At 50.1% G+C, this 70,263-nt stretch overlaps 2 protein-coding genes and 1 long non-coding RNA gene across 6 annotated transcripts; 1 reads left to right on the top strand and 2 right to left on the bottom strand.

The window, feature by feature from the left end:
- Window positions 1-17,470: 17,470 nt before the first annotated feature.
- Window positions 17,471-36,650, bottom strand: LOC112672400 (uncharacterized). Of its 3 annotated transcripts, XR_003144255.3 has the most exons (4): window positions 36,449-36,650; window positions 35,636-35,754; window positions 19,031-19,181; window positions 17,471-18,114 (listed from the first exon to the last, which is right to left on the bottom strand). It is a non-coding gene; the product is annotated as an uncharacterized LOC112672400 (long non-coding RNA). The 3 variants fall into 3 exon arrangements; XR_004810217.2 differs by having other exon boundaries at window positions 35,636-36,637; XR_003144257.3 differs by lacking the exons at window positions 35,636-35,754; window positions 36,449-36,650 and adding an exon at window positions 25,509-26,634.
- Window positions 36,651-41,065: 4,415 nt separating this feature from the next.
- EMX2 (empty spiracles homeobox 2) lies at window positions 41,066-48,134 on the bottom strand. 2 transcript variants are annotated; one of them, XM_025467371.3, is made up of 3 exons: window positions 46,899-48,047; window positions 44,823-45,007; window positions 41,066-42,585 (listed from the first exon to the last, which is right to left on the bottom strand). In XM_025467371.3, exons 1-3 carry the CDS (start codon window positions 47,305-47,307, stop codon window positions 42,418-42,420), a joined length of 762 nt encoding a protein of 253 aa, XP_025323156.1. In that variant the 5' UTR covers window positions 47,308-48,047; the 3' UTR covers window positions 41,066-42,417. The 2 variants fall into 2 exon arrangements, with proteins under 2 accessions (XP_025323156.1, XP_025323157.1); XM_025467372.3 differs by lacking the exon at window positions 44,823-45,007 and having other exon boundaries at window positions 42,482-42,585; window positions 46,899-48,134.
- On the top strand, window positions 47,306-60,026 carry LOC112672560 (putative protein TPRXL). The gene is made up of 3 exons (XM_049103210.1): window positions 47,306-47,413; window positions 47,902-48,451; window positions 58,659-60,026. Exons 1-3 carry the CDS (start codon window positions 47,306-47,308, stop codon window positions 58,805-58,807), a joined length of 807 nt encoding a protein of 268 aa, XP_048959167.1. The 3' UTR covers window positions 58,808-60,026.
- Window positions 60,027-70,263: the final 10,237 nt, after the last annotated feature.

The raw sequence follows: 70,263 nt of genomic DNA, 5'->3' as shown, positions 1-70,263 counted from the left end.
TTTACAAGCACTTTCTGTGCTTCAGGCATATGCTAAGCATTTTACTCATATTCTCATTTCATTCTCACAAGGACTTGATGAGGTGAGTCCCATCATTTTAGATAAAGAATCCTGATGCTTTGGGAGACATTAATAGGCCAAAATCAACAATAAGTGGAAGAATCAGGACATGAGCATAATCTGTCTCCTGAGTCCTGGCTCTTAAACACTTTCATGCAGAAACTGCAAAAAAAAAAAAGCAGTCGAGAGATGGTTTTGTCTTGGCCCCGCTCCCCAGCCTGGGCAGCAGCCCCAGATACCTCCCTCCCACCCTCAACCTCAAGGCCCTCCAAAGCTCTATATAAGCCTCATTGAGGGTGTAGGGGCCTCTCAGCTCTCCAAGGCTGCCAGGGGTGTCCCTGGCTTCCTAGAATGTCAGGGTTTGGGGGTCTCTAAGATTCTCCTACAAACCCCTCCCCCAACACAAGAGGGGAATAAATGGAGAGAGAGAATGTCACTTGTCTAGGGTCTCACAGCATGGCCAAAGGGTCCAATGACAGTGTCAAAACTAAATCAAAGAACAGAGGCAGCATTTCTGCAATGATGGAAGGCTGCAACATTGAAGCAGAGACCACTGATGGTTGCGCTCAGACTCAGCTTTCCAGGCCTAGCCTAGCTCATGGCCCACGAAGGATTCCAATGCTCGTCCACCACTCTGACCCGACTACTCTCCAATTCCTCCTAGCCCTGGGGTTGGGGCTCAGTGTGGCCCCACTTCTAGCCACCTCTGACTACAGGGTACTGGTTTGAAATTAGGACCAAGTGCCTTTTTATTCTATGGTGTCAGAATTACATGACCATTTGTGTATTTGTCCATTTTAAGTGTTCACTTTGGTAGCATCCAGTCCATTCACATAGTCATGCAGCCATCGCCACTATCCATCCCTAGAACTTCTTTGTTCCCCTAAACTGAAACTCTATACCCATTAAACATGAACTCCCTTCTCCCCTCAGCCCCTAGTAACCTCTGTTCTACTTTCTATCTCTGTGCATTTGGTGAGTCTCGGTCTCTAATATAAGTGGAATTGTACAATATTTGCCTTTTTGTGTCTGGCTCACTTCACGGAGCATGATGTCTTCAAGGCTCATGCATAAGGTAACATATACCAGAATTTCACTTCTTTTTAAGGCTGCATAGTATTCTAGTGTATGGACATACCAACCACATTTGGTTTATCTATTTACCCGTTGGACATTTGGGCTGTTTTTGCTGCCTTCAGCCCTTTGGGGGGCATATACCCAGCAGTGGAATTGCTGGATCACATAGTAATTCTACGTTTAACTTTTGAGGAACCACCATATTATTTTCCAAGGACCAAATGGCTTTTACACATCAGTGTCCACGCATGCTCCCCCATCCCCCACATCTACTCCCTGTTTTATTGTAGACTTCAAAGCCATTGAATGGATAATAATAATGAGCTTCAGCTTCCATCTCTCAGGGGATTGAGAGAGCCCCTGAAAGCACCACTCTGCCAGAAAGGCTTCTAAATGAGGATCCCAACTGCCTCACATTTCGGAGAATGGAACTCAGTAATATCTGATGGTGACTTCGACTGTGAGCAGGGAAACACCCTTCACCTGAACCAGGATGTGGACGAAAGTGGCACTCCACCTGGGCACATGCAGAAGGGACAATGGATGGAAAAGCACAGAGAGCCACAGCCACAAAAATATGTATCTGCTCTGCCCCTCTGTCTAATTATGATCCAGTGGCTCCACACCCCCTGGGGACTGAGGACTTGTTTATTTGAACTGACATATCTATTATTACTCTTTAGGTAGTTAGGAGAATCATTTGCAGTGTTCATTAACAAGTATCACCTTATGGATTACTAAACGGCAGCTCTGCTTTAGCTAATGAGCCCCAATAGTGTAATACTTTACATATTTTATAGTGAGACAATTAAGCAATGTCTTGCTTTTATAGCAGACCTTAAAATAAATCATTTGGGATACAAAGAAGATACAGAGGTAATGGTACCCATTGTGTGCTTGTGGTTAAAATTGGAGAAGATGCATTCTCCTCTACCCGAACTCTCTTTGCACATGCATACACTCAATCTACAGCAAGAGAACAGATTTGCAGAGCTTTCCTGTCCAATTTCTCAGCTTCATCACTACAGAGTACTTAGGTGTTCTAAGACAAGGGAGGCAGAGAAGGAAAAGAAAGGAGAAAAGAATTGAGCTGGGTTTTTGTCTTGATAGGCAGGAAGGGATGAGAAATGCTGGTATGTACTGAATGTCTACCTGTGCCAGGCATTCATATCCACACTTCATTTAATTTTCATGAAGTCCTGCAAAGTAGATGTTAGCATCCCTGCTGTATAGATGAAGAAACGGAGGCATAGAAAGATTGTTGCTTGCTTGAGGTCACACAACCTGTAAGTGGCTGTGCCAGGATTGAAAACTAGGTCTACATTGATTCCAAGACTTGATGCCTCCAGGACTGTGTCAAGGGCAGAGGCATAATGCCCATCATCACTACTTGTCTGTTACTTCTTTAAATGTGTTTGCCTCCCCAGGAACAGGGGGGCAACCTCCATAGTACACTTTTTTCCTCCATTGTCCTGACCTGAACCTCCTTCTTGTGCCCAGATGTCTCTGGCAAGACCCCTCTACCCTGACCAGGACTTCGCTTTGGTCCACCTGCTACCACTAACCAATCAGGAAGACGTGAATGACTGACAATGTGTTTATAAGTTTAGCTATCAGATTAAATGAAGCCATTTCTACCCTGAAAGGCTGTGAGCAAAGAATGCGAGGATTCCAGACTGGGTCCTTCATGCAATAAAAGGGAGACTTCAGCAGAGGTTTTACCATAAACCACCACACCACCACCTAGGTCTCAGGTCTACTACTCTACATTTCCCTCCAAGCACCAAGAATGGACACATCTGGGTGAGCTGCTACTCTGAGCAAGGCCCATTGCCCCCTATAAGCCAAGAAGCAGCAGCACCCACAGATTCAAAATTCATGAAGGACATGGCTTCCCTCCCTGTGCAAAGGCAGGTCCTTTTCTTGCCTTCAAGTCCTTTTCAAACTGGTCCTTTTCCAGCCATTCATGGTGCCTCATGGCTGCTTCTCTGAGCAAGGACATCACCTCTGAGGCTGGTCCTAGTCCTATTTACTCTAATGGTTCTCTAGGGGCTACGACCAGCCTTCCACTACTGCAGGCCGCCTGCCAAGAGAGAGATGCTTACCATGGATAAGGAAGGCCAATGGGGAGAGCCTCCTCATGTGATTATATATATATATATATATATATATATATATATATATATATACTCATATTTATATATTTGATCTGCCATAACAGTTAAATACTATGGAGCTATGAACAAACAAATGAGCAAGGTGTCTCTGAACAGGAATACAAAGATCTCTAAGACATATTTTGAGATGAAAAAAATGACAGAGTGATTTATTACCTTTTGGGTAAAAGAGTAGGAAATAAGAATCTATACTCACATTTGCTTGTATCTATGTCTTAATCCCTAAAACCATATACAGGACATCAAGAAAAGTAGTTATCTCTTCTTACAGGTACATTCTTAGGGAAGGTCAGCAACCAAGAGACAGCTATTAAAATGGCCCAAGTCTGGAACACTGATAACACCAAATTCTGGTGAGGATGTGGAGTGACAGGAACTCACATTCACTGCCGGTGGGAATGCAAATGGCACCGCCACTTTGGAAGAAGTTTAGTGGTTTCTTATAAAACTAAATATACTCTTACCATACAATCCAGCAATTGTGCTCCTTTGTATTACCCAAATGAATTGAAAACTTATGTCCATGCAAAGACCTGAACATGGATATTTATAGAAGTTTTTTCCTAATTGCCAAAAACTGAAAGCAACCCAAAGGTTCTTCAGTGAGTGAATGGATAAATAAACTGTGGTACCTCCAGACAATGGAGTATTATTCAGTGCTAAAGAGAAATGAGCTATTGAACCATGAAAAGCCATGGAGGAACTTAAATGCCTATTACTAAGTAAAGGAAGCCAATCTGAAAAGGCTACATACTGTGTAATTCCAACTATATGACATTTTAGAAAAGACAAAAGTATGGAAACAGTAAAAAGATCAGTAGTTGCCAGGGTTTGGAAGGGGGACATATAAAAAGGCAGAGAATAGAGGATTTTTAGGGCAATGAAACTACTCTATATTATACTGTACTGGTGGATATATGTCTTTATACATTTGTCCAAACCCACAGAATGCATAACATCAAGACTGAACCCTAATGTAAACTTTGGACTCTGGGCGATGATGTGTCAGTGTTGGTCCATCAATTAAAATAAATATGCCAATCTGTTGGGGGTGGGTGTTGATAATGGGAGAGGCTGTGCACATGTGGGAGCAGGAGGTATGTGGGAAATCCCTGTATCTTCCACTCAATTTTTCTGTGCACCTAAAACTGCTCTAAAAAATAGTCTGTTTTAAAGAAGAGAAAGTAGGGATGCCTGGGTGGCTCAGTGGTTGAGCATCTATCTACCTTTGGCTCAGGGCGTGATCCTGGGGTCTTGGAGCAAGTCCCATATCAGGTTCCCTGCATGGAGCTTGCTTCTCCCTCTGCCTGTGTCTCTGCCTCTCTCTCTCTTTCTTTCTCTCTCTCTCTCTCTCTCTCTCTCTGTGTGTGTCTCTCATGAATAAATAAATAAAATCTTAAAAGAGAGAGAGAGAGAGAGAATGATGAGAGAGGGAGACCCAAGTGGCCTTTGGAGCAGGCACTTAAAAAAGGCCTCTCTGATGAGGCCACACCCAGAGGCGGGACTCCTTATGAGGGAGTGGCCACATTGAGATCTGAAAACAAATCATTGTACAGTATAAAGCAAGTAAGAAGACTAAGACAAGAACATGTTTATGAGTGTGAGTAACAAAAAGATCAGTGAGGGTAGAGTGAAGTCATTAGGAGAACGAGTGGTTGACAAGGTCAGAGATGTCAGCCAGGGTGCCATCATGGAAAATCTAGAAGACACTAGTAAGAAGCCTGGATTTTTCTCTAAGTGTGATAAACTTTAAATCACTGGAAGGCTTTACTCAGGAGAGAGATCTCACTGATCCATCTCACTGCGTAATGGCAGGAGCAGAACTGGAGCACCAGAAAAGAGGTTATTTTAGAAGTCAAGGAGCAATGATGATGACCCAGACAAGGGAGGAAGCAATGGGGATGAGAAGAGTCAGATTTTATATAAATGGATATTTATAAGTACTTGCTAATGGACTGATGCAGAGGATAAAGGGAAAAAAGAGTCAAGTGAAACTCAGCATCACTATTCCTAGCATGCTGCACTGCCCATAATGGGAACTAATTACTAGTTGGATGCTTGGTTGTCTACTGGTAGGTTGGCTGGCTGGTTGGTTATCTGGATGATTAATTGACTGGAGAGTTGGTTGATGGGAGAGAGGGACGGATGGATGGGCACTTGGTTAATACTTAGGTGGATAGGCCGTTGGTTGCACAAGTAGTGAAATAGATAGGTAGATGGGTGGGTGGGTAGATGAGAAGGTGAATGGCTGGTTTATGTTGGATGAATGGGTGGTAGAGAGGTTGATTTGCTCAGTGATAGGCTTAATGTATTTCCTGCTCACTACACAGCCTCTCCTTCCAGGATCCTTTGCACTCACCCAACTCCCTTGAACCTAATTCCCTGCCTTGACCAACACCCAGTGCTTACCATATTACTCCAGTGCTTGCTATTTCCCCATGGTCCTCGGGATCTTCCAGGGCAACTGAGGGACCCATGCTGGGCTCCAGGTCTAGGAAGATTTCAGTGCAGTGGCTGGATATGCACAGTGGGCCATAGACTCAAGCAGAACCCAGCTTTGTTTTTGCTTTTTTGTGGCCATGTGGCCTAGGGCAGGTGACTCTACCTCAACTCCACTTTGGTAAATGGAGCTAAGAACACCTGGCCCACCTACTCACAGCATCATGAGAATCACATGAGAAACTACATAGAGGGTGGGGTGTCCAATAGATGTCAGGGCTTATTCTCATTAGCCTGCTATTGTAGTTAAGGAGCAAGAGTTTCCTCTCTGGAGCACGCATCTCCCCTTTTGTTGTCTTCACCTGCTGCTGCTCACAGCTGGGCTAACGTGGACCTGCAGCTCAGACCTCTGCCCTCATAGTAACCCATGTTTCTTCGACACACTCTTCTTTGCCTCAGATCCCCTGATCTCCACTCATGGAACCCATCTTGCGTGACTTTAGACAAAGCTCCTGCGATGCCATCTGTGTTCCGGTTCTGCTTTTGAAAAGTAAAACCCGCCTGCTCCTCCAGGATCTCAAGCCCAGCCCATAGCACAACATCTAAACATAGTAAGTGCTCAACAAATAAATACGCATGAATAATGCCTCACTGGTTTTCTAAACTATCTTTTGCCTAGGTGTATTAGTTACTTCTGACGTATAACAAACCACCCCAAAATGTGGTTTGAAACAACGAACACGTACTAGCTCTCAGGATTCTGTGGGTTGGCTGGCAGTTCCTCTAGTCCGGGTGCCTCAGCTGAAGCCAGATGGTGTAAGATAGCTTCACTCACATGTCTGAGACTTCCAGGATGACCAGCCCCTCTCTCTACATAGACTTTCATCCTTAAGAAGGCTAGCTAAGCTCCTTCACAAAATGGAAGATGAGTTCCCTACAATAATAGGATGCAAGCCCAATGCACCTGCACTTTTTAAGACTCTGATTATATCACATTTGCTAATGTTTACTGGTCAAAGAGAGTTACACAGCTAAGCCCAGAGTCATTCTGGGAAGGAACCACACATGAGCATTGTCACAGGAAGCATTAAATGTATTGGGAGCCATCACTCCAACAACCTATCACACTAGGCAGGTTGTTAAAACAGGCTTGATTGAGGCCCCACTCTAAACACTCCTCTAGGAAGCAGAGCATTGAGGGACGCCTGGGTGGCTCAGCGGTTGAGCATCTGCCTTCGACTCATGTCCTGATCCCAGGATCCGGGATCCAGCTCCTTGTAGGGACCCTACTTCTCCCTCTGCCTATGTCTCTGCCTCTGTGTGTGTGTGTGTGTATCTCATGAATTAATAAATAAAATTAAAAAAAAAAAAAGAAGGAAGCAGAGCATTGAAGACCACCAGGGGAGCCAGGGAGAACATGAAGTAGCTGAGAGCTGTCAGGCCTAGTGGGAATTCTGAGAAGGAACTGGAACTTCTTACTAACACAACACCTCTCACATACACACCAACTTTTGGCCACTATATTAGCCACTGACATAGAATACTGCATAACAAACAACCTCAAAATAGCAATGACTTACAAAAAGTACCCATTTTTCTTTTTTGCGGGTCTGTGACTTACCGGGAGTTGTGCCCTTCCACGTGTGACTTTCTGGGGTTTAGACCAAAAAGGCAGTGTCTACCCAGGACACACAAGGTGCAGAGAGAGCACACCCAACTACACAACCGCACTTCAATCCTTTCGCACATCACATCTGTGAACATCCCATTGGCTGACAGAAGTCGCATACCTAAGCCCAAAGTCAAAGGGCAGGGAGATTTCCCCTGTCCACCAAGAAGCCATGAGAAGGGTATAGATGTAGAATATTCCTAGATAAAAGTAAGAATTGTATTCAGGTTTTTAAAAAGATTTTATTTATTTATTCCTGAGAGACATGGAGAGAAGCAGAGACACCAGCAGAGGGAGAAGCAGGCTCCTCACAGGGACCCCGATGCAGGACTCGATCCCCGCATGGGGATCACCCCCTGAGCCAAAGGCAGACGCTCAACCACTGAGCCACCCAGGCGTCCCTGTATTCAATTTTTTAATCTACCAAAACCTCTTTATCTCATCCCAACTCACCTTTCCATTCCCCCCACCCCTGTTCCATTGCTTCAAAGCTGTAGGTAACAATCACCAGACTTGCCCTGCCAAGTGACCAGCACTTTCCCTGAAGTTTCTCTATGCTCAGGTCCACAGGAGATGACATGGGGATAAGGTCTTATCTTCCCATAGAGGAGAAAGCCCTGGGGCCACGGAGCTACCTTTATCAAAGTAGATGTGCCCAGTCTTCCCTATTGTGACGCTTACCACCATTTCTGGTATCCCAAATCACCAGCATCTTAGAGTCAAGGCTGAAAACAGGGCTATTGGCTGAGCTCCATATCTGACAGAGACTCGTGTCCAGGACATATTTTTATCATTAAACTCCTTCTAACAGTTAAAACAGCAGAACACTTTTGAGGTGACTGGGCAAAACTTCCTCAGGAAACATGCTGATTTCAACCACCTGGGCAGAGCAGATGCCCTGATCTTCTTTTTATCTTGCTGAACACCTTTATTGATTTATTACCTTCTCCTAACATGTGTAAAGGGAGATCCTATTCATTTGCTCACAGAGCTTCCCCAGGCCCTAGGAATTGAGGTCGAGGGGAGGTTAGAAAACAAGAAGATTTTTAGGGTGCACCTGCTAAGTGCTAGAAACAGGGCCAGGAGACTCAGGTGTGCAAGCAATGACAAGGCATGGTCCTTGTCAACACAGAGCACACACGTGTGAATCATAAAGAAAAGAAGACAGTACTTGGCACAAATGACAATCCTACAGAAGTTTTAAGGAAGAAGAAATTCCTCTGGGTTGGTTGAGCAGGGATGGTACAACTTGAGCTCATCAATGTTTAGGATATAAGGAAACTAAACATTAGAAAAATAAAATGGTTTGCACAATGAGGATGGTAAAACCAGAATTGGAGCTCAGTTCTCCTGAATGTGGATTCCAGACATGTCCATTCTGTCCTAATGCCTTCTCTCACTGCCAACTTGCTAGGGTTGTCTTCCTTAGCCTTGTCCAAGGTTACATAGATGGAGATGGATTAGAACAAACTCCACAATGACTTTCAAAACCTAGTTTCTAGACCTAGCTTTATCACTTCACAGTCATTCAGTCCGTGGCAAGTCATTCTGTTGGAGCCTGGTTTTTTCACCCTTAGAAAGGGTGTAAAAATCAGAGAATACCAGAATTACAATCAATCTTGCTGGTCATCTACTCCAACCATCCATGAGATTCTTGAGTCCCTTTCCAGTGGAGGAGGTGGAACCTATACTAGAATACTTCTGATGACAGAGAACTCATCACTCCCTGGGGAAGCACGTATCATGTTTGGACAGTTTTATTGGGAAGCCCTTACTCATAGTGAGCTGAAATTTATCTTCCTGCTTAGTCTCTTCATAGATCTTTGATCTGCCCCCTTTGAAACAAGCAGAACCCACTGGCTTTCTCTTCCACAGGATTGGACTTTCTTCATCTGAGGAACTGATTCAGAGGACCCCTGAGCCTTTTCGTCTACCTGTCAGGCATCCCCAGTTCCTGCCATCACTTCTCACATGACCTGGTTTCAAGTCCCTTCAGCAACTTCATCTCTGAACAGAGATCCACTTATTTTCATAGTTCCAAAAGCCACAAGTGGGAGCCATTGGAAAGTTTGTACCGGTCCAGAGTATGGAAATCCTCCCCCTTCCCAGCAGCAGCATTTCTATCCTCACAGTTAGAAATTGGAGCAGCATTTCCTCCCAGACTTTAGGCTTATACTGGACTTTCTTTAAGCCAACTAAGTCTGTTTCACACATGTCAATAAGGCACACTCCCTTGGCTTCTCATTAGGTGGTTGCATGCAGATTAATCCAAACACTGAATCTCACTTATCTTTGTTATACTTCAATTTTCTTGATTCTGCTCTCTGCTCCAAATGTCAAAATCTATTTGTGTCTTTTAGAGTTTCTTTTTTCTTTTTGTTGATTTTACTTGCATTGCAGTGGTTTTACTTTAAAATTTTAGAGCACATTGGCCCTAAAAGAGCTAATGATCTAGCCCTCTCATTTCTTTATGTATTTATTTCCATTTTCTTTGTATGGTTTTTTTAATTACAGAAAGTAGAGCAAAAGTTATGAATGCATATTTCACAGAAAAGAACTACTAGTGGTTTATATATATCACTCTGATGCATAATAAGAGAAATAAAAATTACCCACCAAATATGTTAAGATCAAGAAGTTGTCAAAAGTAAGAAAGAGGCATGCTTTTACATTGTTGGTGAAAAAATAGAAAATTCCATGAGAATGTGGAATTTAAGAAATGAAAGGAGCATGGGGGAGAGAAGAAAAAATAAAACACGATGAAATCAGAGAGGGAGACAAACCATAAGAGACCCTTAATCAAAGGAAACAAACTGAGGGTTACTGGAGGGGAGGTGGTGGGGAAATGGGGTAACTGGGTGATGGGCACATGATGTGAGCACTGGATGTTACATAAGACTGATGAATCACTGACCTCTACCTCTGAAACTAATAATATCCTACATGTTAATTAACTGAATTTAAATTTTAAAAATGAAAAAAATTCCCATAAGAGTACTGTGAAAATGTTTTCTAGACTACAAATACAAATAAATGACTATATATGTGTATCTACATGTATGTATATATATGTATATATATAATGGACATATCATTTGACCCCTCATTGACATTTTAGGAATTTATTCTATAGATAGACTCAGATGTGTATGAAATTAATTAGGCACGATGACTCACCCTACGACATTATTTATAAAAGGAAAATTGGAAACTACATAAATGTCTATCAATAGGAAACTGGTCAAACAAATTATGATACAACACACATGGAATATCATACAGTTGTTTTCATAAAGAGGGAATTTCTACCTATGGCCATGATGGAAAAACTAGCCTTTTCCCTTCATAATCAATGAGAAAATTGGACTGAAACAATTGTTTTCAGACATTGAAATATGGGCAGTGTAGGACTGTGATCCCAGAGAGAAGGGAAATGAAAGTGATGAGTGGTTTCACAATATCAACTTCCTGCCTGGAGCTGGGGGCGGGGCCGGGGGCTGGGGAGGCACTTGTTATACCATGGCACAGAGAGGGGAGGCCCAAGCAGAGTATAATGGACTTGCACAAAGATTGGTGTTCAGAGAGGTTAAGATAACTGGAATTTGTGGAGCAGAATTCTAAAGAAGAAAGAACCATGCAGAGAAATTTTCTGGAAATCTTTATGGAGACCTCCCGAGTCTTTGAATAGTAAGTGTTTAATGTACAAAATGAGACTCTACAAAACTGTGCAAAAAAACAACTATCAGGGTAAGAAAAACTCAGGAACTCACACAGGATTTGGAGATATGCAAGTACCAACTAACCAGATTGGAGGAAATGCCTTCAGCATCGAAAGAATCCTAGAGACCCCCAAAAGCCCACGCCTTCGGAATAGAGCTAAAGAAGTCCTAAACTAAAAGCTGTTCTAGACACATTCTAACAAATTTTAAAACAAGTGTTGAAATGAGCTATTTCTCCAAGAAAATTAACTGTCTGGAAAATAAGACACACTTTTAAAGAGAACAAAATCCACATACTCACCTGCCTAATAATCACATGTTCAGTATCCAATCAAATATTATGAGACAAGCTAAGAGGAAAACAAAAAATGTCACCAATACCTAGGAGAAAAAAATCGAGCAAATAGAAATAGACCCACAAGTAATCTAGATGATAGAATGAGCAGAAAACAATTTTAAGACAACTATATTAGGGACGCCTGGGTGGCTCAGCGGTTGAGCATCTTTCTGCCTTCGGCTCAGGGCATGATCCCGGAGTCGCAGATCGAGTCCTACGTTGGGCACCCTGCATGGAGCCTGCTTTCTTCCTCCTGTGTCTGCCTCACTCTCTCTGTGTCTCTCATGAATAAATAAATAAAATATTTTTTAAATAATAAAAAAACAAAACAACTATATTAAATGGTTTCAAGGACTTAAAGGAAAACATGAACATAATTAGAAGAGAAATAGAAAATAGGAAAATAACCAAATAAAATAATTAAACTGAAAAATACAATATATGAAATAAAAAATTCACTGGATAAACTTAACAGCAAAAAAAAAACTACGATAACCAAGACAGTATGGTATTAGAGTAAGAACAGATGCATGAAGTCCTGAAAAAGGTCTATGAATAGTGTCCAATTAATTTTTCACAAAGATACCAATCTAAGTTTATGGGGAGAAAAGTCTTTTCAACAAATGGTGCTGGAATAAGTGGATATTCATATAGGAAAAAAAATGAATCTTGACCCTGAATTCACACTTTATACAAAAAAATAAGCTAAAAATGGATCATAGCCCTGGACACAAAAACTAAAGTAATAAAATTTTCTAGAAGAAAAGAGAAGAGAAAGACTTTTGTGACCATGACATAGGCTAAGATTTCTTAGATGGGGCACGAAAAGAACACTAACCATAAAAAGAGGAAAAATTAAGTAGATTTCATCAAATATAAATCTTCTGCTCTTCAAAAGACACTATTAATAGAAAGAACTGGGAGGCAACGGACTATAAGAAAAGATTCATATATATGTGAGATATATATATATATATATATATATATATATATATATATATATCACAAAGCATATGCACCCAGAATATATATAAAGAACTTTTACAACTCAATAAACCAAACAACCCAATGATAAAAACATGGGCAAAAGATTTGAACAGATACCTCACAGAAGAAGATGTACAGATGGACAACAAGTCCATGGAAAGATGCTCAACACCATTAGTTATTAGGGAAATGCAAATTAAAAGTACAATGAGAAAAAAAAAAAAGTACAATGAGATTCCACTGTACAACCACTAGAACTGCTATTTAAGAAAAAAAAAGACAATGCAAAATAAGACTTGCACAAGGTGTTCTGCTTGTGCAGAAGGACTACTTTGGGGACCAGAACCTCAATTAGACTTTCAGGAGGGGTCAGCCCAGTTTAAGTACTTGGCCAAAACAATACCTGGAGGTGCCAGTGCCTTGAGACTCAGAGAGCAACAAAAGAATTTTATGAACCAATCCATAAGTGAAAATTCTAGACATTTTATGACTCCATTACCTTGAATATAGTCATTTCAACAAACTAGGAATGATTTGCAGGGGATTCTGATATCGCCAATCCCCCCCTCACTTGACCCTAGAATAGCTAAGTGAGGGGCACACTGTGGGAGTTAGAAACAAACCTGGCCTCCAGCTCCAACTCTATCACTGAGTGGCTGAGACCTTGGGCAAGCTATTTACTGTCCAAGCCTCAGTTTCCTCATCCATAAAATGGGGGGTAGGGTGGGTAAGACCATCTACCTTCCCAGGGTTGTCATGAAAGTTTCAGTAGCACATGGCACATAATGTATCAGTAACTGGCTGTTGTTACTATTATTGTTAAGCCTATTAGACTTCCTCATGACCATGAGATGCCCCTGTAGTCTCGCGGTGTGCAGTGTCCCCTGCCATTCTGTGGTCATGCTTGCGCTCAGCTCTGTTCTACATCCGTCCCCTGCTCTGTATGGCAGCAGGAATGACCCAGCAGACTGCATTTCCCAGACTCTTGTGTCAGCCAACGGGAGGCACCAGTGAGGAATTGGAAGGCAGGGAAAAGAAGAAGCCAGGGTGTTTCTGCTTCTACCTCTCTCTCTGCCCGGATGTCCTCTCCAGTAGCAGCTCCTCCATAGCTCTAGCTGTCACCGAACAGGGCTGCCTGATTCCAGATGGCACTGGGCTCCAGTAACACGGTGTCTTCCTTCTGTTTCTCCCGCTTCAGGTAGGAGTGGCATCCAGCCCTGACTAATCGGAGTTACTTCACCAAACCCTGTTTGTTACAAATTCCCTGTATTACATTCCCTCTGTTATAAATACCTGACGTGGTTTCTGTTTTCCCGGCCAGCCCCTGACCGTACAGGTGGTTGGTCACCTGGCATGTAGTACCCTTGGGACTCGCAGAACATTAATTGCCATTGCCTGTGTGCTCACTCAGAGTCCACTGTAAGCACCAGTTCTCTATCAATCGCTTTGCTGGGGAAGCTTTGCATTCCTCTGATCCTTTCAGTAAAATACCTGCTGCTAATTACTTATTACCCAAGGGGATGGCTTCTCTCTGTTTTCAAGCTTTTATGGCCAGATGCCTGGCTCTGTGTGTTTGTTTCTGGGGTTTGCCTCTGATAGAGGAACAGGAGAAATATTTTATCTCTTTCCTTTAGTTGAGAAGAGTGACTTCCTGATGGAGATCTGGGTCAATAGTGGGTTTTTTCTTCCTTGCCCTCAGGCAGGAGCCAGGTCCCTCCCTATGAAACACCTACACACCTCACCTGACCTGCCCAGGTCGCCCCCACACTGACCGCACATGGCAGCTCAGGCCTGTTGCTGTTGAACAGTTTCCCACACAACATGGTGCAGGGTCAGTTTGCATGGTCCTGGGTACTATGGGAGACACACGGGTTTGTCAGACGAAGGTAGCCACTTCCAGAAGCAGATACAGAATTCTCAGGGCCCAGTGCTAAATGAAAATGCGGGGCACCTTATTCAAAGAATATCCAGACAATGACAGCCGAGTGTTAACCCAAGCACATAGGTGAGGGGGCCATGTGCTCAGCTCTTTCCCCACCTCCCCTGGCTCAGCACCATGGAACTACAGGCTGCTTTAGGGAGACAGATGTAGGGACACCTAGAACAGTGCTGAATGAGATGGAATAAATGGCCAGCTGTGGGCTGTGCACAGTCCCCAGAACGTGACTGCTCCAAAGATAAAGGGCTTTTCTCCACAAATGGGCAACACGTGGGGAGGGTAGTAAGGGAAGAAGAAGGGACATGTGCTGACCTTGAAGTTCAGCCAGGGCAAGCAGACCTATTTTACCAAATTATCCAGCCGGGAGTCTGATCTCTACACGATGCCCACGTCATCCACCCCACCACACCCCCAGCACTGTTTTGGTCTTCAAAGCTTCCACAGCTCAGTCACCTTCTTCATGTGCTTTAGACATGTGACCTTGTGCTGTCCAGGAGCCACCCAAGACCTGACCAAGCTAAGAGGAAGAGAGAGTCCTTTAACCTGGGCCAACAGCCTATCAATTAATCACAACCTATCTGTGTAGGAAAAAAGAGAGTGAGCTCCATATAGAGACATGGGAATTGTCAGATCTACAGGCTGCATGAAGTGGCCAAAGGTGGACCCTGGGGACAAACCCGGCTCAGGGCTGGCACCTATGGGAGCCACAGACAGGGTGAAGCATGAAGCATACCGCTGCCACCTGCTATGTGATCCCAGGATAAAAGATTTCATGTCCTTAATCTTCAGTTCTATCACCTGAAAATTGGGACTATATCTATTTTATTTGAGGATTAAAGCTAATGTAGGTAAAAATGCCTCGCCTAGAGCATGTGCACTAATGGATTCTCAAAAAACGGTAGTTTGTATATATGGATACATGTGTCACCTATATGGCTCAATCCATATGTACATATATTGATATGAATCCGTTATATCTGTATATTTATGTAAATATTTCCTGTGTGTCTGTAAATATGGTCGTGTAGCCATTATACTAACCAACTTTCTCCAACCTCCCCCTACCAAGTCCAACAGCCCCTTCAAGCCAACTCTGCACAGTGTTCTTCCCTTGCCCTGGGGAGAAAATCTCAGGCAGGTGCCATCCTTCTCTGGTCACTCTTTGAAAACAGTCTTGCAGCCACTTTGAGTCCCAGGCACAATCTCATTTCAGTAATTAAACTGTCAGGCCCAGGGTCATAATCACTCACTGCCTACCATCACCCAGTATCACCCTCCTCCCCCACCCCAGCTCAGGCCAGCTGTAGCTGGGGAGGCAAGGAGCACAGGGCGGCCTCTTCATGCCCCAGCCTTGTGCTTCTTTTCCCCCCAACCTTCAACCACTCAGGAGCCCGCCAGGTTTGGAGGAGAGGAGAGGGAAGAGGAAAAGAGGACTTCCTTGTTCAGATGTAATCATGTGCTGCTGGATGTTCAAAACCCACTCATCCCTTGAATGGGTGGGGAGGAGGGTGCTTTTTCTGGGTTTTCGTGAGACTTTCCTGCTGGGAACTTCTCTCCATCAGGCGTCCCTGACAGTTATGGGGAGGGGATATCTATGAGCTTTTCTCAGCAATTCTAGAAGCTTAGCAGGAAACACACATTTTCCAAGGTAAATCTGCATGGGTCACTGAGACATGGAGTTTCTTTCTTTTGAGCTGAAATTTTATTAGTACTTCTTATCTCCTGCTAATCAACAGGTCTGTTTGGCAGTATGTGGCTTTGATTATTTGTAAATGGAGACATGCATTCATTCATAAGCCGTGGAGTTTAGTCTATACATGGCCCAAAGAAGTAAATTATTATAAGAGTTCCACAGGAGAAGTTTCAAACAGGGAAATGGGCAGATCAGACCCAGATTTTAGAAATACCTTTGCAGGTGCAGTGGAAAAAAAGGGTTAAAGTGATCAAGAATGGAGGTGGGAAAGCCTGACTGCTCTAGCCACCTGGGAAGAGGCTGGTGAGGGACCATTGTGTATCATCCATCCACTTGTCCGTCCATCCATCCATCCATCCATCCATCCATTCAACAAGTTTACTGAGCAGCTATAATGCACCAGGCCCTGCCCTGTGTGTTGAGGACTCAGCAGGGACAAGCCACAGAAACAAAGCCTGTCCTAACCAGGCACGCTATCCGCGAGGAACTAGTTGTTACACCATCACACAGATGAATGTGTGGTTAAGGATTGGGATGGGCACCAGGAAGACAAGTCCAGGGTGCTAGGACTGTAGGACAGGGTCCTGATGTTGATCACATTATGTTTTTAAGGTCTGGGGAGATAAGTAGCACGCTGGAAGAATGCATCAGCTGTAACCAGAAAGTCTGCCTCTCTTGATCAGAATGAGATGGGACTGGGTCAGCCTCTTGCACCCCCACAAGGTCCCATTCTCATGAGGGTTCCAGCAGCAGGATACGTGTCATTTAGTATTCAATAAGTGCATGAATAAATCGACACCTACAACCTAGTCTAGCATTTTATCTGTTTAACAAACACTTACATAATAACTAATTTACCATGTGCCACACACTGCTCTAAGAGCTTTACGAACATAACTCAGTTAATCCTCATAACACCCCTTAGCTAGTAAATATTATGACCAAACCCGTATTACAAACCATGACCCTGAGGTTTAAACAGCTTCAGCCTGGCTCCAGGGTCTGTTAACACACAGACTCTCAACAGGCTCTCAACCCACCGCTCCCACACCAGCAGCATCCACGTCACCTGGGAGTTTGTTGGAAATGCAAATTCTCAGGCCCAGCTAAGAAGGTCAGCACTCAAAAAGTAAAATAAAATAAAATAAAATAAATAATTAATAATTAATAATAATAATAAATAAAATAAAATAAAATAAAATAAGTCAGCACTCCTTTCTCCACAAGCCCACGGGCTGACTCAGATACCTGCTGTAGTTGGAGAAACCCTGGGCCACACCTGCAAAATTTACCCAATCACAAGAACTACCTGTGATCTTGTTAAAGTGACAACTTCTTAACACCACCCCGCCAACCTACTAAATCAGACTGGGTGGGAGAGGCCCTGGGAATCTGTATTTTTTAACAAATTCCCCATGGGGCAAGTTTTGGAAACATTCATCCAGGTTTTAGAAATTCACCACCACACTGGGAGAAAACAGAGAGGGCTGGACACCGAGTGTGAGTGTGGGTGTGCAGGCCGGTGGGTGTGGCTGCCCAATGGCAGGTTTATCTTTCCTGAAAGTCTGGTCAAACGCAGCTGCGGTTCCATCCAGGAGTTGAGAGGACAGCAGGTCGCAAGCAAAGTCGCAGGTGTCAATCTCCCTGGCGGGACCCGGGGTGCAGGCTGTGCACAGCTTCCTAAGCAGAAGAGCAGACTGTGTCTCCCGCAGGAATGTGAGCGCCGCCCCAGTCAGACACTCGCAGGCCAGGCTCGGAAGCCCAGTGCTCCGGGCAAAAGTGCCTTTATTGCTCTCTTGGACAAGCATAGATCATCCTTGCCAGGGATTTCCTGTAATAAATACCTTTGTCATCTTGACCAAAGAAGCTGTTTACCTGAAACGCCCAGGGCTGAAATATTACCTCTGCCCCACTCTGTGCAGTCACCTGGGCTCTTGCAGTGTTGGAGTTTGGGGGAGGCCACCTATGAATAGTGTCATGTCCCCTCCTGCTCCTGGATTTCTGTTTTCACCTACAACTGAAAACCAAGAGGGGAAGGATGAAAAAAAAAAAATGGGTATAAGTTGGCAGAACTTTTAAAATTAGCATTTCTACATTAAAAGGATAAATCCGGTCATGTGGCTTTTAACACAACTTTTAACTTATGATGCACTCCGGAATGTTCATGATGCTCAACCGCCCAAAACAGATGGAAATGTGCTAGGCTGGGCTGCAGAGGCCTGGGGTTTAGGTCCTGCTCCTGCCACCAGCTACCAACCAGTGTGGCCTTGAGCAAGTCTTTGAAGCTCCCCAAACTCAGATTATTTAACTGTCAGGTGATGGTAATCACACCCCACACGGCCTACCTCTTGGGCTCTGTAGGGGGCTCTAGGAGAACATGGCAGTGAAAACTGCTTTGCAAACTGTAAAGTGCTGTCCAGGTATAAGGGGTTATCGTGGCAACAGAGCAGGAATGGGCCCCATGCAGATCCCACAGCTGGAAGTGTCAGACGCAGAAGAAGGGGGGTGGACAGTGAAAAATCCCAGGGTGAGGGTGGGAGACATCCGCTCTGTGGGAACAGCTGACTTTCACAATGAAATCCATGTCCTCAGCTTATCAGTATGACACCCACTGGGCCATAGCCAAATGGACCCAGGGAATCATTTCTCTTCCCAGAATGAGTCCAACTCTGGCAGTACATATGTTACAGACATAAGAGGTCACATGCAGTGTCTGCTGAGGCCGGCTCACGCTGGCTTACAAGAACCACCTGGGTACCTCTTCCCCACTCCCACTGTCAGTGACATCACTTTGGTAGTATGAATTGGCCATGGTGGAAATGTTTACACCACAGGATTGGCAAACACTGCAAGTTGGGGTGCTTGCTTTCTTTTTTTTTTTGCCCTCCCCCCAGCCCCCCCCCCCCCCAGAAAGCAAGTTGTTAAAAACATACCAGTGCACCGCTAGGTCGCAGCAGAGATGGGATATAGCTGTTGGAATCTGAAGGTCACTGCAGAAGTCAAAGTGTGGACAGGAAAGTTCTTCCTCCACTTGGGAGTAGGGGAACCACGAGCCCATTAAACTTCAGATTAGTATAGGGAGACCTTTCAGAGGAAAGAGCATTTATTTCATAAACCACTTACACAATGAGGGATTGCCTTCTCTCTATAAGACACTGAAGCAAGCCCCAGTCCCCTAATGCACATGCTCCAATATTAGACCCAGGGCCACCACCTCCAGGCAGTCTTCTGATATTCCTTACCATACTCTCCCATACTCTACAGGGAATTCCAGAGTCTTCTCAGCTCCTACATAAACAGTAGAAGGTAGTTTCTCAGAGATCGGGTTCTGGAGTCAGAATGCTCCAATTAAAAACTCCGATTTGAAGGACACCTGGCTGGCTTTGTAGGAGGAGCATGTGACTCAATCTCAGGGTTGTGAGTTCGAGCCCCACATGGGTGTAGAGATTCCTTAAATAAATAAATACATGGGAAAAAACATATTCTGATTTGACCACTTACGAGCTAGTCATGGGACAGTCGATGAGCCCATCTGTGAAATGAGGCTAAGACTGGAGAATTGCCACGAAAGGGCAAATAAATGCTTGGGAAGTACCTAGCACCGTGCCTGGCACACAGTGAGCTCATTAACCCTGATGACAGCAGTTCCTCCGAACTACATCATTTCACGTTTCACAGACAAAAGCAGCGTCTCTGCAACTGGATGAAAGTTTCTTGAGGACAGGGGCCTTGTTTTCCTCCATGTCTCAGTTGTCCCACAGGGGGAAGGCCTAACCTGTAGGAAGTCCCCTGGAAATCATGTGGGATTCAGTGGAACGAAAAGCAGGCACGTTTTTCCAGAACTTGGCCTCATCTGGGAGAAGCTGCCCGGCCAAGACTACACCTGTCCTGGAGGCAGCCAGTGTCCAGTGCCTGGTCTATACTGGCATACAAAGAGCCCACCCTCAGCCTTGGCTCAGGATACCTGTGAGGGGCCAGCCCAGCTCCAGGTCCCCATGGCATCCACCAGAGGCTCTGTTACAATTGCGCCGCAGCCCTGTCTCCCTCTGCCCAATCCTGCCTTCCTCACTCCTTCACAGGTTTGGTTCCTAACCCACCGCCCCCCCACCACCCGAGGAGAGGTCCTGCATGCTCACCTCTGCTTCAAACCCAAGGCAACACCCAGCACGTCTGCACCCCCATCCGAGCCAGGACCACTCCTCAGTGCCCACCTCCGCCATGTGGAAGAGTAGATGAGATTTCAGACCTCTAAGCTCACTGTCCATTCTCCCACCGATTCCAGCACATTCTCAGATGACCGCTTCCCCACCTGTATGCTGGCCACAGCTTCACTAAGGGCTCCCCTCGAAGGTCAGAGGTTAGCAAAGCAACCCCCACCCTGGCCTCCCCACCCCCACCCCCGTTTCTTCCCTGGTCCCATGTCTTTCCCAGTGTTGATCCTCCGTCTTGTTCAGACCTGTGTGAGATCAGATTCAGAAGCAGACCTTGAGATAAGAATTCATTTACAAGGGATTTAGTAAGGAAGTGCTTCCGAGAGAGAGGAGGGAAGCAGTGGGTGAGGTAGGGCAGGGAGGAGAGAGAGGAGAAGTAGGGTGCCATTCCACGTGAAGCCCCCGTGCCAGCTTGATCCCCCAGGAGCTCTGCAGAGTAAATCACACTCTGGAGTTTGTCTGGGTCTCCAAGCGAGGGAGCCGGGCTTCCAAACTCTTGCTCTAGTCCAACACTGGCTATGGACCACCCAGGGGATGTGAACTCTCAGGCATTTTCAGCCCCGTGCTTGGGCAAATAAATGGCTCGAGCGCCTCAAAGAGCCATTGGAAGCAAACCACCCAGAAGCAGGCGGGCGGTCATACACACAGAAGGCAAAGGGAGCCCATGGGTGTGGGCAGAGCTTCCGCAGCACCCACTACAGCTTTGCCACTGATCCCTAACTCCAGAACGGAAAAACGAAGACTTTGGGGGGATCCTGCGCTGTCAGAAATCTCAGCCCTGCCTTCTCCTTGCTGTGTGACCTTGAGCCAGCCTCGGTACCTCTCTGAGCCTCAGTCTGTAGGATCAAGATAATAAGGCAAACAAACCATCGCTACCTCTCAGCGTCCTTGTGTGGTTTAAATGGAATTATGTGGGGCGAAGTGTTTTGCAAACCACAGGGGCTGGATTCCTGTCCTGCAAAATGCAGCCTGCTGTCACCAACATAATCAAGCCCCATTCCAAAACTCAGCTTGGGACTTCCTCCCTTCTCCCCAGCGCACTCCCCCTTGCTGACTTCATTTGCTTTCTCTCCTTAAAGGCTTCTATGTTTGCCCTGCAGGCTGTTAAAACTCCTAATTCAAAATAACCCGATAAAATGCTCTGGGGGGCTTGCTGGTTCCAAATAGATATACAAGGAGCAAGTTGGCCTGAAACACAAAACTTGGAATTCCAACTAGGACAGAGGCAGAAGAATGGCCCCAGATCGCTGAGCTCTCTGCAGCCAGCTCATTAAATCGTGTTCACGGGGACACCCAGCCCCAGGGACGAGGCCTGCTGGTCAGGGGCTGCCAGAGGGGCTCCTGGGGAGCAATCTCCACACATCTGACCTGGAAGCCAGCCCAGAGAGGACCCCTGGCCTGGGGTTGCAGTGCCCCCACCCACACTGCCCATCCTGCAGCTGAGGGCCCCTTCCCTTTTTCCTGGAGCTCTGCCTAAAGCTGACCCAGATCCATGGGGCGGCAACCCAATGCACTCCCACCCCAAAGCGCTGCTTATGCCTTGCGGAGGAAAATGCACCAGATCCCCAAGGGCAGGTGAAGAGGACCAAGAACCTGCTGACTTGATCCATTTTATCCCGATTTCTATCAGCCTGCTGACACGGAAGCACCACGGCAGCACAGGGACTGGCCTGGGAGCCCAGGTGTTTGGCCTGAGGCCCTCCCTGGCTTCACGGAGGACTCCTGGGCGGGTCACTTCCCTTCTCAGGGCCTCAGTGTTCTCACCTGCACAATGGGAGTATTATGTCTCCCATCAGCAGGGTTCTGAGGAGCACAAGGGAAGGAGGAGGCTGTCGGTGAAGGTGGAGGTAAGAAGAGGCTCAGCAGCGGCTTCCGATTCAGGATCACCTGCCGAGGGTTCTGCACGCAGTCCCCCCAGCGAGCCCTGCGGGATAACCATCACCCCCTCTGCAGATGAAGAAACAGGCCGGCTGGCTCCCAACCCCTGCTCTTTCTGCCTTCGAGGGAAGGCCCAGAGGGGGGCCCAGGTCTGGAGATATCAGCAGGCAAGCATTCCATCATTCATTCACTCAGTCAGGCATTCTGGAGCTCAACCACAGGGTGTGATGCAGGGAGCGTTTTCCCTCCTGCAGAAGCTTGGCTTCCCTTCGGTCTGGGGTCTGATCTGCGGTGGCCTCTACCATTTAGGTCGGGGCCACAGGACAGAGCCTGGGCAGAGGTGCCCCTGGGGGTCCTCAACCCAGCTGCTGTTGGACTTTTGCTGGGCACCTCACCAAGGCAGAGAAGACTTGCCCATGAACTAACGGGCCACGCTGCAGATCAGCAGGTCTCAGCCTCGTGACAGTAACGACAAGAGCAGCAGTAGGCAGCTGGTGCCAGGCACAGAGCTGGGTACTTCCGATATACGCGCTCCCTCTCCTCTGCCTTCCTGTGAGGGCATTTGCTGTTCAAGTTCGCACAGCCCGTGAGGAGCCCTGCAGGGCTGGCAGGCCCGGACCCCCGTCTTTCTGCCTCCAGATCCCATGCTCTAATCTGCCACCACTCTGACCCTGACAGGCTGATGATTTTGAGCAAATCCCTCCACTCCCTAGGCCTCGGTTACCCCATGTGCAAATGACTAGAGCAGGATCTGCTGAGCTCTCTCGCAACTCTGACCATCAAGGGTCTTGATCTGAGAGACACAAGGCAGAGGGTGGCTGCCAGGACCCAGAAAGGACCTCCTACCAGAGAAGGGGACACAGAGTCCGGCTGGGCCGAGCCTCTGCTGAATGGAAGGGAAAGCCTCGGAATGGGCGTCAGCCTGGCCAGACAGCTTCTCCCTGGAAGCCAAATTTCTCAATGACGCCCAAGTTAAAGCCCCTTTGTGACATCCCCGTGGCAGGCTGCTTGCTGTAAGGGATCCCTGCACTAATGAGCTCGGAATGTCAAATTCCATCAGTCAGGCAGCGTGGACAGGAAGCGATGAAACGTCCCGTTCAGGGAGGAGGTAGGGCTCTCTTGCCTTTTTCTGTTTTTTAGTAACATTTGTCACTGCTACACATGAAAATAAAAACCAGATGGAATCCTGAGGGAGAGAGGGCCTTCTCCACCCCTGGGCAGTAGGACAAAGCCCAAGGTGGGCACCTAGGGTCACTGTGGCCCAGGAGAGGCTGCCTATCAGCTTCTCGGCAGAGCAGCCTCCTGGCCGGGGACACCTGATGGCAAACACCTGGCTCTTACCTGCCTCCTCCCTGCTGGGCCTCGGGAGGTTGTAGAGCAGGTGAGGAGCTGAAGTTTCCCCAGCTCTTCCAAACTCCATCCAGACCGTGAATGCTCCCATCCCCTTTCTTCCTCCTGGTGTCTCTCTGTTCAGCCCCTAGGTACACAGCTAGGGTCACTCACCACACTCGTGTGAGGCCTGCTTGTAAGCTCAGGACACACTGGACGAAGACCCAGCCAGGACCACAATGTGAACCTCACCTCCTCCAGGAAGCCTTCCCTGACTACCTGCAAAGTCATTTTATACTTTATGACCAAGGTACCTAACTTCCCACTTAGCACCAATTTGCCCTGCTTATTAAATATGTCATGTGTGGCTTGCATAGATCCTCACTCGGGCTGCTGGCAGCTCCTAGGAGATACGAAGCACTTGGTACTTGCCCTGGGGACCGCCTTGGTCCTCAGCGCAGTGCCTGATTGATTACCACTGCTCTACGGATGTATGTGGGCAGAAAGCAGTGACCGCATCACTTGGCTACGCTGTAAGCGCTCACATGCCTGTTGAAGGGCTCGTCTCCCGACCACCTACTATGTGCTGTGCCCTGGGCAGAGTATTTTAACTGCATTAACTCAATCCCACAACAACCCTAGCAGGTGCTATTCCTCCCACTTTACAGATGAGGAGAAGAGAGCCATGACTTGGTCAAAGAAAGAAATAAAGCAGGAATTTGCACTCAAGTCTGCAGGCCCCAAGCCCCTACCCTTCACCACTTCCCATGTATGTATGATTGGAGGCTCATCACGCCTCTGAGGGGGGCTGAGAACCGCTTCCGATCCAGGAGGGGAGAAGGGAGGATAGAGTGGAGGGTTGACCACTGCTCCCTCCCAAGCCTCAGTTTGCCACACAACTCATTTGGTTTCCTGCACATGGTGGTGCCAACTGACTGGAGCTCCCCCCTCATCTTTGACAGGCTGTGACCCCACAAAACAGGAGAGGCCAGCGGCCAATGTCCTAGAGGCCCCAGCAGAATCTCCCTGGGCCTTGATTTGCTCATCTGCAAAGTGGGAGGGACCCTGCGTGCTCAGAGGGTTGATGAACAAAGAGAAAGAGGGCTGACCTTAGCTTGGGGACCTATGGAGACTAAGATGGGATCTAAGCTGGGTCATTCCTACTGTCCCTTTTTTCTCTAGATCAGTTCCACCTTGTAAGAGCAGCAGCACCCCAGGCAGCCACCACCAAAACAGCCGGCCAACAGAGTGGTGAGCAGGGCATTGGTCAGTGAAGGAGGAAGGAGGACCAGCTCTTGGAAGACAGTGCAGCCAGGCCCCTATTCCCCCAGCAAAGCCCTGAGCACTGCTCTGGATCTCTTCCTATATTTTCTCCACTTTCCCCAAGCCTCTAGTTAGAGAACATTCCAGATGAACTGCTTGTCCCCAAGCCAGGAAGCTCTCCATAGGTTTCAGTCCAATTCATCTCAGCCTTGGGGGCCTCCAGAATAGGATTGCCAGGCATCCTGTATATCAGAATATCTTATACCTGCTAAACATGTCCCACACCCCGTGTGGGCCAGCAGGATGTCCTCCACAAACAAGATTTAGCTTTTTTTTCTTGTTCTTTTTTTTTTTTTTCAGGATCAGCTTTTATCAATCAATAAAAAACATTCAGCCCTTTTAGAGCTCTTTTCTTAGTTTATCTGGGCATCCTATATTTTTATTTGCTAAATCTGGCAACATCATTCCCAGAAGCCAGGTATTTAGAGACCACTAACCACACCACACACCACACCCTGGGGGAAGGCAAAGTGGGTGGTTTCTACACAGATCACATAAGCAGTTCTGTGTGTGTGTGTGTTATGTGTGTGCCTGTGTGTGCCCCAAACCCCCTGGGAGTGTGCTCTGCGTGTAGGTAGGTATGAGCCTGTTTGGCACAGGGGTTGAGCCATCATCCTCATTCATCGCTGAACAAATCATAGTGGGAGAGGGGGTGGAGGGGACGACTCACCAGGATTTTCCAATCCTCTTTCCTGTTGGAATTGTTCCTTATAGACGAGGATCCCTCCTGTGAGGTCCACCTCTGAGGGTCAGAGGCTCCTCCTGAGGACCTCTACACATGCTGTTCAAGGAGCACCACAGACCTGTGGTGAGCAGGCTGAGCAGATCCTTTGGTCCAGCTCCTTCACTGTGCAGATGAGAAGCCCAGAGAGAAAGGGACTTGCCCAAAGTTACATACCCATCAGAGAAAGGTCTAGAACTAGAATCAGGGCCCCCTGCTTTGAGTCCAGGACTCCTCCTACTGCACAAACTGACTCTTTCTGAGAGCAGGACACAGTCACAAGAAAGCCGAACTCTCAAGCAGTCACTGGCAGCCACTTGATCCCCAAACCACAGAAATGATTATAATATTGGCTAGCATTTACGGAGCTCTTACCTCTTACTGTATGCTGGGCTCATTTAATTTACACGGCCAACTCCATGTCACAAGTTTTATGATTGCCCTCATTTATGGATGAGCAAACTGAGGCTGAGAAACTCGCCCCAGGTCACAAAGCTGTTAGGTGAGTGGCATGCGCTTTGGGCCCTGGTAAGAAGCTGGCATCCTCAATAAAGAGCTCAATAAATTGGGCTCCATAGACCATTCGAATGCCTCCGCAGCTGGCGGGAGGGAGGGCCCGTGAACATGGCCATCATCAAATCCCCGGGGTCCAAACCTCCTCTCTCCAAGTCAAAGGCAGCTATATGGTCTAGTCACCTCTCCTCTTGCCCAAGTCATTCATTGCAGCTAAGGTTCTTTTTTTTTTTTTTTTTTTTTTAGATTTTATTTACTTATTCATGAGGGGCAAAGAGAGAGAGGCAGAGGCAGAGAGAGAAGCAGGCTCCCCACAAGGAGCCTGATGCGGGACTCGATCCCAGGACTCCGGGATCACGCCCTGAGCCGAAGGCAGACACAACCACTGAGCAACCCAAATGCCCCTGCAGCTAAGATTCTTCAACCCACCTGACTGCGAGATCTTCCAAGACTCACGCCCTAGACAGGAGGTGGAAAGTGATCATGTTTCTAACTTGTAAGCCTTGCCTTGCAACTCGCCCCTTGAGACAAGACACTTTCTCCTCTTTCCTTCTGAATGGCTCTTCCCTATGCGTCCCCCACCTCACCTCCCCCCCCCCCCCCCCCCCCGCTTTCCCACCATCCTCAGCTCAGGCCAGCCACTTAATTCAGCAGCCATTTGTTCCAGCGCCCCTGACACCACACAGGTGTCCTGTGTGCGTACCTGCTTTCAGAAAAGTAAGTAGTTTTTTGGTGGGCAGCCAGTTAAGGGGACTGGATCCGGACAGAGAGCAGAACACAGCCCCCTCCCCAGGGGACTGCCCCTGGGCATGTTATCAGGTGCTCTTGAAACCCAACGCCTGGCCCTGTGGGGCAGCCAGGTGTGCCCCAAGACAAGGCTGGTTTTCCTCTCCAGGAAGAAGCTGCCTCTGTGGGGATGGGGGGAAGGGGCCCTGCTTCCTCCTGCCAGGTGGGATCTCCCCTCCGAGGACCCTCTGGCTGGATCTGCTTGATCTCTTCTCCCCCTGCCCCACTCCATTTCCCCCCCATTCCTCCTCATATCCCTCCTGACATTTCTGGATCACTGGGAGTTAACCTCCTCCCACCCTCCCCTGCATTCTGCTCCCCAAGCTTCCTCTAACTGCTGCTGCCCTGTGAGGTCCCCCTTCCCTCTAGGCCAAGCCCCTCATGCCTCTGTAGAGCTCTGTAGAAGATGCAGCTGGGCTTCATTCAAGGTCAGACAGCGCCTCAACTAAATCCCTGCTGTCTCATGTCTGCTGTGTGACCTTGGGTAAGATGCTGAACCACTCTGAGCCCAGGTGTCCTCATCTATAAAATGGGGATTAGAGAGTCCTCATGTCTGAAGTTATTATCAAGAGGATTAAATGAGATAAGGCACGTCAAGTTCAGAGCCCAGCACGGAGCACATTTAACGAGCATCACTGCCAACACTGAAATCCTAATAGTATCTTACAGCACAGCCATGTTCTAACGTCCCCCTGGTCTTGACTCTTCGTTTATGGTTTCCCTAGTATTGACTTATTGCAGCTTTATTTTTACCTTATAATTTGTTTGTACGTCATATGTATCATGAATTAAGCTTAATTATACTCCCTGCAGGCCACCTCAAATGTTTTTTGTCATGAGATACACAGACCCACGGACACCAACAGAAGTAACGGGGAGGGAGAGAGGGAAAAGGAAGAAGAGAGTAGAAGGAGGACTGGGAGGCGGGGTACTGAGCAGGTCTGGCTAGAGCCAGGCACCGAAGAGGAATGAAGATGAGTGAGGCCAGCCCTGCTCCCACATGCATCTTAGAGTCCATTGCAGAGCCTGGATTTACCCACTTAGAGAGAGGTAAGCATTTGGGGCAGCAAGGTGGAGAAAGGGTGGCAGGCTTTGTACAAGCAAAGGCTCCAGAGGGCTGGCTGGGCAATCCAGGTAGACTTCCTGGAGGTGGAAGATGTGGAGCCTGCCCTAAAAGCACAAGGAAGGTGTCGTGGGACAGAAAGGGGACAGAGGGAGGCATTTTAGGCCCTTGTGAGCAAACACTGAGATGAGGAACTTAAAGGAATCCCCAGCAGGAAAACACCCTACCCTTCCCCGTTGCCTGGACATAACACACACACACCCACATCCCCACACACATAGACACATACACACCCATACACACACACACACACACACACACACACACAGCTCTCTGGAGGGGCCTCTCCATCCCCTCAGCACCCACACTGTCATCCACACACACCCAACAAAGCTCCCAGGCCCTTGGCTGCAGCCTCATGGACCTTCTCAGGCCAGGCCTGGCACCTGCTGCCACCTTGGCATGCGACTCATAGGCTGCTGGGAGGGCCGAAAACACAAAAGAGGGTGGAAGAAAGTGAGGGCTGTGGGGAGACACGGCTCAGTGAGTCACCAGGACATCCCGCCTCGAGGGTCTAGACTCCAGACAGACACCACAAGGGCTCCTCCCTCTCGTGTCCCTCCCCCTTTGGGCCTCCTGTCTGGGGCACATGGAGGGGCTGCTGATCTGTCCCCAGAGGATCAACCCAGAAAGTCCCCCGGCTCTGCTCCCCCAGAAGCCTTCGAGGCCCCCACCCCACCCCCAACACCCCACCCACCCCCCAGCACTTCCCTGCCAGCCTGGCCCTACCTCAGCCCAGAAACCCATTTCCACTCCACCTTCCCAGCACAGGTAACCAAGGGGCTCTCGGGGCTCAGGGCTCGGGGCTCGGGGAAGAAACTCGAGAGCTCGGCTCCTGTTCCCCTTGAAACAGAGAACGAGGTCAGGAGACACATTTCCTAACTTTCAAAAAGAACTGTTTGGGATAATTAATCAACACATCACCAACACCAAGGGATTGTTTTATATCAGAAGACATATAATTAAGGAAACAATAGCAGGCTTGTTGTCTATTTTGTTCCTAAAGAATGCTAATTATGTTTAGCACCCTGACACATCCAAAGGTTCGCCCCAATTTTTAAAAATCAAACAGAACTTGGCTGCGAGGCATCTCTTCGCCTCTGCTTAGAACAGGGAGGGTCAGGGAAGCAAAACAGGCCTCCAACAGGTCTTCGTGGACTTTTTCGGCCTCTGATTGCTACCCCAGCGAGGACACTCGCCATTGCTAAACTGCACTCACTGTTGCTCAATTACACCTTCGGATCAGCACCTAATTTGCTTAGGGTGCAACTGAGCTGCTGTGGGTGGATTGGCTTTGCCAGGACACTACTTAGCAATGCAGCCACCGCCAGAGGAAATGGGAAGCCAGGCTCAGCAATGCTTGGAGAGGCTGGGGCCCCGTGGCCATCGTTTCCAGGGCCCCAGACCCTGCTAGGCCACAATGGAAGCAGCCCTTTCCCAAGACCCCTCGAGCCCTGCTAATGTCTGCAGTATGGCCAGACTGGCAACCTTAAGATCTTTGCTCCCGCAATGTCCACAATAGCCAAACTGTGGAAGGAGCCTTGGTGTCCATCGAAAGATGAATGGATAGAGAAGATGTGGTCTATGTATACAATGGAATATTCCTCAGCCATTAGAAATGACAAATACCCACCATTTGCTTCAACGTGGATGGAACTGGAGGGTATTATGCTGAGTGAAATGAGTCAATAGGAGAAGGACAGACATTATATGTTCTCATTCATTTGGGGAATATAAATAATAGTGAAAGGGAATAGAAGGGAAGGGAGAAGAAATGTGTGGGAAATATCAGAAAGGGAGACAGAACATAAAGACTCCTAACTCTGGGAAACGAACTAGGGGTGGTGGAAGGGGAGGAGGGTGGGGGGTGGGGGTGAATGGGTGACGGGCACTGAGGGGGGCACTTGATGGGATGAGCACTGGGTGTTATTCTGTATGTTGGCAAATTGAACACCAATAAAAAATAAATTTATTATTTAAAAAAAAAGATCTTTGCTCCCTACGAAGGAAAGGAGAGGCACCCACATTTCTTCCCAAGATGCCCACACAGGGATCTTCCTGGAAGGAAATTCTCCAAATGGGAGGAGGGCATTGGCATGTGCAGATGGGCCTGCCCCCATCCCAGATGGACTGCCTCTCTTCCTCATAACCCTGGGGTGGGGAGCCCAGACCCATGGGAGCATAGGTAAAGGCCATATCTACTCACAGATCAGCTCATGAGCTCATGGAGAGCAGAATTACTAAGGAATCATAGTGTTGTGGTTAAGCTGTTACAAGACTCTTATGAAAGACACAACCTAAAACTGTTACTAGGAAAGGTATGAGGTCTGGGATTTGCTTCAAAACAGCAACAGGATGGTGAGTGCCTGGGAAAGAGACAGAGAACAAGATTGACCTTGAATTTATCATGTGTATGAGTCTGCTCAGGCTGCTATAATAAGTGCCACTGACAGGTTACCTTAAGCAACAGAAATTTCTTGTCTCATACTTCCGGAGGCTAGAAATCCAAGATCAAGATGTCAACAGGATTGGTTCCTTCTGAGGCCTCTCTCCTGACTCGTAGATGTCCGCTTCTTCTTGTGTCTTCCTCATATCGCCTTCCCTCTGTGTGTGTCTGGATTGTGCACACACATTTCCTCTTTTCTTTTAATATTTTATTTATTTATTCATGAGACACACACACACACACACACACAGAGGCAGAGATACAGACAGAGGGAGAAGCAGGCTTCATGCAGGGAGCTTGACTTGGGACTCGATCCCGGGACTCGAGGATCACACCCTGAGCCAAAGGCAGGCGCTTAATCGCTGAGCCACCCAGGCATCCCATTTCCTCTTTTTATAAAGAACACCAGTCATGATGGGATTTTATAAGAACACTAGCCTACCCTAATGACCTCATTGAACGTGATCACCTCTGTAAAGACCCTATCTCCAAATAAAGTCACGTTCTGGACTGGAGCTTAGGACATCAGCCTGTGAACCTGGAGAGGACAGGATTCAATTCATAACATAATTTTTGGAGATGGAGGGTGTATACCTCAAACTATGCACTCTGCAGTCTATAAATCTGTATTTTTTTTATAATAATAAGAAAGGGAAGCACACAGGGAGGCAATGCTCCAAACAGTTGTCATGCCACCAGATGAACTCCAGGGAGATGAGACTTATTCTCTAGGCCTCAAAGAAAATCCTAAAACTCAAATCTGTTTCAGAAGAGACAAAGCAACTTTGAAGGTGGTGAACTTCCCAGCCCTGGAAACATCCAAGCCCAGGCTGCGTGATCACCAGTGGGGCCTTCTGTAGGATTCCTTGGAGAGGGGAGCTAAGCTTCTGACTCATGGTTGCAAAAAAAAGCCAATGCTGTGTTGGGCCACAGTGACAGAAGTACAGCAGCCAAAACACTGGTGAGAGTCCTGTTCTTCGTAGGACTGAAGGCAACCACCTGGATCCGGGTGCTCCGTTCCAGGAAGCCTCTTGCAAAGGAGGCATTAAGCATTTAGGAACGACAGCCTTACATCTGGCGAGGGGCAGCCAGGTGCTTAGGGAAGTAGAAAGCATGCCATGGCACCTAAAAAAGACTGTGGAATCCATTTCCACCAGTTTTTTTTTTTTTTGCATCCTCCTAGAAAGATTATAAGCAACTTCAAACAAATATACACGCCCTTTATGTATTTCTTTTAAACTAATGGTATTCTCTGCGTACTCCTTTTGCTTTTTTCAGTGGACCTTTACATATCTTAGAGATCCTCCCATATTAGAACATTCTTTTTAGCTGCTGTATAAATTCTAGTCTGGGGGTAAATTATTTTACCAATCCCCTCCCGATGGATATTTAGATTGCTTCAAATATTTCCCTATAGCAAACAAGACTTACTAATTAATCTCATACATATATCACTTCATAGATGAGTGATTAAAGCTGTAGAATAAATCCATATAAGTAAAAGGGAAAAGGAAGAAAGGGAGGGTGCCAGGAGGAAAAGAGGGAGGTAAGAAATGCCTAGAGAGAGGCGCTGGGCTCCGGGGAATGGCTCTCCACCCTTCCTGGAGACAGATATGGAAACATGGATAAAAAAAAGCACAATCAGACAGGCAGCAGAAAGGATATAGGGTCAGGGTGAGCTGTCTTAGTTCCTATCTCTTTGGGTGACCCCAGCACCACCCCGGTTTCGCGTCTTTGGTAGAAGAGAGCAAGTCTGGGACTGGGAAGGAAGCGCACAAGGGCCTCTTCCGCCCCAGCTGCCCTCCATCGCCCCATTCACTTGCACTAAAGAGAGAGGTTGGAGAAAGCAGTGGGCAGGAGGTCAGGGACAAGGGACCTATGGCGGAGGGAAGGCATAGGCAGATGTGATGTAATGCTTCTGAAGTGCTGGCCCACAGCAAGTATTTGAGGCAGAAGCAATGGCTACTCACTCCCTGCTCCCAGTTGGCCTACAATCTAGCACAGGGGCCAGGGAAGGGGTCAGAGCTTCTGAGATGAGCATCGGGGCCAGATGCAAACTCCAGAGGCTCCTGGCCTCATCTGTTCCCTTTCCCGGGGCCAGGAATCTAGTAACTTCTCTGGACTGTTCTTCCTGGGGTTTACAATGAATTTGCTCTGAAGAAACCTGTTCAGACAGATGATGGACAGTGAGCAAATGAGGACCTAGGTCATGAGGCTGCACATACAGATTACACATGTGCATGCTAGTCCAACTGCTCCTCTTCTGGCCTATAGTATATTCTAGATAAAAATCTCCTTCTCAGCTGGGAAAACTCAAGGTTGGGGCAGAGGGGAGCAGGTTGTATGAGTGGCAGGAGGGTGGGCAGAGAAGAAGGACCTTGAAAGTGCTCTGGCTTTCCATAAAATTCAGCACTGACCACCCCACCCCATGCCACCCCAACACACACACAACCAGGAGGCCCCTGGAGCTGAGGAAGACCCTCTGGGTTGTCCCAGATGACCAATAGGGAAAGTGACATCTCCATCAGTATGACATGGTTTCCGAAGCTGTGGCCTCCACTTGAAGCGATCCACAGCATTAGTCACCACTTCTGTTTCTCATGAAGACACAGGCACAGTCATTTAGAGCAGAGGCCAAGAAGCGGTGCAGGGTGAACCCTTTCTAAGGCAGACCAAAGGGGGCCAGGGAGGCCAGGAGAGCTAGGGCAGCAAAGCCAGCTGCACCCCCAAACCCTTACACGGCTCCCACCAACACACAGCCCTGCCCTCCTGCTGTGCTAACCCTATGCTCGCCTACACACACACACTCTTGCAGGCTCTCACGAATGTTCCCAAACACTCATGCACTCCCAAACATTCACATGCACACATGCCCTCGCAGCTCATTACTTGGCTCCTCCCCCTCCCAGGCCTGCAAACATACTTGCGGTTACCACCCCTCTGCCTGACTCCAAGTAACTCCATAGTGGCAGATAACCAGGGCTGTGGCATCCAGAACCCCAGGCTGGAACAAGGGCAAGGGGCAGTCCCTCGCTTCCGCCCTGTGGGCACCCAGTAAAGGAAGGACTAATCAGAACAAAGCTGACTCTCAATAATAAAGGCACCTTCAATAATATCAGAGCCAACACACAGAAAGCCCATCTGAACTCAAGTGTGGGGAATACAGAGTGTGCCGGGCTGCTGCCTAAGGGGGCGGAGGGCTGAGATCCAGCTCACACCTCACTCTCCTAGGTACCCAAGGAATGCCTCTTCCTCAGCTTTGTAGACACAGGAGGGGCTGCAGCCTCCTCGTCCCCATAGCCTTGTGTCCACTTACACATCCATGTGTGTGACCCACCTGCTGTGTAAGCACATTTCAGGTACAGCCACCTGTGCATGCTAGGTACACAATCAAAGTCAGGCACAAAACTCTCTTCCTTAGTATGTTCATTCCAAGGGGCCCAAGCACAGATCCTTCAGCTTGTCCTTGTCCTGGGCTGTGCTGCTGATCAACCCCCATTCCAGGCTGGCACCCCATAGGCAGGGCCGTAGGAAACCTGCCTCAAGAACAGGATCCAGTGAGCAGGATCCCCCACAAATGACTCCACCTGTCCCCTGTTACCCGGCAGTAGGATGAGGCCTCTGCCCACACAGTCCTAGCTGAGGGGAGAGGCTGGGCATTGTGGGGCCCTCTAGGTGGCTGAGAACATGGCCTGCCCACCTTTGGAGTCTGCAGTGGGTGCCTGTGGGTATCTCAGGAGAAAAGGAGGCACTGTCTCCAGGAAGCCCTAACTCCTACCCCTCAGGACCTTGCAGCCTCTTGGAGTTAAACAGAGGGGAGGCTATGTCCAGGTCCACCATTTCTAAAGAGGCCAGGCCCTCTGACAAGGCTGCAGGTACTGATCCACCCCCTTGCCCCCCTAACCCCCCCACGCCCCCCACAGGTGGGCCCAGGGAGCCCAGGGGAAGGACAGGAAGCAGGCCTTGAGTCTCCTGGCTTTAATGACCTCACTATGTGGTGACTGCTGACTTCCTACTTTCCACGAACTCCCTGCGGGAAAGGGGCTCTCCCACCTGAAGAGACCTCATACTGGCCCAGGAGTCCCCACGTCTGCCCAAGTACCCTGAAGACAAGCAAGGGGAGGGGGGAGGACAGAGGATGATGCCCCAGCCAATAACCCCCTCCTACCTCCACCATTCACCCGGGACAGGACAGGGTCCAGCACAGAACCACCTGCCCACTGCTGGGGGTCAGGGGTGGGGTGGAGGGGCAGTCCTGGCCGCCTGCCTGCCCCCCAGTTCCAGACTAGCTCCTCGGGTTTACCGGGGGGAGGGGAGGAGCATCCACGCTCTCTGGGGAGCAGAGCGGAGCCCCGAGAAGTGACCCCGTTTCTGAATGAAATTGAGCTGCCATTTTCATCTTCTTCCCAAATGTCAGCAGCGTTAGATCAGATTAGGAGCTAATCTCTTGCCAAAATTCATTTCCGAACAAGAGAGGTGGCCGCGGGCGGGCGGGTGGAGGTTGGTTGGTTGTTTCAGTATCCCTCCCCCGCCCCCCCAGACGCACACACTCTCCCGCCGCCGCTGGGGTGGCAGTGGGGGGTGGAGGCCGAGCAGCCCGAGGGGCCTGGGGCAGGTGGCCCGCGTGGGGATGGCAGGCCAGCCGCCCGCCGCGAGCCCCGCAGTAGCGCCGAAGCAGCGCGATTCCTCTCCGAAAGCTCCGAGGGCTCCGAGGCCCCAGGATGCGCCCCCGGAGCAGAGGGGGCGAGGCACTAGAGGGCCGCAAGCCCACACCGCATCCGCACCCGCATCCGCACCCGCATCCTCCCTGCTGAGACCGGGGTCCCTCCCCAAACCCCTCCCCCAAACCCCCATCCTCCCACCCCGCCTGCCAGGGTGGTAAAAGGGAAAGGCAAGGCAATTGCACCTAAAGAGAGAAGAGGAAAGGGGGGAAATAAATGCCCAAACGAACTGGTCAGTACCTTGCAGGCCTCATTTGACAAGTGACCAGCACACAGCCGCTGGCCTGAATGCATAATTACCCCCACGCGAAAATTCCCCATCTAATTTGATATTTGGTTCTTTGCAGAAGCTATAGCCTTCGTAAATAATATACAAAGTAAGAAACCTAATCCCGCCTGCTAGAATGTTTAATTCATCATTATGCGAGCTAATTGGAAGGTGATTATATGGTAATTGCTCATTAGTGGTGTATATTTATCGCTGTACCTTATGTCAAGGCCATGGGAATTGTGTAGAGTCTGTTCTCTCATTTCAAGGATCAGTTTCAGAAGCAGGAGCGAAGCAGGCAAGATCAAGTTCTTCCTGACGTCAGGTCCAGCAGAGGGCTATGGAGACCCGTGCTATATATAGGGCCTGAAGTGGGCTGGGGGCAGGGGTGGCCTGGGACTGGGCTGAGGCTGGGAGCCGGGAGGTCCGGGGCAGCCAGCCCACCACCAGGAATCCCCGGCTTCCCAGGGAAAGAGAGGAAAGATGGGGGCTGGGGGCCTGGATGCTTGTCCAAGCGCTAGCGCATCCCCCACTCCAGGCACCCCCTGGGCCCTACAGGTGCGTCTGGACCTCTGGGCTTCTGCTGGGAGGAGCCCTTATCCCTGCGCTTTCTCTCGGACTCCTCCCCGGGTGTGCCGAGGGGCAGCAGGTGTGGGGTAGAGAAGGGGACGTGGAGGCTTGATGTGGACACTGGGTAGGAGATGGGAGCGAGAAGGTAAGGTTTGATTTGGAGGAGCTAGAATTCGGAGCGCTGGAGGCTTGGGCTTCCTCCTCCAAACGATCCCACAAAAGTGGGCCGCCTCCTACCTCCCAAAATTTTCTCCCAATTCCCCCAAGAGAAGCGGGGCACTGGCCCGACGTGAGAGCACTGTTGGTGCCTAGGGAGGGGAACCATGAGTCGCTATGGGGGAGGCGGCAAGGCCAGGGCGAAAGAACCCTAGAAGCGTGAAGAAAGGCGGGAGGGAGGTGAGCCCAGCCCGGCCCCAAGGCCAGCGCCCGAGCTGGGAAATTGGGAGAGGCGGGAAGGCAGACCTGAAATCCCGAGGGAGCGGAGGAAAGACGTGTCCTGGGTCGGCGGGCGGAGGTGTGGGCAAGGACGGGGCGTGGGCCTGCGGCCGCAGCTGGGAGGACCGGCCCGGACGCTAGAAGCCCAGCCTCCCGCCGAGCATCCTTGCACGTGGGCGTGATCTTTGGCGCGCTCTGGCGCCCCCTCGGAGGAGTGCGACGCGCCTTGCCCTACCGGGACCCCGGGCCGGGGCGCCCAGCACCCCTGCTTGCAGCCCCCGGGGCCCTCCCAAGCCCCCTTCCCGCTCCCGCTGGGCAATAGGCACTAATGAACAAAAGGCCAATTAGACGCCGGGCGCGGCTGATGAATGGACCTTTCGCTTTCAAGCGTGGCACCGCCTCGAGTTTCCTGGCGAACAGGGTCGCGCCGGGAGAGGCCGCCTCCCCGAGCGGGGTCACGGCTGGGGTCAGCGGGTTCTCAAAACTCCCACTTCCCGCTGGCTGCGGGTTTGGTTGGAGGAGGTCAATCTGGCGGCCAGGCCCTGGGCCCACCAGCCGGCCCGCAGCTCGGCCCGGCACCCCCACCTCGCAGGCCCTCTCCTCTCCGGCCTGCCCGCCGCTGCTCCCAGGCGGCACCCAAGTAAGTCAAAGGCCCGCTGCAGAAACACGAAAGGCCGGCCTAGAAAAAATGCGCAGTTACCAAAAACGGCTGTTGTTTACCCAACTCCGGAGCGAGTGGTGCACCGCGGAAACAATACGTGAACTCGAGCTTCTTGCTAGACACACGCGCCTAGATCCTGAGACGAACAAATGCTGCCCTGGTGCTGGGCACGGACGCCGTCACACGGGGACCTCCACCCAAACACAGAGAATTGTTCCCACGGGTCACACACACGCACACACAGTGAGGCCACTCCCATTCCCTGAGATTCACAACTACAGCAAGACTCCCAGATACACACTCTTGGACCAGACCCTGGCACACAGATTCCCTAGACAAACCGCACTTCTAACCCCCTCACCAGACACTACAGTCACCCAGCTGCACCGTTCTCGCCCTGCCTCAATATGATCTCGTTGCACAAGGCAAGCTGGACACCTTGACACGCTCACTCTAGCCACACAGGTAGCGGCCGCTTCGGCCTCGAACACGCAGTTGGCGTATTCAGCACCTAAGCACCCTGACTTGAGTCCTGGCTCAGACACACAATTACATCTCCACACGGACACAACTGTTTCACAGACCTAAACACGCTACCATAGCCTCTCGCTCTGGCTCCATCCACCCGCTTATTCCGACTTGAAAGAGCCCACAGGCGGGCAGCCCAGCCCAGATGCCCCCACTGCGCAGTGGGCCCGGGGCCCAGCCGCCAGAGTCCCTCCCCAGCCGGCCTGCGCGGCGGAGACTTTGTTTCCTGCGCCTCTGAGGCGGGGACGGGGAGGAGCCGAGGTTTCCAGGGCCTCGCGCAGGCCCGAGCCCCCTTTCTGCCAGGCCCACTTGGCGTGGCTGTCTGCCTGCCACAATCCGCCCCTAGCACAAAAGTGGCCCGGCAGGTTCCGGGCTGCCGCCAACGCTCCCGCTCCAGCTCGGCTCGGCTGCCAGGAGCAGGGCTGGAAGGAGCTGGGGGCACCGGACACCCAGAACGAAAAGCAGAAAGGGGTAACTGTCCCGGGGTCCAAGGCTGCTCCCACCCCCGGAGTTTATGGTGCCTTGAAAAAGCCCGGCCGGCGCCCACAGACCCGATCCTTGGCTGCGGAGGAACAGGACCCCAAGCTAGAAACGCACACGGAGCCCACGTGTACCCCGCAGGAGAACGTGGCTGGAGCACACATGCACTGTACGCTCCGCTTTACTTCCTCAGGGCAACGCATCTGAAAACCCACCCCCAAATCCACTTGGCACAGGGGGGCTACTCAGGAAAGGCCCGCAAGCAATCCACAAGGGAGCAAGATGCAGATCCACTGTAACCCACGCCTCATTCGGGGTAACAGGCGGGCCGTAAGGCAACTCGCATTTGGTTCCACCATGTGCAGGCAAGAACGCAGAACCTGCCCCTCGATGCCCGCAGAGCCCTGCCAGGGGCATCCAGGCCTGGTACCCGTATACCACGCAGGAGTACTCAGACCTGGGGCACACGGCTCCCACGTACCCCAGCCCAAAGGGCTCCCTCCAGTCCCGCATGCGCTCACTGGGAAGGGGACTCAGCCCCAAGACACACGCGCCCCGCCACCCTGCCCGCGCCCTGCGCCCCGCGCCCAGATAGTCATCGTGGGATGGCATCTCGCAAATATTTATATTCCTCAACGCCACGGCAGCCCGCGTCCACATTAGACGCTCTAATCCTGCCACTTTAAATAGATGAATTAATAAAGCAAACGAGCGGCTAATAAGCTGACTGTCCTGCCTTTTTGAGGCGGGGGAAGGACTCGAAAGTGCGCCAAATTTGTTTGCAGTGGATCAAGGCGAGCCGCCTCTGCTTCACTTTCTTTATCTTAATTCCGACTTGAAAAGATATAATTATCTAGTTTGAACAGAGCTGCTATCAAATCCTTCTTTGGGCCGGGAAGGGGGGCGTTGGAGTGGATTGCGGCTCTCTGAGCCGCTCGGTGCAGCCGGAGATAGCGCGTAATGAAGATGTGGAGGCCTGAGATACAAAGGGCATTAACCTCATTAGCATGAAACCTTTTCTTCTTACCATTGTGGGACCCTTTCAGCCGCCTAATCCCCCCTATTTTCAAAGCTTGGTTTGTAATAAAGCTTTTAGTTTTTTTTTTTTCAAAGCTAATAGTATTCTCTGATGATTTTATTGCTGTTACACTACATAGGACGTTTACCAAAAAAAAAAAAAAATCTTCGTCACCTTACCCCTTTCTTTGTACTTAAAAAAAAGTATATAGTTTCTGCAAAATTAAGCCTTTTACTAAGATGGGAAAATTTTTTTTTTCTGGAAAGGCCATTTGGAATTTTGACATGTCTGTGCTCCGTGTTTGAGGCATTCTGGGTTTGGGAAAATGAGTGGAAAGAGAAGGTGACTTGTTTAAGAAAAGGGGAAGACGTACTGTAGCAGTGACTGCAAAGTATTGGGAACAGCCATCCGACAGAGAGCTCTCGCTGTCAAAGCGGTGGGAAAACCAACTTGAGTTTCCAGGATACCCAGGGTAGCACCTGACCCTTTGAGAAGCAAGCCTGGATCTCCCTGGGCAGGTTGCCTCACCCCAGCATCCTCCTGCAACCAAGTGTCCCCCATAATACACACACCTTCCCAGAACAGTCTGCGAGAAAATGTGCCATGGACAGCCAGAGTTCTCCAAAGGAACAGAGACGGAGAAAAAAAAAGAAGAGACAGGCAGAGATAAAGAAAAAAAAAAAAGACAGAAACCAAGAATGAATTCTACTTTAGAAGAGAGGAGGGGAGGAAAAAAAAAAAGAAAGAAAGAAAAATTTCCATAGTGCCCTATAGTCCCCACACGTGCACGGAATGTCTAATCTTAACTTTTCAAGGCAGGATGTTAACAAAGCTTGTATTTTTGCCCTGCATTGTAACTTGGCCTTATCACAGTGTAAAGGGTGGGGAGATTGTCCTAAATTATGTCCAGGCAGCCCCCCTGGATCCGTGGATTAAGAGATTAAAGGAGACCACTGGGCCAGGCCTCCTCTTTCCCCTTCATATTCCTGGTATGATAATTGCTTAAACTGATTTGCACTTTCACAAAAGCTCGCAGGACGCTTTGTAGCTCGAACAGAACAGACGAGGTTTCTCTATCAATGGAAATAAAACTGATTAATGCAGCCTATCAGGATAAGAAGCAAATGAAGCATGCAAAAACAACCTCGTACCCCCAGAAGGGGGAAGGAGGAGGGAAAAAAAGCTAAGTTTCCTCCAAGACTGGTTACAACTTTTTCTTTAAGTTAAAATTAAGAGTTGAAGGTTTCTCGGAATGCTTGCCTTATAAGGCTGCAGAGACCCTTGGGCTTGCCTCCTCACCTCCAGCAGACTGGGGCCTGAGAGAGAGGAAGGTAGGAGGGAGGGAGGGAGGGAAGGAGGAAAGGAAGGAAGGAAGGAAGGAAGGAAGGAAGGAAGGAAGGAAGGAAGGAAGGAAGGAAGGAAGGAAGGAAGGAAGGAGAAGGGAAAGAAGGAGGAATGTAGGGAAAGGAAGGAAGGAAAAGATTGGTGGGAGGTGGGGAGGAGCTTGTACTTTGGGGTTTGAAGTCAGAAGCAGTTTAAAAGTCCCAGGATTCTGATTCTGCTAAGTGCTTCCTCCAATCCTAGGGGAATATCCTTCAACGCAAAACTTACATGTCTGGATTAAAACAACAGACGACGACGATGACAAACTAGAAGTTAAGAGAAGTAAGCATTTTTAACCTGAAATTCAAACCAAACTCCCTCGGGGAGCCTTGCAGTGGGCAAAGATCTGGTTGGAAAACTTTTCTCCCATTCCTTTTCTGAAGGACTTAAGTTTTCCTAATCCTCTCCCTTTTGCACCCTCATCTCCCTTTAAAATGCCCAAGAATCCATCAGTCTGGCCCTTTGTGGGTGAGGAGCCTGGGTTTCTTGAGCCTCATTGGAGAAGGACCACACTCAAATTATAGATACTTAAAAAAAAAAAAAAACTCACTTCAATTTCTCAAAACGACTACTCTGAGGGCATATTGATAAATCTTTATTGACAAAATATTGACATTGACATACTTCTTGGAAGTATATAGTGTGTTAGAATTCTAACAAATTAACACAAAACACAAAAATATTTACATTCTGGTATAGAAGACATTAAGGAAGCATTTGTCACTCTCTTTAGTAAGTCTATGATCTTGGAATAGAAACTCAGTGCTTGAAAACTTGCCGCCATGTCCTTGGCCACACTTAACATCATCCCCGCTAACTACAGTCCTTCAGTTTTTGCAACAGATAGATTTAAAGTTTGGGAATGGCCTTTACAGCGAATGGTTGAATTTGGCCAATCTCTCCAACCACCAAAAGGAGTTTACTTCATGGTTTTAAGCCTTCGGGATGTTAGGAAAAGGGAATGTTCAAGAAATAGAATTAATTTAGGGTTTTTCTTTCCCAGCACAAGTCCTGACTCCTCTCATGGGCACCCTCCCCCGCCACCCCCAGCCCCCCATCCTGCTCCCCATTTCTCTGTAAGAGGACCACTATCGCCGAGCCTACTTCATTTACCTTTCACAATCACTTTGACGTCAGAAGGTATCAAAAAGTGTTTACAGACTGCACATTTCTCAAAAAAATAAATCAAAATAAAAAGCACATAGAACCTGTCTTTAAAAGGAAAAGAAAATTACAATTCATTTTCTGTCTTTAGACACCATTCGCCCAACAACTGCTACATGCAATTCAAGTTTTTGAACAGGTGTGGGATGGGGCTGGATACGGAATTTCGATTGCTATTATTACTGATTATTTTTAAAGATTGGGGGGGGGCGGGAAACTCTGCGAAGTGCAAAAGAAAAGTCCTGTGCCTGGTTGGGGTTTTCTTTTTTAGCATCATTATATCATCATCATTTTTTTTTTTAATCAGGACTGCGATAAACGGAATACCTGCCAATCATCTTGTCTCGCTGGGTTGGTGTTTGACTGGCAGCTTCCCTTGTTCAGAGCGCCTTCGGGCTGTGCCACATTTGGATCTCTCTCTCTCTCTCTCTCTCTCTCACTCTCTCTCTCTCTCCCTCTCTCACTCAGCTGCCTCTTTAGACAAGGGTTGCATGTTGATCAAGAAGCCTCCGTCCTCTGCCATCTCCACGCAGCCTGGGATCAGGACCCTGTGCCCTCGCTGCCCAAAGTCTGCGACGCGCCAACGCTCTCTCCGAATCCCTCTTCCTCTTCTCCGTGCATGTGTGTGCGGTTTTTTGTTTTGTTTTGTTTTGTTTCATAGGGTTTTTTGTTGTTGTTTTTGTTTTGTTTTCCTTCTACCCCTCCTCTCCCTGTCTCTGTTTTGCTCCGTGTTGTCCGTTCAGTGGGGTGCGGTTTATGTCTTTAATCGTCTGAGGTCACGTCTATTTCCTCGGGACTCGCCTGCTTGGTGGCGATCCTCCACCGGTTAATATGGTGCGTCCCTTTTTTCTTTTGTTGCGAATCTGAGCCTTCTTCCTCCAGCTTCTGTCTTTTGAACTTCGTCCTTCGGTTCTGAAACCATACTTTTACCTGTGGCCGAGAGGCAGATGGGGCACGTTAGTTCCTCCACAGCGCCCTCCTCCCGCTCCCTCCTGTGAGCGCGCCTGCGAAAGCCCAGTCCCCCAGCTGTGCATCCAAAGGGTGGGCCTCCCCAAGGCCTCCCTTCTGGGAGCCGAGCCCTTACTGCTGTCAGCTAGGAAGCCTGGCTTTCGTACCCTTTGGGGCCCTGGCAGGGTGCTTCCTCGGGGCCAGGTGGCCCAGGGTGCACAGGGCCCCTGCTCCCTTGCCTTGGAGGGGACTCCCACCTCCTGCTGGGAAGCCAAAGTCTTACAAACCCTGGGAAACCCCTACAACAATAATAAGCAAGGTAAAATAAAAAGAGACAGGTCCCTGACTCCCTGTACCTAGCCAGTGCAGGGAAGACCTCGTTCCCTGCCGCAGCAGCTTTCTTGTGCAAGGCCCAATGTGCTTCCTATTTTGCCTGTTTCCGCAGCATTGCCTAAATATAGCGCCTCCTCTGCAAGGCCTCGGCCTGGGGTAGGCAGTCAGGATTTGCCTGAGCTTCCTCTTCCTTGCCCAGGACTCTTGCAGGTGAGCAGGAGTTGGGGGGTGCAGGAGTACTGGAAGAAGGCGAGGGGATGGTGGGATGCAGAGGCCTGGGGACCAACCCAGCTGTACATTTCCAGCTAGGAAAAGACGCTCAAAAGTGAAAGCTTCTGAAAGACCTTTGGATAAAGAGGAAGTGAGAGAGAAACTAAGAAAGAGGAGAGGAGAGGAGAGAAGAGATGGAGCACCCTCATCCCTCCCTTCCCCCCCCCATCACCCCCAGGACCCACCAGGCCCAGGCTCCCACTCTGGTCACATCACTTCCCAGCAGAGTGGGGCTGGTGGCCTCATCTCCCCAGAGCAGCTGCTAAAGGTCTGGGGAGCAATGATGTGGGGCTGCGCTGCAATCCCCATCACCCCCTGGGAGAGCTGGGCAGCGAGTCCCCACTCAGCCACCAGAGGAGACACCAACGTTGTTGTCCCACCTTCCCACCAGTGTGGTACAGTGAGGGAAAAGCGGGTGACTGCACCTCCCCTGCCCCCAGGCCGTCCAGTCCCCAAAGCAGCAAGCAGCCCAGGCCCCTGAAGCCCTCGCCACTCCCTCCTTTTAGAAGGCCGGCCCAGGTCCCGGCTTGCTCTCCCCAATGCCCCAGTCCCCCAAAGTGCCCCATGAAAAAGCCGAGCTGGAACAAGGCTGAGTTTAATTTGCTTTGAGTTTGCTAATTGAGGGGGAGGACGGTTCATTTCTCCCCGGCGCTCGCCCAAGGCGCGCGTCGGTGCGCTCCGGGCTTGACACGCACACAAAGACTCCAGGCAGCGTGGGCAGCGAGGCGGACAAAGACCACCGCGGCCTCGGCTATCCAGGAGAAATCAGCCGGGCCGCGCCTTGTGCCGGGCCCCGCACCAACCCGCGAGGCCCTCCTCGGTTTTGTCCGGGGGGACGTTTTAAAACAAAAGCCTCGACCTCTTTACGCCTCCCAGGAAAAGTGTTACAACTTAATCTGCCCCAAAACGTTACTGTTTGTCGGGAACTTTGACCCCGCCCTGCAGCTCCACGTACAGTAGCGCCTACTGTAGCCCTAAGCCCCCTCCCCGACCCCAGCAGGCCAGAGCCAGGCCCGCCTCCGAGCCCCCTGGCGCCGCAAGGATCTGTCCCCCGAGGCAGCCCTTCTCCACAGCCTTCAGCTCTGTTTCGTTGATTTAGGGACGCACCTAGGATGTCTGGCCTCTGCCTTCTGATTCTCTGATCCCCTCAAGGGGAGAAACCGGAGCCGCCGGTGTGAACCTTGGGTCTGCAGTGGCACAAAACCCGCGCTTAACCCACTCGGAGACACCTCCAGATTTGAACCTCATGCATCCACTCCGCCACCGCCCCTCACCTCCTGCCTCTCCTTCTTCCAGTACTCAGCCGAGTCCCCAGACTTTAACTGAAAGTGTCACCAAAAGTGCACAGGTGCCTTAGCCAGGAACTGTAAGTCATGCCCAGTGGACAGAAGGAGCTACTCCGCCTGTCTCCCCAGAGCCTGGGGTAGGTCGGCTCCTGCAGTCCCTTGCTGGAGCCCAGGGAAGCCAGGCGCCTCCAAACTTCTACATTATGAACTCCAGCGTGGAGCCAGCTCCCCGGCTCTTCGCCAAAGGCCCTCTCCGAGCTCCGCACTTGTGTGCTAGCTGCGTGGGGCCAGAGTTGTGGGCTGGGTTCGCAGGGTGCACGCCTCGCTCACCTGAGTTTCCGTGAGGCTGAGGCTGTGCGCCAGCTGCTTCCTCTCGGCGCCCACCACGTAGTGGTTCTTCTCGAAGGCGTGTTCCAGCCTCAGAAGCTGGGACGGGGAAAAGGCGGTTCGGATCCGCTTCGGCTTTCGGGCCAGCGCGTTGTGCAAAAGGAAGCTCTCCGGGCTTGTGTCGTTCCCTGCCGGGGACATAGCAGAAGTCCCGTTAGAGGGGGCCGTCCTGGCCCGGGCCTCGCGCTTCTCCCGAGCCGGGCTGGTGGGGCACAGCGCTCGTGGCCTTCGCGCAGCCGATGCGACACGGCCCGTGGGGACCCGGGGGTGCGGGAGGAGGACGACGGCCCAGCCTCCCTGCGCGGAACACCGAGCCTCTACCTGTGCGGCACCCACCCAGCAGCTGCCTGGCGGGCCAAGTCCCCAGGCTCCTGACCTCCGCGGGCTTTGCAGCCGCCCTGGCGCCACGGTCCTCACCACCTCGGTGCCGCGCTCTCCAGGCAGAGGAGGGGCAGCAGATCCAGGCCCGAAACTTTCTCCTCTTTCTAACCCCGGGGAACTTTAACCCTTGGGTGGGGTGGGGGGTGGCCCGCTATCCAGAGTTTTCTCGGGGACTTAATTTTAAATTATTTAAGGCTCTTCCCCTCCAGGAAAGTGCAGCAACCGGGCGCGTGCTTGCGGCCCGGCCGGGACCGAAATTTCGCCGGCGGGTGCGCGGGTTTGCCGGGGCCACCGCGGCCCGAGGACCCGGCTTCCTCACTGCCCCGCTCCAGAGAACTAGCAGACGCGAGCGAAGGGATCGGAACCCGGGGCTGCCGAGCCGCGGGCGCCCTATGGGACTGTCCGCGGTCCCAGAAGATCCCGGCTACTTCGGGCCTGCTGGGGGCACCAAGAGCGAAGCCGGCAGAGAAGGAGGAGAGGAGCCAGAAACTTTGTGGGCAGAGCTAGAGTAGTTTCGGGTTCACTCTGGAGGGTGGCTAATCGATTCGCTAAAAACCCAAAGAAAAACAAACGGACAGTTTAGGCGAGAAGGGAGGCAAATCCGGCCCCAAAATTAGGATGAAAGGTCGTTTTTGTTTTTGTTTTGTTTTGTTTGTAATTGGGGGGTGGAAGTGGCATCTCCCGGATTCTAGGCTCTGGCAGGAACGCAAAGGGTTAATGGATGGACCAGCCACGGAGTATTGATCGGCTGTCGCGGGGAGGAAGGTCTCTTCCCGGTGCTCCGACCGCTAAACTAATTACTCTTCCCCTTTTCTGGAGTTTTAACTTTTCTCCTACCTCCACCCAGAGAAAGAATAAATAAAATTTAAAAAAAATAGCAGGAAGGGAAAACACCCAAAGAGATCTTTTTTGTCCAGCCCGTCTCCCGATCCGGTTCGTTTCTTTTAAAACAAAAACAAAATCAGAAACAAAACCCAGAGCGAACCCGCCTCCCCGCCGCGGGCGCCCCGCGCCGCGTTCGAGCCGCCGAGGTCACTACCCGCGAGGGTTCCAGGGCCCTCCCCGGGCCGACAAAAAAAAGGGGGGAAGAACCCCCTTAGACTTCGCCCTGTGGGCGCGGGGGTCTCCTCGCCGCCCGAAGAGGGTCGGAAGCCGAGAAGTCGCAGGGCTGGGCTCGAAGGCGCGAGGAGTGGGTGACAAACTGGGTCTTGCGCAGGCGACGGCGAACCTGGCGGCCGGGCCGTGGCCGTGCGCCCTCGGCGCGAGGGCAGCCCGGGCGCCGCGGAGGAGGCGGAGAGCCTGGGTGCCCCGCGGGCTCCGGGACTGCGCGGAGGCCGGCGCTCCGGGAAGGCTGCCCAGCCTGTCCCCAACGCGAGGGCGCCCCGGGGACAGCTCCTCCGTCTGCGCCCCCTCTCTAAGGGGTCCAGCGGCCCCAGGCCGGCCCCCCAGCGCGGCCGCAGCTCCGGAGACCGCGGCAGGCGCACCGGGCCCGGCCCCTCGCCGCCCAGCTCCCGCACCGGGGCGCGCGGGCCCGCAAGCTGCAGGCACCTCCTCCCAGGCCTTGCCAAGCGCCCACCCGGCGCAGGCCGAGGGCAGCGCAGGACGCGGCGCGCTGCAGCCCCGCGACGTGGCACGTACCTTGGAAGCGATGGCCCAGATACCGGTAGCGGTGGATGAGCCAGGGGTAGAAGGTGGACGGGTCCCGCTGCTGCGAGGCGAAGAGGGGGTGTGGCGAGTGCGAGGAGGGCAGGGGGTGGGCGGCCAGGGCGTGCGGCGGCGGCACCGGGTGCACGGGCACCGCGGGGTTGGGCGGGTGCGAGACCGCCTCGGCGAACACCAAGTCCGGGTTGGAGTAGACGCCCCTGCCGGCGGCGGCGGCGGCGGCGGCCGAGTGGAAGCCGTTGAGGAACGGGTTTATGGGGCTGGAGTTGGCGTAGCTGAGCGCCGCGGGACGGATGGGGTCCTCGGAGCGCGAGGCGGGCAGGGGACTGTCCTTGGCCACCAGCGACTCGATGGTGAAGCAGCGCTTGGGCGCCGGCTGGAACATGCTGCGCCGAGGAGCGGGCGCCCGAGGCTCCCGGCTCCCGGCGACCGCGGCGCGCTGCCTCCGCCGCCCGCTGCCCGCGGCGAGCACGGACGGGAATTGGGGACTTGTTTGTTTGGGGTGGGGGTGGGGGGAGGAAAGGAAGAAAGAAAGGAAAGGAAAAGGAAAGGAGGGGGGAGGGGGGAGGGAGAGGAGGCAACGCCGAGGATCCCGAGAATCTTGCACCAAACGCGCCCAACCTGGAGAGAGGGGGGAAAAAAATCCTTCCAGAAGAATTTGCAGGCGCGGATTGGGGTAATTTTTTTTTTTTTTTTTTTTTTTTTTTTGGCGAGATGGCGTGGGGGGATCGGAGTTACAGGCAGGGAGGAGGGGGGGGAAAGTTTCTCGGGGGAGGCAAAAAAAAAAGTTTTCTCTCCTCTGCAAAAGGCGGGCAGGGCGCCCTAAGTCCAAGGACAATCCATGGAAGTGTTCGCTTCTTCACAAGTTGTGCAAACGATTTGTTAGTTCATGAGCCTAATTAGTGCGGGGATCACATAAACAGCTTCCTCCGAAGCCTGGTAAATGGCTTGATGATTGGTCGCTATTACTCGCCCTGAGGTGGAAGGGGGGAGACTCTTTAAAGTGCGTCAGAGGGAGGCGAGCGCCTGGGAACCCGGAGGCCTGGATCCCGGCCGAGAGTGGAACGGAGTCGGCGCCGCGGCCTCGGCCGAGCTCCCGCGCCCGCCAGGCCGCCCGCTCGCCGCGCCTTCGCCCCGCGCTCCTGGCCCCGCGCTCCGCGGCGCCCGCTGCGGCTTCGCCTCCTCCTCTTTCGCCTCCTCCTCTTCCTCCGGCCTCCTCTCCTCCTTCTCCTCCTCCTCCTCCTCCTCTTCCTCCTTCTCCTCCTCCTCCTCTCCTTCCTCCTCCTCTTTCCCCACCTCCTCCCCCTCTGCCACCGCCTCCTCCTTCGCCACCACCACTCCCTCCGGGGCACCCCGGTCCCTGCAGAGTCCCCGGCCCGCGCCGCCTCTGCCGCGGCCCCCTGGATCCCGAGCCGGTGGGACGCACGGACGCACGGACGGACCCGCGGGTCCCTGCGCCCAGCTCTCGGCCGCCGCCCCCCGCGGCCCCGCGTCGGGGAAGCGGGGCTCGCCCCCGGAGCCCCGCGAGGGTAAGCAAGGCAGGGGAGGATTCCGGGCGAGGGCTAACGGGGCCGCTCGGCTTCCCCAGTCCCCACCCCCCGGCAGAACGCGGGGCGGTTTCCCAGGTGAGGAGGGCGCCCGGGCTCGGGGGTGGGGGCGGAGGGGGTCCTGCAACCGCGCCTAGCCTTGGGGTCCCAGGGTCGCCGCGTCCGCGATCCTCCACCGGGTTCCTTCGTTTGCAACTTGAGACACGAGTCAGCGACCCTGCCGGGGGGACGCGCTTCCCACCGGCCCCACGGGCTCCCGGCTTCTTTCTCTCTGGGAGGGTGCTCCCCTCCTTCCCCCAAACTGTTCCTTTCTGTAATATGTGGGACCAAGGGGTCCAAGGTCAGGGGAAAGACGGATGTGGTGTTACTCTTATCGTTACGCTGTCGGTATCACTTGCGTTAGTTTTGGCATTATTATTATTGCTGCTGCTGTTGCTGTTGTTGTTGTTTTATTATTATTATTATTATTATTTCTATTATTATTCCGCCATCTGTCGTCCCAGGGGCGGGTTGCTGAGCAGGGCTTGCAGCTAGGGACTGCAGATCGCGTCTCCGGTCCCGGGCCGTGTCCGCATTTTCGAGCTCGCCTTCGGTTTTGGGATGATTTTAGGGCCGAGTTCCCTCGTCCCCATTGGCTCGCGCCGCGGCATAATTATGATCACATCCCCCAGGCTGCTGGCGCTGCTCTCTGTTTATTGGTGGTTAAAGATCTATTATCTATTCATCAGCCGCTTCTTTTTTTTTTCCTTTTTTTTTTTCTTCTTGCCAATTGCATTCTTCCTAAGTGAAGTACCAGCAGGTATTTTGCACGTTTACAATTAATGAGGGAAAAAATCCGGCATCCTTTAAATCTATCACTTAGAGGTCCGTGCCATTTCTCTTAAGGAGGAAGAAATGCCAGTGTTTGGTGACTAGGTTGCCGTGAGACCCAGGAAAAGTCGATTTGGGAGGGGGAAGAAGAGCAAAGTCCTGAGAGGGAGATGGCTACCACCACCAGCTTCATCAGTGGAGGGTCTGGGTCTTTGCACTTAGCCCCCTGCTTGCCCAACCACCCATCTCCCTGCCCTGGGATCTCCCTTGACCCTCTCTGGTTTCATCTGATGTATTTTTATGTTCACATCAATCTCTTGACTTCTTTATTCCAGGCATAATTTGTTTCGGGGTAGGGAGGGAAAACCCTTTAGGAAAACTCTCCAGGCAACAGAAGTTAGAAGTGTGTTTTCTGGGGTTGTCTGGGCACCTGACCTTAACTAGCAGAGATCATCTGCCGCACTCCCCACCACCACCACCAATTTTCCCAGAGCATGCACACATGCACACATTCACACACAAGACAGGTGTGGGCCTTGGCTTTGCCCTCATGCCCTGAGAAACCTGACCCTGTCTCAGACTTCAGACCTCTGACGCCAGCTCTGGGCTGGGGTGGTGGCTGGGTTTTCACCCTTACCAGGTTCCTGTGGTTTTGCTTCGCAGCATCCCCCTATCCTTTTCCCCAGGCCCAAGGATGCAGGGTGTTCAGTCCAGCCTCTTGTAATGGGGTACATTTGGAGATGTACCTGCCTGCCTGTGGCGTGAACCACCGACCTCCTCCAGAAATATCCTCTCCTCCAGAAATATCGTCTCCAGTTCAGAAATCTCTCCCTCAGTTAAGCTGTAGGGACACAAACCCCACCATGCCCAGGCCAGCAGGGAACCTGAAGCCACCTGAAAAGGCAGTTGGCTCTTGCTAGCCAGAAGCCTGGGGGTGGAGGGTAGAGGTCAGCCCTCCATTTCTAAAGCCAGAAAAGGACACCCAATTTAGGTGGGCTTACATCATGGATCCTGGAACCAGGGGGAAAGGTCCTCCTTCTCCTGGGCAGGCTCTCCAGGAAAGACGAGGGTCCGAACTAGGGGCACTTAGAAGCCCTGCCCTGGCTGCAGGGTGGGGAATGACAATTTATTCCACAGTATTCGTGATCTTGGCTAGGGGCATGAGAGTAGATGACCTTGAGGGCAGATGGGTTCCAGTTAGTGTCTGGGAGGTGGAGTGAGGCCGCAGTGGCGTGTGAAACGTAGGGCGTTTGACCTTTTTTAAAAGTCAGAGGCTAGGCGCTCAAGTATTGGTGGTACTCCCTTAAACTCTTTCCTACCTTTGGCTAGAAGCAACCAGAGTGCCGAAGGGAGTGAACCACAGTCTGGAGCCCAGACCCCTCCTCTTCCTGCCGCCGGAGGCAGGAACGTTTAGCCCTGGGGCAAAGGGCCCAGATTGCTTGGAGCCTCCTCTCTGGTCACGGTCACGCAATATCCTCTGCAGGCCACCCGCCTCTTGCAAAGTGCCCAGAGATTTGCCTCAGGGTCTCTTGTGGCGGCAGGTGGGCAAGGGTGGAGGAGCAGCAGGGTCCGTTTCCTCTGGCCCAAGTGCTGGGGGCCCCAAGTCTCACTCAGACCCACAGGAGGGACAAATGAGTTTGAGCCTCGTAGAAGCCGGGGAAGCCAGATAATCTATGCTAATTCATGCGGCCAGAGACCTGAGGAACTCGGGAAGGTTCGAAAGGCGGCCCGACATACAGGAGAATTAACGAGGACAGTAACTCATTAACCAAGACCAGTGGGAGAGGCTCAACAGGGCACTGGACACTCTGATCTGGACTCGGACCCTGGGCCAACTCTACCCCTGCTCCTTGCACCGCGGCTGCCACTTACTTTCCTCGAGCCTTAGGCCTTTGCAGAATCCGGCCCCTCTTTGTTCCCTAGCTGCCCTAGCAGGATGGGGGTTTGGTGAGGTATTGGAGTATGCAGTGAGCCATGAGGGGATTTCTGAGGCTCCCTCTTAGGGCAAGGGGCTCTTTTTCCTACATGCCCCAAACCACCTCAAGTGGGACTCTGTAGATTCAGGAATCTCCACTAAACAGGCAGTGGGACTAAGAGACACAAGATGAAGGTTCGAATCTGAGATGTGTCACTTACTGTCTGATGAGGGATCTGGGGCAGACACCCAACCTCTCCCGACCTCCATCTTGTCATCTGTAAAAATATGGCCAATGCTGCCCCCAAGACAGTGGAGCCTAGAAGTCAGGCTTGTTTTGAAGAGTGATAGAACCCTTCTATTTCTTGATGATGGTGGCAATTACAACTCTAGGAGCATTTTCCAAAACTCATAGAGCTCTACACCATAAAGGGTGAATTTCACTAGATGTTAGACCTTAATGAATCTGCCCCACCCCAAAACAGCAGTCAGATCTGGGTGACCTTGAGCAAATTACCTGACCTCTCCGTGCCTTTCTCTCCTGTGAACTGGAGATAAATAATAGTATCTTGGCCCTTGGGGTTGTTTAAGGAGATAAGCCAAGCAAAGTGCTTAGGCTGTGATTAGCACATCATGAGCTGTAATAAAAGTTAGCTCCTGTTCCTGCGTTGCTGTTATTATTACCTGCCATCTCCAGGGCTTGTTCCTGGGCTTCAAAACTGAACAATATAGTTGTGCAAGCATAAGCCATTGCTGGTCTCACACTCTTGCCACTAGCTTCTCCATGCTCCCCCAAAAGGCCAAGGACTTCCCTGGGCTGGTGCTGAGGTGAGAGAAGCCTGGATTCCTGGCTAGTGGGAGGTATCAAAGGGCAGAAATGTGTGTGTGTGTGTGTGTGTGTGGAGAGGGGAATCTCCCACAGCTCTCTGCCCTGAGTTTCCTCCCTGGGGTGTATTCACCGCCTCCTGCAATTCAGGATAGACGCCCAGGTGCTGCCTGGGATCACTACATTTGCGACCACCTTCTCGAGGAGTCTCGGTTGGTTTTCTTATCCGTGAACAGGAGATAGCATTATCCTAACAGTTGTTGAGGGGTATGTGAGCTAATGTTTGGCGTAGTCACCGTTCGTCAAATATTATTGTTAGGTCATGGCTTGGGGTGGTCCAGCCGGCCTCGTGCACCCCGCGATGTCCAGGGCCCTCCCTGGGAGCCGGTCGGGGGTCCGTGAGCCCTCCAGGAAGCATGAACGTCGGCGAAGGGTGAGCCCCTTCCCCGGAGAGCCCCTTCCCGGGCCCAACACAAGCAAAAGGTACCTGGGGATGGTCAGGGCCTCGGGCTCCGTTAACAACTCCTCCCACCCACCGTGATTCCCAGTAACCCGGCCTCTTCGAACGCGCAGGGAGAGGGTGGGAAGACGAAAAGAATTCATACCTTTAAAAACATGTTTTTTAAAAATTGTTATTAGAGCAAAATCCCTCCCTGGCGTCCTCCCCAGGCTGCTCCCTGGGCCGGGATCCGCGTGCGCGCAGCGGCGCCTAGTGGCGAGGGCCGGAGCGGGCTGCATAGCCGCGGCGCCCTGAGCCCCGCGCGCCCTGGGGAGTGCTGGGGTGCGCCCCACTGCCAAGCTCCTGCGGGGCCCGCCATCAGGGCCGGGAGAGGCGGTCTATGGAGGCTCACTGACTACACAGTAGACAGGACGACGTGGAAATGGGTCCCTCCTCCCTCCATCAGCTCCAGCTCTTGCAATCTCAGCTCCTGGAGGAGTCGGGCTTCTTTCCGAAGAGTGCAAGGAAGGGGGAACGGGTTCAGTTCTCAAAAGGACCAGGAGGGCCGTGATCACCTGGGCCAGGGCGATGGCCAACTACTGCGCAAATGCACCCACAAACCCGTGCCTGAGGTCCCAGATCCCGCTGCCCAACTGCGGTGGTTCAGAGAATGGACCCCTGTTCCCCAGCGCTGGCCCCACGCGCGGTGGAGTCGGAGGAGCTAGGGGCGCGGGGCGCGGCTCTTCCGGCTTCGCGCCCCCTCGTGGGCGGCCAATGATCGCTCGAGACTGGGGTCCTGGTGATTATAGCCCAGGCGGCGATTGGTCATCAGACGAAATTAGGTGGCCCCGCCGGCGCGGGCCGGGTGACAGGCTCCTTCTTCTTGGAGCCCGCGGACCTCCTCTTGTCTCCGGGGCAGGCTAGCCTCTCCGGTGAGGTGAAGCCGTGGCATCCTCGCGGGGGTCTCTGGAAATGCGAGAGGCACTCCCCAGGTAACTGTTCAATGCGTCCACCTGGGGGCCAAGCCCTCACCGCAGTGTCTGGACCCTGGCCTCGGCCTCTGCTGTCCCGGGCGACTGCAGGAAACTGGTGCTGCCCTTCTCTGGATGTTAGCAGGGGCTTGTGAACCCCTGGGGCTCCAGAGATCTATCCAATTTTAGATCTAACATTTCACAGCCAGGAACTCCGCACTGGTTGGAGCTACAGGCAGGACCTGACCCTAGAGATTTACCTCACTCATCAATCCCTCAACACACAGGCTGTCTGGACTCACTACTGAAAGCAAAGAAACAGAATCAGAGGAGATGCCGGTCTCTGTCTCCCTCAGCTGCCTTCAAATGAGTCTAAGGCCAAGCAAAGAAGCGTGAGGGACAGACTTATGGACACAGACTGGCAAGCGGGGGTTAGGAACCACTGGCCTTGCTCTAGGGACTGCTCCGCAGGGGTGGAGATAGTCCTGTCTCTCCTGCACTGCCCCCTCCCTGTGTAGATAGAGTTGTCACACTCCCCTCCTCCCACCCCTATAACTATGTCTCTTTTGGGACTCAAGGGCACCAACTGTTGCCAGGTGCTCCAGGAAACTGGACAAGATGTCCAAAAGGCCACGGGGCCAGCATGGAAGGTGGGGGACACACCTTCTAACTCCTCTACTGCCTTCTTTGGCATCTTTTGCTTTGAGACTCTGCTCTTGCCACCTGTGACCGACCTCGTAAATTGGGGTTCGGTCCTTTTAGGAGCTCCTTGAGATTGTCAGCACTAAGGAACCATCAGACCTGGGGATGGCTTCTGAAACACTGGAGCCCCACCAGACCCTCTTTCAGGAATTTGTGTCTTCTCTCGGTATCTCTCCACTTTTTTTGGACTCTAGGGGCCTGCGGTAGGGCTGAGAAAGGGATCCTGCCATTTGAGGAAAGAGGTAGACTGGAACCTTTCTCTTGAAGGCTGCAGCTCTCCTTGAAACCTGGAGGGGATGCCTGGAAGGTTTAGAAGTTGTAGCATTTAAAAGCCCGTTTTCTCACATTGGTAATCTCAGTGAACTTCAGAATCTGATGTGGAAGGAGCCATAATACCCGTTTTCCAGATAAGAAAACTGAGGCTCAGCGCAGCTCTGGTGGCTCAGCGGTTTAGCACTACCTTCAGCCCAGGGTGTGATCCGGAGGTCCCTGGATCGAGTCCCACATCAGGCTCCCTGCATGGAGCCTGCTTCTCCCTCTGCCTGTGTGTGTCTCTCTCTCTGTGTCTCTTATAAATAAATAAAATCTTTAAAAAAAAAAAGAAAGAAAGAAAGAAAAGAAAACTGAGGCTCAAAGAGGTGACACAAAGCATTCTCACCTCCTAGCCGACCATGCTGTGGCCCTTCCAAGAGGGGCCCTGGGACCGACCCGTCCACCCCCACCCCCCAGTGTTGCCAGACACCTACATTCAAGCCAATGAGAAAAGAAAGCGAAGAGCCCCACCCCCACCCCCGCTGGCAGACCGGGGGCGCCCCAACCGTGGCGGCAGGGAGGTTCATCCAGGCTCCAGTTGGCGGAACTCTGGCGCCTGCCTGGAAGCCACTTGCCCACCGTTGTCATCCAGGCCACCTTTTCAGGCCTCGCCCCCACACCCTCTTTCTCTTTCCCTGGTCCCTTCCGGCGATCCAAGCTCAGGGCCGACATCCGCCTCACTGCAGCCGGGGAGCCGGCGAGCTGTCAGGGCAACGCTGGTGGCCCGGCGGCGGCGGAGACTCCGTGCGCCCCGCACCCTGGGGTGGCTCTCGTGGGGGACTCGGAGAGGCCCTGCGCCTACAGAGCAGCGCCTGCGGTCGGAAAGGGCAGAGCGTGGTCCTAGCTCCCCTCCCAGGCAGCAGGGCGGCCTGAAGGCCCCTCATCCAGCTACCCCTGCCTCCCTAGCTCCTCCGGCGAGCGCGGACCCGGCTAGGGGACAGAAGAGTGCCCAGGGACAGGGAGCTTCCGAGGAGGCCCGCAGAGACGGCCTCCCCCCACCCAGCCCGGGTCCTGATGAGACCCACTCCTGGAGCCTGGGCCCCCGCGGCCTTTAATTACAGGCGGCGGCCAGGCTGCCCCCAGGACTGGTGGGAGGGAGCCCCTCCAGCTGGGGCCCCGCAGCTGCACCCCTGCCCACCACATTCACATTCCGGGACTCCTAGCGCCCGGGGGTTGGACGCATCGGGCCCGGCTCCCCCGTTTGCGTCCGCTCCGCGTCCGAGCGCGGGGACCGGCTGTGCGCCCAGCATCCGCGCCGCCGGGTGGCCAGCCAGCCCCTGGCGGCAGGCGGAGTGGCGCCCGAGGGGACCTCCGGGGCGGGCTCCGGGGCCTCCGCGCGGGGTCCGCCCGTCTGCCCCACCCGGGCGGGGACGGGGAGAGGCCGGAGCGCAGCCGCCCTCCGCTTAGCCGGCCGCCCGCGGCTCGCCGGGAGCAGCGCAACAAAGGGTGGCATCGCGGCGGCGCGGGCAGGGACCTCATTGGTTCAATATTAGCTTTTCATTCCAGTCTATTGTGCCCATCTGAGATAATATTGACTCTGAGGTGAGAGCCCACAGACGACAGAGCTTGCCTGACGCTCCGCGGCAGGGCGCTCGAAGGGAAGAGAATCAGAAATGGAAAGTTAAAGGGACGGCAAACAGAAGCCGCCGGCGCCGCGGCGCGCCCCGGGACGGAGGACAAGCCCGCAGCCGGGCGCTCTCCGCGGCGCGCCCCGGGCCTCCGACCCCGGAGCCGGGGTTCGGGAGGCCGCGCCTGGGGCCCGGCCCGCCCTGGGGAGAGCGCTGCGCCTTCCCACCAGAACCACCCTCGCTTAGCACACGCTCCCACCTCCCAGACGCTGGATTTTGAGGTGCCGCCTCTAGGTAACTGGAGAAAAACTGGCTCCCATTCACACGGCTTTGGCTTGCCAGGAAGCCAACGTCGGCCTGTAAGATATTTTCCCCTTTTAAAAGATGTAACTCTTCAGGGTAAACTTCTCTGTCAAAGCGTTTCTCCTATTTCTCCGGCATGAGAAGAGTAAACACTCGCAGCAATTATCATTAAGCTGCATTACTTGGAAGTGCGCGGTTAATATCAAATTTCTAACTGTGCGTTTTGCTTTGCTTTGAATCGTCTCCTTGCAGCCCATCCACGGGTTTCTTAGCTGCCTTTCTGACCGCAGCTTTAAAGGGCCTCCGAAACGTCAAGTCTTGCATATAAAGATTCGTTTCAATTTCCAAATTGCCTCTAAATGCCGACATTCGAAAATGGCACTTTAAGTTCTTACGTGTCTGAGACAGAACACTTAGGTTGACGCTGGGGGGACCGAATGCCAAGTGCTCAGGGCTTTCAGGCGACGTAAGGAAGGATGCCCTAGGGTCTCATTTACGAAATTTGTGTCGCCCCACCCCCCTCATTGGAGACTGACCTCTATAAGAGATAATCTGTTAACTCCATTACTCCAATAAGGAGCTAGTCATCTGAAATCTTTATGTCCACCCCAAGACACGTGGGCTGGTGGGGAACTGGGATGCGGCAAAGACTGGGGCTGGTGCCACCAGCATCCAGAACCATTGTACACCTGCCTCCTTCTCAGGCTTCCTGGGGGCTCTGGGATATTTCAGAGGAGGACATTCTGTTTAATCTATGTGACCCATCATGTATTACATTGTATCTGGTCCGTTTGGATTATGCATCATTCCTATTATTATATATAATATATAAATCATGTGCTATATATTACATATTATTTAACATAACATGGATTATATGGTTTCATCATATTACATGCTGTTTGACGTATATTTAACATCTAGTTCTTATGTTACATTATATTACTTATTAACGTGTGTTTAATTACACAGTATGTATTGTATGCTGTATACAGTTCTGGATGTATAGGCACATATACATACATTTATTATATATGTGTCGTGTGTGCAAAAAGTACTTGGGGGAGCCTTATAATCTCCCTGAAAGCGTATATTTGATTGTTTAATGCAACGTTACAGAGTTCTGATCGAAACCACCTTGACGCCAGCTCTGTCTTTATGACAAATACCCGGGGGTCCAATTTTGGCCCTGGGGACGGGAGGGAGGACGGTCCCTCTCTGGAGCGCGCTTTTCCAAACGCCCCGTTCCCCCGGGGGACGGAGGAGACTGACGTTCTGGACCTTGCATTTGCGTGGCGGTGGCTGTTTTGGTTTTGAGAGAGGCCGTTTAGAGGCTCGGACGGTCCCTAACCTGATGTCATGAATTAAAAATGAATTTGGGGAGTGCGGCAGATGCTCCGCCGAGGCCTGGCGGAGGTTCGGGGCTGCAGACGCCGCAGCGGCGGGCTCGGGCCTCGCGGGGGGTGCGGCGGCGCGGGGCGCTCTGGCTCCGGCGGGTCCCGGCCTCGGCCGCCTGCGGGCCGCCGCCCTCCGGGGCCCGCGCTCCGAGCAGCTGCCCGGGGCCCGAGCGCCCGCCCGGCCGGTGCTGCCCGCGGCCGCCCGCTTCTTCTAGGGGCCGGGGTGAGCGGGAGTCGCCAGCTCCCGCAGGACGGCGGCGGCGGCGTGGGCCGGGGACAACCGGGTCGGGCATCTCACAGGTCGCACGCGTGCGCCCCTGGAAGAGGCAGGAACCGCACCCGAGCCCCCACGTCGTGGTGGGAGGGGGCGCGGACAGAAAGGAAAGGAAGAGACTGTGGAAGCCAGGTATGGCCAAGACAGCTTCAGACCTGAGAAACGCCCGAACTTTCCAGCTGGGGAAGCGGCAGGCGGCTCCTTCCACTCCCAGGCCTGGGAGTCCGGGAGAGGGGCTGGGTTGGGTTGGGGTGTGGGGGGAGCAAGAAGACCTAGCGGCCAGACGGAGGTTCCGAGGCTGCCAAGGTGCGTGGGCCATTTCTTAAAAAGAGCCCCCACCCCCACCCCCAATGGCTACCTGGTCTTGTGAAATAAAGCAGTGAAAGTTGTAATCACACACACACACACACACACACACACAGCTCACCAAGAGATTTGGGTTTCCCATTTCCAACAAAAACCTGAGCTCTGGGAGACCGAGCCCAACTCTGATCTGGGTCCAATCCCCAGCCTTCGGGAAAGATTTTGGTGGAAGTCACAGGGGTGGAAGATTGCAGGTTGGGGCCTCCCTGCTCGGTCCCTGGGGGGGCTCCTAGGACGAGCTGGGGACTGGGAGTGGGAGAAAGTCTTCATGTTGCTAAAAATAAAACAGCCGACCTTCCCCCTCCCCAGTGGTTGCAGTCTCCAGGCCTGGCTGCATGGCGAGGCGTCTGAACACGCAGGGGATGCCAAGCCTTCCAGATGAAGAGTGGATCACAGTGCCAACCATGTGGACGTGGATCTCCCCCAGATGGGCTTCAGCACATCTGGCCCATCTGTAGCATTTTCTCCATCCAGGTGATCCATCTTGCCTCTGCCCAGCGTGGTGGAAAACTTGATTCTCATTGTGTAAGCATGAGAGTTCCATATTTCTGCCCCTTGCTCTGAGCCCTGCTGACTGATTCAAGGGGCAGCTGCTCAGGTGTGCTGGGAACAAGATAGGGTCTATTTCATTGCTCATTTGCTGCGGGGGCATCTTGCATGAGAAAGTCCACTTCTATCACTGATGGCACCTGTATAGATGCTGTGCTACGCATCCATTACAAGGTTCTATCTTATCCAGTCTTCTCAGAAATTCATGGAAATATCAGTCTATTCCCACTCTCCAGATGTGAAAACTGAGACTTCAAAAGAAAGGGATTCACCCCCAAGATCACACACACACACACACACACACACACACACACAGTTAGTTAGTAAATGAAGGGGTTTGGATTCTAACCCAGGGCTGTGTGATTCCAACAATTTGTCCTCCTCCCCCTAGCCCCTGCATCCTAACATAATGCTCCTCTTCTCCCCAGTGAGGAAATCAGGATAACACTTTGTGAGAAAAGGGAGAACACTTTGCTCCGAGTCCCCCAGTAAGTGAATTATCACAAAATACAGATCCTAGATCCCACATTCTCTCCAGAGCATTTATTCCAGATCTGGAACAGACAAGAGAGATGGCATATGGGTAGCATATATGGCTTGCAGACAGCCTGCTCACACCTTGCTTCAGCCACCTTCCCACATGCCCAGCGAGGTGGATACTGCTGTTACTAGCCAGTTAGAGAGGCTCAGTGAAGTTGAACAACGTGTTCACTGCCCAGGCAGTTCACGCAGAGCCCTGGCACTGGCCCGGGCCAGCCCATTCCAAGCCTCCCAGCTCCGCACACCACATATGGGACCATTTAACCAACAGAGTCAGGCCTTGCATTCTGTTGTGAAATTGCTAGGTTGTTTTCTCTTTAAGTGTTCCTGCAAATATTATTTGGGGGATTCAAAACTTTCTCTTCATTTATGCCTCTCTTGTACTCATTCCTTCTCCATGTGTGTACCCGGCTGTGTCACAGAGCCATCAAAGAAACAAAACAGGGAATTGCTTCTTGCCTGTGTTCAATGATATTCAGAGATGACCATGTATAGATTTTACCTACACTTATATATTTTGCTCTATAATCATTTGCCCTATGCTCATCACTGAAGCTCAGATGTATCATAAAAATTCAAATTTACGTATGTGTGTATTTTTCATGATTTTAATGGAATTTTTAAACCTTGCTTTAGACAGTGTTTCCTATTTGCTAAGATCCAAAGGGAAGAGTTTAAAGGAGGAATCTTTTGGTCAACTGATTCCGTATCCAAAAGCATAACCAAGAATCCAGACAGGAAATTACTTGAGAGGTCTCTAACCTGGAGGGGATGTACCAAGTACCCTGCCACCAGGAAGAGCCTTGCCAGGGAATGGCATAAGCCTGCAGACAGCCAGGGCTCCATCTCCATGCCCATCTGAACCTCACTTCTGCACTTCTCCAGGAGCCATGTCCTTCCATTCCATGGAAGAGCTTTGTCTCATTATTTATTATAAAATTACATGAATATTTTCATACAAGAACAGAATGTGTGAAGAAGTAAATAAGAGCACTTGAATTTCCCCTAGCCAGAGGCCACCACTGTCAAACATTTGGGGATGTTAACTTTTGACACCTTGAAAAAGAAAAGAAATTTGATTATGTCTACACATTTTCATTATTGCTGTTCCAGTAAATAAAGAAAGAAAAGAAACACGCCATGTAGTTCTGTTTTTATGAAATGCATAACTGGATGTAGAAGTCAGAACAGTGGTTGCCTCTGGCAGAGGTCTGGGTACAAAGAGGCACAAGGAAACTTTGAGGGGTGTTAGATATGTCCTCTTTCTTGACTTGGGTGATGGTAACATGTATGTATATAATTGCCAGAACTCATTGAACTTAAGACTTGTGGACTTTACTATAGAATTTTATACCTCAATAAAGAAAAAAGAAAGAAAAGGAAGAATCTTGGGCAAATATCATAGCCAAAGACCAAGCTGGGGAGGTAAAGGAAAAAAAGCATAAGATGCTCAGCTAAGACATACCATACACAGAACCTGGACCTTTACAGAAAGGGATACCAGACTTGGCCCCATAAAGCAGCCGCCCCCAGCAGCCCCCTTTTGCAGGCCCACGGCTAAATCCAAGAGGACCGGATCCTTAACAGGGTAAGCAATCTTAAGATCTTGCTGGGACCCACCATCTACCAAACTCTCTCTTCTTTGATGCTGTTTCTCCTCCATGTTTGTAGTCAGGAACTGCATTTCCTGATAGAGGCCTGGTGTCCCTTGGATCCTAACAAGAATCTGTGCTGAGTCAGGAAGGAAGCTGGAAGGCCTAAAGTTTCAAATAGATTATGTTCCAAAAGTTTCTCTCTTCATCACTGTCTAGGACTCAGAATGTTGTCCCTCACAGCAACAGTGTTAAAAATGGTAAACAATAGTCAAGGTTTCAAGTTTCTCCACCCCTCAAAAATCTATTGGCTGCCTACTCCTAAGATAAAGGATTGTAGGCTTGGTAGGAATACAAGTGTGTTGAATTGTACTGGTTGTACTGCTATGAAAAGCAAATTCCTTCCCCCTCTCCCCGCCAAAATGTGCCTGCTCTCTGCCAGACACTGTGTTAGCATTTGGGATTCAAAAATGAAAAATCTCATGATCTTTCCCCTTAAAGCAGTTCACTGTCTAGTAGAGGAAGATGACCTTGTAAATAAATAAGATTCATAGATGTGGTGACAGAGGTTGTCATAATTAAAGAAAACAAAAATAGAAGTGAATGCTAGTTGGCAGAGGAGAACACATTTTGAAGCGGTGTGAGTTGTTGGGACAAGGAATTAGATGAAGCTCTGTAGGGACACCCTTCAGGTCCTGGGGCACTTTGAAGGGTTGTGGTCCTAGATCTGATTCTACTTCAAAATATATGTCTTTCCTTCTCTTGGCAGAGCATGACAGTTGGACCTCTCAGTCATGTTTGGGGTTGGTTGGTTTTGACTTTCAAATTAGAAGGGAGCAGAGGTGGGCAATACCTAATATTCCAAAGAGAAAAGTAATGGGAATTTAGAAGATGTGTAAACCTCGGAAAAGGATTGTCACAGGTAAAACTTGACCCAGTGGTGAAACAGGTAAAAGCATCAACCCCAACACAGGGGAAGAAGGAAAGGCCATTCCCCATACCAGCCACCAGGGGGTGAAGTTGGGCCAGGATAGCTTGGTTGCTGTGTTGAAAACAAAGTGGGTTAGTAGACTGTGCCCACAGATGTATGGCACCACTTAAAATCACATATTTAGGGGCACCTGGATGGCTCAGTCGGTTAAACATCTGCCTTCAACTCAGGTCACAATCCCAGTTCCTGTGATCAAGCCCCACATGGGGCTCCCTGCTCAGCAAAACCTGCTTCTCCCTCAAAAATCAATCAATCAATCAATCAATCAATCAATCATGTATTTATAGTATTTGGGAATCATTTAGTCATTCAATCAATATAGCGCATTTACCATTTATAAGGAAATTTGCACCTGACCAGCAATTAACAGGGCTTAAACAATTTAGTGGATCATGATTCTTGCTCTCAAAGATTATTTGGGAAACTAGATAACTACTATTTAGTGTGCCCAGATATAAAATCCCCTATGTTTTTTTCCTCCTGATGCTGTTCTATCACCAAGTTGGGGGTAACAACAATGTAGGATCTACTGACTTCACACAGTTGTTCCAAGGACAGAATGTGATTAGGAAGCAAACATGCCTCTGTAAAGTTCCAGCATTAGACAAGCATTAATGTTAAAATGGTTTGCAGCTATGTCCTTCTCTTGCTGGTCAGTTTTTCATCCAACAAATATATACTGTGCACGGCTGCCGAGCAAGCACTGGGATGAGCGCCGAGGACATAGAAGTAAAGAAAATACAAAATCTCTGCCCTTGTGGAGCTGACATTCCCCAATAGGACAATCTGCTGACATGAATAAAAAGATTCATCAGCCACGTGATAGAGGCAGAAAGCTTAAGGCTGAACAAAGCTGAGAATATATATATATTCTGTCGTATATATACCTGCCCCTGTCGTAGGGCAGGTCTATTTTTAACTCTGAGGAACCTCCACAGTTTTCCAGAGTGGCTGCACCAGTTCACATTCCCACCAACAGTGCTAGAAGGTTCCCCTCTCTCCGCATCCTCTCCAACATTTGTGGTTTCCTGCTTTGTTAATTTTCCCCATTCTCACTGGTGTGAGGTGGTATCTATGTAGGATATTGAAAAATTGGAAGAAACCCATGTGTCCTTCAGTGGAGGCCTAGTAAAAAATTGTGTTGCTTCCATACTACAGAAAATCATGTTACCATTAAAAAGATGGGAGTAGCTATCTATATGTAGTATTATAAGAACATCTCCAAGACCTGTTACAGGGGGATAAAGCACATTCCAGAACAATACATAATATGATCCCATTAATGTTTTAAAAAACATTTACCTAATATACAGTTACATGTATATACTCAAATGAGATCTTAGAGAAAAATTCTGGAAAGATACACAAATGACAACAGTGCTACTTCAAGGGAAGAAAGGGGAACAGGTGGGGGAATGGTGTGCACCAGGCACGATTACTGACTCCAATGTATGTATACAACTATACAATGTATACTTCTTGATGGTTTCGCTTCTGACAATGAAAGTACATTGGTGTATGGCCTGTGTAATTAAATAAAGTGTATGCATGTGGGTACAACTGAGTTATAGCAATATGATTATGGATGACAATTGTTGCTCTTTTAATCTCCTTTAATGTTGTTTTAATATGTCTATAGAGAGATATATACACGTAGATGAGATGATGCCAAAACATAAAAGGTGGAATTAAAACATGGTGCCCTGGCTCAGAAATCTTGCCTCTCCCCACCCCACCTGCAGTTTATAGTGAAACCTTTTTTTTAAGAGCATCATGGGATGTTGGATAAAAATCCTTGATCTCCTAGTTCTGAGGCACATGTAATTATTTCACAGGTAAGTAGCCTCAAGGATCTTTTCGATAGATATGACTTCATTATGAGAGCATCATGCCTCTCCCAGCAGTAATTGAGCTTTGGCTGGAGCCAATGTGGGGGTTCTGGTATGTGCTGGGTGACTCCCAATCAGGTTCCCCTGGCTCCCAACCCAAGCCAAGTGAGCTGGCCTTGGCTTTGGCTGATCTCTGAAAATCAGCTTGTTCATCCTGCCCAGATCTCCTCCATTGCTTCCCTCTCCTTCTCTCTCTGGGATCGTCGGCAAATCTGGGTTCCAATGGAGGGAGCTGGCCTGTGTAGCCTATAGTGTCATTTATACTCCCAAACTTTATACTACCCAAATTCATTTCTACTGTGGCAGATTGTTACAAGAGCCCACATTCATTCACATGCACCTGCCATGCGCTGAGGACAAACAGAAGCAGAAAAGCAAGGTCTCTGATTTTAAGGGGCTGCTCTTGGTGGAGTCAAATTCTGGGGAAGTTGAAGCCAATGAAACTACTAGAAAGGTGGGCTCGGAATAGCTCTCTGGATACCCTCCTGCCATTCTCTGCAGCCTCTGGCTCTATGTCTCTTGCACAGAGCTGGCCTCTGCTCCTCCAACCCCTTTGTTCTGAATGTAAGCTCGTAGTGTCCCTTAGCCATGTGGCATTGCTTCAAGTCCCAGAGACTGGCCCACACCCATGCTATATTGGGGGAAGAAGAGTCTCAGGGTGGGGACAGGGATAGCCTGAGGTCAGGGTGAGATCCAAAAACCTGGAGTGGGTACCCAGGATCTTACCAATCTACTGATTCAGCAAACCTTTCCTGAGCACTTGCTGTATGGCAGGCATTATTCTAGATTGATGTAGCACAAGTGGGAACCAATGCCTCTTGGGGCTCCCAGACCAGGTTCTGGTGGTTAGAAGCCTTTCCTGGGCAATGATAACCTCTGTTGGAGAATGTTCAGATCTGTGCACTTCTCCTGGGCCCCTTAAACAGTCAACTCAACCAGTCTTAGCTGCCAAGGAGAAAAATGCTGGCAGAGAAGACCCAGGCATGCTAGGCACTGGGGTAGGGGCTGGGGCCAGAAGTCATCCTAGACCACGCAGAAAACTCCACAGTGTCCATGGTCAAGGCCAATCTCCAGCAAGGGGAACTTGCTTCCAGGCACCGAGGGTGGGTGGGTGTTTTTCCAGAAGAGAAGCAGCAGTGTGGCAGGAGCAGGGAATGAAGGCCAAGCTGACCCAACCTCTCATTCCTTCTTCCCCACCTCCCGGCTGTATGACCTGGCCAGTGGCTCAGCCTCCTGAGTCTCAGTGGTTTCCTCTGGAATGGGAATAACAGTCCGCTGATTCTTCTTTCAGGAGATGATTCTGGAAATCAAATGAGGTAATCGATGGAAAAGCACATTATAAAGCACTTTACAGTACAAGCTGACATCATGGACTTTGAGGCCCACCTCCACCACCCCACCAGGAATGCCCTGTGCCACCAGCTTTGTGAGGTCTCCCCATATAGCAAATCCAGGAACATTCGTGTGGGTGGCAGAAGGAATCCCTAGCCGACTCACCACTCCTCAGCTCAGAGAGTCCTTCTATTTTTTTTAAATAATAAATTTATTTTTTATTGGTGTTCAATTTGCCAACATACAGAATAACACCCAGTGCTCATCCCATCAGGTGCCCCCCTCAGTGCCCATCACCCATTCAACCCCACCCCCCGCCCTCCTCCCCTTTCACCACCCCTAGTTCGTTTCCCAGTTAGGAGTCTTTATGTTCTGTCTCCCTTTCTGATATTTCCTACCCATTTCTTCTCCCTTCCCTTCTATTCCCTTTCACTATTATTTATATTCCCCAAATGAATGAGAACATTTAATGTTTGTCCTTCTCCGATTGACTTACTTCACTCAGCGTAATACCCTCCAGTTCCATCCAAGTTGAAGCAAATGGTGGGTATTTGTCGTTTCTAATGGCTGAGGAATATTCCATTGTATACATAAACCACATCTTCTTTATCCATTCATCTTTCTAAGGACACCGAGGCTCCTTCCACAGTTTGGCTATTGTGGACATTGCTACTATAAACATCGGGGTGCAGGTGTCCCGGCGTTTCATTGCATCTGTATCTTTGGGGTAAATCCCCAGCAGGGCAATTGCTGGGTCGTAGGGCAGATCTATTTTTAACTCTTTGAGGAACCTCCACAGTTTTCCAGAGTGGCTGCACCAGTTCACATTCCCACCAACAGTGCAAGAAGGTTCCCCTCTCTCCACATCCTCTCCAACATTTGTGGTTTCCTGTCTTGTTAATTTTCCCCATTCTCACTGGTGTGAGGTGGTATCTCATTGTGGTTTTGATTTGTATTTCTCAGGGGGTCCTTCTAGAACCACAGACGGCCTCACAGGATTTCCTTAGGAGGCAAGTGGGCAAACTGGCCCTGGCACTGACTGAGCTGTCCCATTACAACGTCCGGCTCATGGCCCCACTTGAAACCCATTAAGCCAATGCCATGCATGGCCGACAGGTGGCGACAAATGGCATTTTTCAGGGTGCTTCATGGGTTCCATGGGGGTGAAGCTCTTCCTCAGCAGGAAGAAGGAACCTTGGGGGCAGTGGGAGCCTGGGCATTGGGACACCCAGAGCCGCTGGTCTTCACGTACTGTCCACCTTGGGCAAGTTGCCTCACCCCTCTGGGCAGAGCTGTCAGATGCGCGTTGCTTTTTATTATAAAAGCGATACATGATCATAAAAAATGTAAATGTGACAGAAGAGGAAAGAGTCAATGAAGACGCCTCCCCCATTCCACTGCCACTGAGAGTCCGCTGTAGAAATTCTTCTCAATACACCAATAGTTTTGCCTACTTCTTTTTTTTTTTTTTTTGCCTACTTCTTAAACAGAAATTGAGATCACAAGGATATTGTCTCTTGGACTTTTTTTTAATCTTCACATAGGTAGGTCTGCCTCTTTCCTTCGACCAACTGCAGAATGTTCTACATCTCTTGGGCCATTTTGTAATATTTCCATTGGATCAGTTCCCTGTCATGGGTCAAAAATATTTCTCCGCATCCTCAATACGTTGAGTACTCTCTTCCTTTTTAAGACTTTGATAGTGATGAGGGAAAATATTATTGTCTTCTCATTTTAAACTGCTAGTTAATGAGGTTGAGCTTCTTTTTTTTTTTTTTTTTTTGGTACATTTAGTGGCTATTTGTATTTCTTCTTCTGTAAAATGTTCATTTCTGTCTCCTGATCTTTTTATTGATGTGATGGTCTTTTTCTTATTGTAATGCAGCCCTTTATATAGTAAAGCTTTTAACCAATTGCTTGTCATATCAGTTATAGTATGTCCCTAGTTTGTCTTGTGTTTATAGTGTGTATCTCCCATACCAAAGATTTGAATATTTATGCAGGTAAAATTGTTAGTTTCTTTTCTTTTCTTTTTTCTTTTTTTTAAGATTTTATTTATTTATTCATGAGAGACACACAGAGAGAGAGAGAGAGAGAGAGAGAGAGAGAGGCAGAGACACAGGCAGAGGAAGAAGCAGGCTCCATGCAGGGAGCCTGATGTGGGACTCGATTCCGGGTCTCCAGGATCACGCCCTGGCCTGAAGGCGGGCACTAAACCTCTATGCCACCCAGGGATTCCCCTAGTTTCTTTTCTTTATGGATTCTGAGGCTTGTCTATTTTCAAGGAAGGCTTTTCACATTTTTAAGATTATGGAATTATTTTTATCTTGTTTCTTTTGCAACTTTTATAATTTTGAAAAATGTGTGCATCTTTAAAACATTAGGAATTTTTTTTCTGTAAATGTGACATGAGGTGAAAACCTATTTTTTTCCCCTCTTGAATGGGTAACTGATTATTCCAGCACCATTGATGCACCGAATGTAGCCTTTCTCCACAAATACAAATTACAATCTCTTTCACATCACTTACATTTTATTCCATTAGCCTATTTTATTCTAGTCTACATTCTGTTTTATTTCTTTATCTATTTGATATTTGTACATTAGCATACTGCTTAATTATTCTGACTTTTGTAGTATTATTCAAGTCCAATGGGGCAAGCCCCGTCTCATTTTTCTTCTTTTACAAAAATTGTCTATCCTCATGTATCTGCCCTCTGTAGGCAGATAATACTAGATAATATTGCGAGTCAACTTGCCAGTTATTTTAATCAGAAACTTTATTGAAGTTGCATAAAATTTATAAACGAGTTAACTTGGGGGGAGAACTGAGATCTTAACAATATTTCGACATTCCAAGCAGAAACATATTTTATTTAGATTTTCCTTTTGTTTAAGATTTCTTTTATTTATTTAAGAAATCGAAAACAATGAGAGCATGAGGCGGGGGAGAGGCAGATAGAAAGGAAGAAGCAGACCCCTGCTGAGCAGGGAGCCAGATGTAGGGCTAGATTCCAGGACCCTGGGATCATGACCTGGGCTGAAGGCAGATTCTTAACCGACTGAGCCACCCAGGTGCTCTATTTAGATTTTCTTCAGTATATTCAAACTTGCTTCTAAACAGGTCTAAGGCATTTCTTACACAAATTAGGGTATTTCCAATTTTTTGGTGATTTATGCTTTGTTTTGTTTTTGCTGTAGCGAAAGGAACAATTTTTATATTTTCAACTGGCTATTTCTATTATATGAGAAAACTGTTTAGTTTGTGTCTGGGAATCCTTGCAAATTCTCTTATTGTTTCTATTAAGTAATCTGTTGAGTCTCTTGGATTTTCCACTTAATAGCTGCTTTACTTATTACGAAAGGGAAACATATCTATTGTAGAACATGAAAACACACAAAAGGAGAGGGACAAACAGGACCTGTAAAATCTACTCCTTAGGAAAAGTTATTCTTAGCACTTGATGAATGTCTCACCCCCCAAAAAGATACACTATACACATATACTGTATATATTATATACATTTATGTATATGTATATATATATATACATAAAATAGTATAACATATATGACATTGCACATATGTCTACTGAAGTGTATAATGCATAGGTCTAAGAATTAAGTAGGTATATGTATGCAGAGTTGTTCAAATAGCATCATACTATGCATAACATTTTCTAACCCACTATTCCTATTTAATAAACTATCACGAAACTTTTTCCACAGTGTTGTTATTCTACATTACCATGTCAACAGCTGCATTAAATGCATGAATTTATTTAAGTAACCCCCAACTGCAGACATTTAGAGAGTCAATTTCTTTAATTTTAGAAATCTATAGAGAACATCTTAATTACTGCAAACTCTCTGAGTATTCATGATTGTTTCTTTAGGAGAACTTTCTAGGAGTGGATTTCTGGGTCCACAGGCATGCAGAAATCTAAGGCTTTGGTGACAAGTTGACAAATTGCCCTCCAGAAAGCTTGTACCAATTTATTCTTCTACCTCCACTTTTCAATACATATTTCTTCTTCAGATCCCACTTTCTTCTGTAAACATTTGTACCGTAGGCATTTCCTAAGTCTTAAACTCCCAGGCAACGTCATTTTAATGGTAACAGAGTGTTTTGTCAGCCACCAACCCTCTGTTGGAACCCCCACAGTTCTGCTTCTGGGATAAACCCCTAGAGTTCCCAAATTCCAGACCAAGCAGCTTCTTTTGAGAATGGAGAACCACAACTTTGGGCTCCAGTTTCCAGAGGAGAAATAAAATGGTTAAATCAGCCTCAATTTCCTTTGCGCTCTGCTGCAGGAAGGTGGCCAGGAGGCTCCATGAAATGTTAATCATTCTGAGAGATCACTAGCTACAAGTAGCAGAAGACCCATTTGTGCCTGAAATAAAAATGCCCCTTCCCTGTCGTTTTTTATCAGTGAAAAAGGTGTCATATTTCTCCCCATCAGGTGTTCACTTGGCAAGAAACTCCTAATTCAGAAACCCTTCCAGCAAGGGGATAAGTTTTTCTAAGCAGCAAGTGACTACAAACACATCTGCATTGACAAGTCACAACTTATATCCTTCTATGGTGTTTCTGCTCTTTTGAAAATGTTAATAAAAACTTAATGTGGAAAAAAAACAACTTTTTCCAAATATGTGTACCAATGAGCCCGAGGCAACTCATACTTTCTTATAAAATAAAGTAGGTCACTCACATCAATCATGTTGTCTTAGCACATTTTTTCCAAATTAGGAATTCTCAATCCATCATACCACATTATGGCATCTCTTTTCCAAACATTTCCTTTTAATATGCTCTTTAACATGATAAGCAAATCTAATAGAATACATTAGTGTCACTCCTCAGTGATGGAGTGTTTCCTCCTGTTGCAATTCACGATGGGTTCAGGGGAACATTTTTACTAGCTCACCCTCTAACAGCAATCACTTGTTGAAAATAGGACGGTGTCCCCAGAGCTGCCAAGGCCACACTTGGGTGTTGGTCCACAGACTCCTACCTCACTT

This window comes from Canis lupus, chromosome 28 (genome assembly GCF_003254725.2).
Source record: "Canis lupus dingo isolate Sandy chromosome 28, ASM325472v2, whole genome shotgun sequence".
Taxonomy (NCBI): domain Eukaryota; kingdom Metazoa; phylum Chordata; class Mammalia; order Carnivora; family Canidae; genus Canis; species Canis lupus.
Note: the sequence above shows the minus strand (reverse complement) of the source record. Positions and strands in the feature narration are given on the sequence as shown.

Bases quoted from the DNA above. Each gene is read 5' to 3' on its own strand.
- LOC112672560 (XM_049103210.1), top strand. From the start codon at position 47,306: ATGCTGCGCCGAGGAGCGGGCGCCCGAGGCTCCCGGCTCCCGGCGACC. The intron at 47,414-47,901 runs GTTTGTTTGGGG...ACTCGCCCTGAG, and splicing joins CGGACGGGAATTGGGGACTT to GTGGAAGGGGGGAGACTCTT. The intron at 48,452-58,658 runs GTAAGCAAGGCA...CCCCCTCCCCAG, and splicing joins GCCCCCGGAGCCCCGCGAGG to TGGTTGCAGTCTCCAGGCCT.
- EMX2 (XM_025467371.3), bottom strand. From the start codon at position 47,307: ATGTTCCAGCCGGCGCCCAAGCGCTGCTTCACCATCGAGTCGCTGGTG. The intron at 45,008-46,898 runs GTACGTGCCACG...TGTCCCCGGCAG, and splicing joins TCTGGGCCATCGCTTCCAAG to GGAACGACACAAGCCCGGAG. The intron at 42,586-44,822 runs GTGAGCGAGGCG...TCTCGGCCACAG, and splicing joins TCAGCCTCACGGAAACTCAG to GTAAAAGTATGGTTTCAGAA.